This window comes from Halichoerus grypus, chromosome 5 (assembly GCF_964656455.1).
Source record: "Halichoerus grypus chromosome 5, mHalGry1.hap1.1, whole genome shotgun sequence".
NCBI classification, from domain to species: domain Eukaryota; kingdom Metazoa; phylum Chordata; class Mammalia; order Carnivora; family Phocidae; genus Halichoerus; species Halichoerus grypus.
The window spans coordinates 81,017,255-81,089,343 of NC_135716.1; the positions used below are offsets into that span (position 1 = coordinate 81,017,255).

The 72,089-nt window shown below is 37.5% G+C and overlaps 1 protein-coding gene across 2 annotated transcripts; it reads right to left on the reverse strand.

The window, feature by feature from the left end:
* Positions 1 to 4,422: 4,422 nt before the first annotated feature.
* Positions 4,423 to 45,115, reverse strand: UBE2V2 (ubiquitin conjugating enzyme E2 V2). Of its 2 annotated transcripts, none has more exons than XM_036094049.2 (4): positions 44,986 to 45,115; positions 18,423 to 18,571; positions 13,327 to 13,452; positions 4,423 to 6,795 (listed from the first exon to the last, which is right to left on the reverse strand). In XM_036094049.2, the coding sequence occupies exons 1-4, from the start codon at positions 44,999 to 45,001 to the stop codon at positions 6,649 to 6,651; spliced, it is 438 nt and encodes a 145-aa protein (XP_035949942.1). In that variant the 5' UTR covers positions 45,002 to 45,115; the 3' UTR covers positions 4,423 to 6,648. The 2 variants fall into 2 exon arrangements, with proteins under 2 accessions (XP_035949942.1, XP_077928527.1); XM_078072401.1 differs by lacking the exon at positions 44,986 to 45,115 and adding an exon at positions 25,235 to 25,255.
* Positions 45,116 to 72,089: the final 26,974 nt, after the last annotated feature.

Sequence of the window (72,089 nt, forward strand, 5' to 3'; positions counted from 1 at the left end):
TTCACCCCAGGATTTGCACTAACTTCCTCTCTACTGCTCTTCTTCATTTACCAATTGTTACTATCCTGTTCACCTCAGAACCTTATTGCTAATGGGCACTTAGGCTCTATCAGTAAAGAGTACCTCTCCTCCTGCCAACATCATTCACTCAATAACCAAGAGTTGACCATAATTTATATTTATGTATAAACTCCATATCATCTATATTCATGTACTAATAAGTGGCATTTCATAAGGATTTAACACACGGAGTTCTTGAAAACAAGTATCCCAATGTGTTTCGTAAACAGAACTCAGTAAAGTTTTCATGACATAAAAAGTTACCTCATATCTGGTAGTCATGATTCCAACAACTTTTAATCCAAATAAATAATTCTAACATTTCTTTGTAGCCAAATACATTTGTTTTCAAAAGGTGATATTTTTAAAAATCTTAAGTATTTCAAATAAGAAAACATCCAATTTTTTAGTTTCAAAAAATATACTTTGGAGGTATGTTATTTAAAATTCAAATAATAGAATTATTAAAATACATTTATAAATAACTTACAACTTTACTGTGATGATCATGACCACCATAGTTGGCTGCTTGGACATCAACTCTCAAAAGTTAAAGCCAAAAACATCAACACAAAGCCAAGGAGGACAACAGAGATAGGTTGAGAAACAGATCTACAATCAGAGTGGTAAAGAAGTTAGGAAGGAAACAGGATTACAAACATTAACAGAGGTGATGAACAAAGGGCACATGGTAGGAAGGAGTCAGAGCATATCAACTGATTCAAGCTGGTGAAACAATCTCCCAAGAGTATTCTTCAAATTCATGGTTAATGTTGATGCCAAAGGAAGAGGATGGAGGAGATCACATCCAGGATGATGCGGAGAAGAAAACTGAAAGTGCCTGAAGGAACTGCAAGGAAAAATCCACTCAACAGGACAGAAGAGAACTGGTCACAAGAAGAACAGAGGTGACCATGAGCTGATGGAAACGGAGATTCACCAGAGCATGGTGACACAGTACTCAAAACAGAGAGGGAGGGGTCTCTTTTAACTGCAGTTTATATTCTAAAACAATAAATGTGTTTAGCACTCCTTACCACTGAGCTTGGGGATCATACCATTTAGCTTGAAGACATCAGATTAAAATGTGTTACCCTAGAAACTAGTAATACACTATATGTTAACTAACTTGAATTTAAAATTTAAAAAAAGGAAAAATTGTTACCTTAAATTAAAATGTTATCAATATATCAAGTTACCTATCATCACCAATTATAATTGTTATTCCTGTACAGGACCACAATGACAGTAAAGTGAGTATCACTGTAATCCTTCATAATCAAGGGTTTAAGACAATTGTGGTCTCAAAGTAGAATCAAAGACTCAGGAATTTTAGTTCTTTGCAAGAACTGTCTGGCTAACAGAAAAGAACAGTAGTGGACTTTATGTAATAAAGAATTGTATTTACACCAAACGAAGGTCGGATAACATAGCAAAGATGTTTCTGTAGCAGTCTGGCAAGGGAAAAAAGGTAAGAAAATTTGAAATATGGCAGCATATGGCAGCACATCATAGTATGGACATGGCAAAAAAAAAAGGTGGGGCAGGGGGGGAGCCAAAAAGAAACACCACCAATATTTACATTTCAAGCAAATTAAATAAAACATCCTCAATTCTAAATTATTTTACATTTTAATTACTCTGTAGTTGAATGTAATTTTTTATAATTTTATAAAGCCCAAGAGCATAAGTTTATACATTTGCATTAGTACAGTTTTATGCATTAAACAATGTTTTAACAATAATTCAAAACAATACTGAGTCCACAAGTACTATTTTTCTCCTTAAAGAAGTCCATACATTACTCAAGATTAAGAAATCTAGGCATTTAGATATTTTACTTTTCTTGTGTACTCAATTATTTTCATTTGGGTATTGCAATTACTGAAGAAAAACCTATCACCCACTTTGAATTTGTCTATCACCCACTAGTTACCTGGAGTTTTTAAAATTATAGCAATAGAATGATAATTTGGAGTTTTTAAAATTATAGCAATAGAATGATAATTTATGATAATAAGCTGGACATCTGACAATCATTACTTGGCCAATGTGGCTTGAAAAGGAGCAAAACAGTAATACGTTACTTTGTCAGTTATCAACTGTGAAGAAAATCTATTTTTTCTCTATTAAAGACTGCTAAACTACAATTCATCCCACCCTTGTATAATAAAGCATTTACATTTACCTTGCTTGTTGACTGTAAAAGGAGTCGTCTTTGGACCCCCCAAAAATGACATTATCAAAACAAATTTTACTACATTTTAATATGAGGATATCCTGTTAAAATCTCACATTATATTGTAAATTTTCGAGGTTACTTTTTTATCTGTTTTTAAAAAAGCAATTATACTACATGAAGAATATACACTCAATTGTTAACAGTGCTTCTTTATAATCTTTGAAAAAATATTTTAATTTTTTTTAAAGATTTTTTTTTTTTTATTTGACAGAGACAGAGAGCACAAGTAGGCAAAGCGGCAGGCAGAGGGAAAGGGAGAAGCAGGCTCTCTGCTGAGCAGGGAGCCCAATGTGGGGCTCGATCCCAGGACCCTGGAATCATGACCTGAGCTGAAGGCAGACGCTTAACCAACTGAGCCACCCAGGTGCCCCGAACAAAATATTTTTAAAAATTATCCAACTACTGCACTGAACAAACTAAAGTTTTTACTCTCAACTCAGTAATTTGCTTCTTTGCTGGCCACAGGTTTCTCATTACTACTGGATTCTTAGTGCCAACTATTAGTCTTCCTTTGGGGTAAAATATTAACTTCACTTTTGTATAATTTCTTGGCTGCAAAAACTTCCAGATAAACAGCTGTGCATTATTGAACAAGGACAAGATAAAAGAATTCACACAAGCCTACATTTGGCAGCCAACGGATCACTGCACGAACCTTACGTGGTATTTGGTCAGTTACTCATTTTAGAATGATTGATTCCTGGAACCTTTCTAAGTTAAGAAAGTGAGATCTATCTGGCTTTGATCGTTGATTTCCTAATGAACTTGCCAAAAAACTCGTGGCTCGGTCTTACACACTACATGGGAAATGAGATGAAGCCTACCCTTAGAAACTTTTTTTGGTGAGAATATCCAACTAAGGATGTAAACACCATGGTAACCTCTTCATATCCACTGATTTTTTTTAAATCATGTACTCACTCCATGAGTTCCCCAAACTCCCTTATTCCACAAATTGATGGTTTTGACATCATTTTTCTGTATCACCGAATACCTTCAAATTTTTCTCTTCAGAAAATGCATATGGTGTATCTTTTATTTTCAATGTTCCACTATACTTTTAAAATAACATTTTCAGTGTGAACTATGGTAAGATTTCCATCCACTCAATATAACTTCTATAAGGCATATTAACTTTAGCATAAAAGGTATTTTATTTCCATACATTTCCTGCTTTTTAGTAAACACAGTTCTGGGTGGGAATTAACTGCCAATGCTCATATAAATTCTGTAATACACTGTATCCATTCCATTCCTTTTTATAATGTTTCTATTTTATATACAAAATACATATACTTCCCAAAATTGTGAGAATTGGAATCTTTTTGTGAAAATAACCAAAAATCAATCAAGATGATACTGGAAAATTACATTGATACTTATCAGAAAAGTAAAATCAGTGCCTTTTAGATCCTTCCCAGCAATAAACAATACTATGATTCTACACATAGGTCTAAAAAATATACTTCTAAAATGAAATCAGGGGGAAAAAATTCCTTAAATACCTACCAAATCCCACTATTCATTATACTAGACTTTATCATTAGTACTTACATTCTTTAAACTGTACATAAGAACACAATCATGTGCTCATTAAAAGGGTTAACATAGTTTTGACCAAAGTCTGTTAATTCCATGATGCAGCACCTACCTGAACCGCCCAAAGCCATACACACCAAATCTATTAAGGATAAGGTACTAATATTTTCCAGCTGTGTCCTCTAAATTTTTAAAACAATATTAATTTCACATGTATTTATCAGTAAAAATATATACAGTGGGAAATATTTAAATCAATGAACTGGCATTAAGTAATCCAGACTAATAAACCATATGTGAGTAAAACTAATGTACTCTCCAAGCACTTACTCAAATTGAAGTGTGATAAATTCTTTTAAAAGGATAATTTAAAATTATAAATTTCCTCTGTATTACACCCAGAAGACTCAAATGCCACTATCCTTACAAATGTTTTATGTTCCAAATTCTGAAAAGTAACACTTAACCCATAACAAATGCCATCACTTTAAAAATATTAGAAAAAATATGTTAAAACCAGCAATTCTGAAAACTAGTAACTAAAACCATTAAAACATAACACTGACCTAATAGGACAAGAATTTCATTTTTGTAATCTTTATTAAATGTGTTGATCATCCCCTAGGATTGCAACTGGTAGCCTTTTAAACAAATTTTGAAGGCAATTTTACAGTTCATTTAATACCATACACTCCTATAACCTTAGCCACTTTAGAAAACAAAGGAAAAATTGCTTCAAAAATGCAGTCTTAGAAATGTTACTATAATTAAGAGCGGTTCTATATTAGCTCCTTCTATAATCAACCAGTGTGTTTCAGATTGCCATGTATATCTTGATTGTGACATGCAAAATGGATTCTGCTTTGGAAACTGTCTAATTGGCATGCAAAATTCTGCAGAGATCCACAATCCCAAAAACAAAACAGGGGAAATAAATATCCTCAGGCCAACTCAGACAACATATACTTGGGGAAAGAAACCCTTCACAATAGTGGATTTGGAAAAGGAAGAGGACAAGAGATCAAGGTACCCAGATTTTCAGTGCACCAATTTAACATTCAAATGGTTATTAGCTACACTGTATGACAAGACACGCTTCCAAAGTGGAAAAGTAGTTGCTAGACTGATTTAGACCAGTAATGGTCTTAAAATGAAGTCACTGTAATTCAAGTTAATCTTCAACCATTTAAAATTTTTAAGAATGTATTCCAATATAATTCATTTCAAACCTACTTTAATAAATTACACATGCACTAATTTATGGGTATATAATTTCTATGTATCATCTGAAAGCACTTTAAACATCTTTGATAATTAAAAATAGCCATGTAGAAATTAGTAAATTTAGACAAACTGTCACTAACTTTCATGTATTATTAACCAAAAAAAAGTAGCTCAGAGCTTTAACTGTGAATGACTTGATAATAACATGTCAGGCATCTTTGAGAAATTTGTCCTTGTTACCTTACTGCCTTTCTATTTTCTTCAGGGAATTCATAAGAAAAGAACATTTTTAACAAAGTAGTATACCCAGTGCTTTGAAATGAAAAACAGTGACTTAAAGCCTTGAGTCATTTTGGTAAAGGCAGACCATAAATGAGCTTTCAATTAAGAATTACTATTCACCAAAGTGGAGGTTAAGTGAAACTGGATAAAATTAATTGCAATTAGTAAGTATTAGAAGCATTGGGGGAAGAAATGTCACAGAAAACTAAAGAAAAAAGAGGTTACAAAGAAAAAATGGAATGTGTATCCGGATAATTTGCAATTTATAATTCCGTAAGAACTGCTAGAATTCAAACATTTTTAAATAATAGTCTCGTAAACTAAAATTCAAAATATAATACCTGGGATTCCTCTTTCTCCAAAGAAGAAATTAAACTAATTAGGTAATTTGTTCTCTGAAATACTCTGCAAATTCCAATTCAGAAGAAGTATATAAGATAGGATAATAATAAAAGGTGTTTATAGATGAATAGCTACAATAATTCCAATTTTTGCTACCTCAGCAAGGTACTGTATATATACCACATCAATATAATAGAAATGGCACAGTTTCTGAGGACACGTTCCACATTTTATTTACATTTTAAGACTAACTTTAATCTCAAAATCACATATCCATACACCTATTTCCTTTTTGTTGATTTCACTTAAATGCATGGTTTGTCAAACAAAGACTGTAAACAAATATTTACCATGTCTGTTACATGTAACACACAGGAACGGCTTTTAACAGAAATTCATCGACCTCCCCCACAACATTTTTTTATTATAAATACAAGTATCAAAACAATCCTGAACATATTTTTGATACTACTAGTAGTCAGCACCCACACCGCTTCAAAAATTAACACAATTTGTGACAATATTCATTGTACCTGCTACTTTAGACAATTTCAACTGAAGCTCTTTCACTAAAGCAAGATGGATAAAGCATGCCATTTCTGTTTTTCCTTCTTGAGATTTTTTTTTACTTTTCAGAAACACATATGCTTCCACAGCATCTGACTCTTCTCTCCATGCTTTCATCTTGTAAACCTGAATTCTATTTTGAGTACTCCAGGTTTATGCTTAAATGACAGTGCCTTAACAAGAGAAAAAAAATTGTGCTGCATTTTTCCTCCTGTAACCTGAAAACATAATGGTGTACATATATTAAATATATTCTTACAAATGTCCAGGTCATGTTTACCAGCTGGAATTCTTGTACTTAATGTGTGGGTATTCTGCATTGTGATATTTAATCAAGACATTAACATGAGTAGAAGGTTGTTGATTTAAGACAAGTTTGAGAGCCACTAAAATTAATTGTTGTATGTTTGTCCTTCTGGTGGCTGTGGAAGCTTCATATTTTCTTTGGACATCATTAGACGTCTTAGCTCTTGAAGTACAACTTTAATGCTATATGAATTTTGCCATTTTGCTAACACTGGTATGCTCCGTGCATCCACCTGAAATGGGGGGAAAAGAGCAAAATTAACTACAAAGTTTAAAGTACTATGGCACCAATTTATTAAACATACTTTAATGAGAAGAAGTGCTTTTAAAATTCATAGCCTGGCTCTATTTTCACAAAAGAGAACATTATGAAACTACAGGTTCATATCATACTTAGGAAAAATAGTTACTTCTGTAACAGGTATTTCCTAAAAATGTATGTCTTTTGTGTGTATGTGCTTTTCTTTATCTTACAATAAACATGTAGTGAACTTTGGACATCAGAAATAAACAAATGTTAAATAACTACACTGTAAACATATTTAACAATTGCTTCTTGATGAGATAAGGTCTGAAGGTTCCTCTCCATTTCCAATGCCACTACCCAGAATCTGGGCAATTATCTTCACTGGGATTTAGGAAAAAGCTGTGAACTTGATCTCTGCTTTTGGATTTTTCTTTCCAGTGTCTTCTCTGCACTATACTAAAATAACCTTCCACTGAAGAAGATGGACAGAATGGGACTGCAGCTCCTTCAAAGCCTTATTCCCAGATAACTGACATCACTTGACCTGTCTGGCAGTTCCCTGGAAAACCCCACTCACAGGGTTTTTCTTTATCTGACCTCAAAATTCACCCATTGAGTACTGCCTACTACTCCTCCCAACCACATCCACACCTACCCCAGGAATTTGTCAAAAATAATCAGCGTCAATTGCTTTAATATCTCTGCTGCCTGGGGAGACAATACAAACAGGAAGGTGATCAAAATATTTCAGAGGAAAAACTGGGAAATAAGATGCCCATAGGGGCTTTGAAAAATTCCAACATATCCCTGGGAATCTAGAAGACTACACATGTACAGGGCTGTGCACAGGCTCACAGAAGACTTGATAAACTCCCACCTGTGGCTGACCTTGAGTAACACATAAAAAAGATTATAACCAAGTGGGATTTATCCCAGAAATGCAAGTTTGGCTCAGGATTTTAAAAATTAGTCAATTAATAAACCATATTAATAGAGAACAAAAACCATAATTATTTCAACAAACACAAAAAGACATTTGATAAAAATCCAACAACTTTTCATGATAAAAAACACTTAACAAACCAGGAATAGTACTTCCTCAGCCTGAAAAAGGGCATCTATAAAAACCTACAGCTAACATCATACTTAATATCACTGCTACTCAACATGGTACTGGAGGTTCCAGCCAGGCAATCAAACAAGAAAATGAAATAAGAGGCAATCAGACTAAAAAGAATGAATAGATCAATCTCCATTTGCAGATGACATGATCTAGTATATAGAAAATCCTAAGGTATCCATTAAAGAAACTAGCAGAGCTAATAAATAAATAAAGCTGCAGGATACAGAATCAATTTATAAAAACCATGTCTATATACTTGTAATAAACAATCTGAAAATAAAATTAAGAAAACAATGCCATTTACAACTGGATAAGAATAAAATGCATAGGTATAAGTGTAGGACTGATATAAGGAAAACTATAAAATACTGTTCAAAACTTAAGACCTAAATAAATGAAAAGACATCCCCTATACATAGATCGGAAGACCTAATATTGCTAGGATGACAATACTCCCTTAATGGGCACGGGGTTTCCTCTGAGAAGTTCTAAAATTAGATTGTGGTAATGGGTCCACTACCCTGTGAATACTAAAAAAATACTGAATTACATGCACTTTGAATGAATTCTATGGTATGCAAATTATATCACAATAAACTGCTTAAAATAGAGAAAGATAATTTTTAAATAATTCTCTTACAAGTAACTGAAACAGTAAGAAGAGTATTATAATGTTAAGATATACTTAAAGTGCTTATCCTAATGCTTTAACTTATGGAGTAGCAAGCCCCTTAGCCTATTTTAAGTACACTCCATTAGTGAACAACAGTTTACAAGTGGAGAAAATACCAAGTTCTTTCCAAAGCAGAAACAAACACTTCCAGCTGTAAAGTTACATGATAGTTAAATAAACATAAGTGATTGCAAATCCTGTGAAATACCAACAGAGTACACAAAAAAATTGGGGGAAAAAAAGATGGAGAGAGGAGAGAAAAAAAGAGCATGGGAAAATAAATATCATGTCAGAACAACTCTGCATCTTATCATTCTATAATATACAATAAACTCCAAAACTTGAGACCTCACAGCATAAATATCTATGATTTACGTTTTACAGTGCTAACCACCCACAAGGAATAATTCTGCCTTGCTGTATTAAATAAATATAAACCAAAATTACTAAAGCAACACCCATAATTCATCAGGTACTTAAATAACCTCAAAATATATAAAATTATCCTGGCATATCACCAATGGTCAATGTGAGATTATGGCTATTTATTTACTAGTTACGAAAGTAATACTTTAAATTCTTAAATATCAATCAAAAGAAAAACTGATGTCCAGTGTATTCACCCTACCTCTAACCCTCTACACACTCATCTACACTCTAATAATTAAAATCAGTATTTCCTTTTCCTGTTTTCAAATCCCCATTCCAGATTGACAATATGAAGTGTTGGTGAGAATGTACGATCACAGGGTACTGTTATACACAGCTAGCAGGACAGATGTGGATAAAGCCCTGTAGAGAGTAAGCTGGCAATATTCAATCAAGTCAAAGGCAAGCCCCACACCTCAGCAGACATTCCACTTCTAGGTGTATGCCCTGGAGCAATGCTACTCAAAGTATGTTCCATGGAATGATGCCAGGCCTTGAACTAATTTTTTGCTGATGCACCACAAGATAAACACAGAAATTGAGAGTATTTCAAGAGTTCTATGATAATTTGACAGAGAAATTTTTATTTAAAAAATCTGAATTTGTATTTTATCTTCTTTATTTCATTTTCTTGGTAATTTTTATTGTATTTTACAAAAGTACTGATCTGTAACATACTGGAACCAACAAACCAACCAACCAATACCCAAGTCTTGAGAACCACTGCCCTAGGATAAAAGAATACATGTATAAGAATGTCCACAGTAGCAATCTTTTCAGTGAAAATTGAAAACAGGGGTGCCTGGGTGGCTCAGTCATTAAGCATCTGCCTTTAGCTCAGGTCATGATCCCAGGGTCCTGGGATCGAGCCCCGCATCGAGCTCCCTGCTGGGCGGGAAGACTGCTTCTCCCTCTCCCATTCCCCCTGCTTGTGTTCCCTCTCTCCCTGTGTCTCTGTCAAATAAATAAATAAAATCTTTAAAAAAAAAAAAAAGTTGAAAACAGCCTAAATGCCCAGAAAGTGAAAAACAGATGAAGCAATAAAAAGGAACAATCTAATTTAAATGACTCAACATGGATTAAGCTCAAAAATCACTGACAAAAGCAATACAATACACAAGTACACACACACATGCATAGTAAAAGCACAACAATCATGCTCAGAAATGATAAGCACCAAATTCAAGATGAGACTACGTCTCTGAGGAAAGTGGAAGGGGAAACTGGGGAAAGGTACACAGAGCTAACAACTATTTAAAATATAGTCTTTAAAAAAAAAAAAATACTAATAAGGGCTATTACAAACAAGACCAACATTCTAAAATTTGACAAGGGAAATGGAAGATGTTGGTTGTATCATCTTCTAAAACTTGTCTACATGTTAAAAATATTTCTTTTAAAAACACCAAAAATGAGGGCGCCTGGATGGCTCAGTCGGTTAAGTGTCTGCCTTCAGCTCAGGTCATGATCCTGGGTTCCTGGGATCAAGCCCCGAATCTGGCTCCCTGCTCAGCAAGGAGTCTGCTTCTCCCTCTCCCTCTGCTCCTCCCCCCTGCTTGTGTGCTCATTCTCTCTCCTCTCTCAAATGAATAATCTTTTAAAAAAAAAAAAAAAGACACCAAAAATGAAAAAAAAGAGAAAAGTGGTAATGAACTTATAGTAACTGCTACAAAGAAAAAGATTATCAGAGTAAAAAAAGAAACAGAATTCAGACTGGAGAATCAGGAAGGACTCCTCTGAGAAAGTGACGTTTACACTAAGAAATGAAGCACCTGTAAGGATTAGCCAGAGTGGAAGAGATGTCCAGACTGAAGAACAGACAGTGCAACAGTCCTAAGGCAAAATGAAAGGTGTGTGGGGCAATGTGTACCCTGTGAGTCCCAATGAGCCATAGCAAAAAGCATGCACAATGAGGCTGAAGTCGTTAAAGGATATTAAAGCACAGAAGTGACATGACACAATTTCTATTTTAGAAAGATCCTCTGGCTCCTTGCTCTGCAAAGACTGGAGGAGGTAAAAAAGCAAATTCAGAGATAGTGTTGCAAGACAAGAGATGATGGTCAACATTCATTCAGTGGCAATGTAAAGAGAAAAGTAAGACCTGACTCAAGTTACATTTTCAACAAAGACTGACAGGACTGATGGTAGATGGGCAAGGGAAGAAAAGCAGAGAGAGAGACAAAATGTCAAAAAGTAGATAAGACACCCATGAGATCAGATAAACTTGTTAGAGGTGTGCCTGAACTTTAATCCTGAATTTCCTAGTTCCCACAACAATGCAGAACCCACCATTAATTAATTTAGAGAGTCTATAATATGAAAACAAACCAGCAGTTGAGAAGAACAGCTCCTCCTGGTAGAGAAATTTAACAAAAATATCTTCCTCATAAAGGCAATGCTGTATGTCACAAAAGAAATTCCCTAAACAATATTCTTTCTGTAAATTCAAAATGTTTTATAATACTGCTTCTATAACATCTCTTAATATTACCTGACATAGAAATAATTATTTCTAGAATAACCACTGAAAGAACAGAAACAGAATTCAAAAAGTTGAGAACAACCATTTCAAAAGTAGACAAGAAACAGAAACACATGGAAAAACAGAAACCACAAAATAAGGTAATTTATTAAACCTAAACGTATTAATATATTGTATATTAAAAGGACTAAATATTCCCAGTAAATTACAAAGATTGACAGACTGACAGGAAGGACTCTCAGAACCCAGCTTTTAGTTGGCATGCACCAGGTAGAGAGGTTTGGAAGTGACCCAGCAGGTCCGGAGCTGAGATTTCCAATGACCTGTTCACCTTCTTCCTGTTAGGGTCATGCTTTCATCCAGTGCACCCAGCAGCGAGGCACCAGCCATTCTGGGGCCTAGCTGTGTGCTTGCATATTTGACTGAGGTTGGGGGCTAGAGGGATAACTCTATGTCCAAGGCTCGACTTGTAGCCAGAGGGAATTACAAATGTGGAATAGATGAAATATGGAATATGCTCTATCGTGTTGGAATAGAATTAAAGGTACTAGCATAAACTCATGGTTTTTTTTGTTTTTGTTTTTCATTTATTTGCCAGAGAGAGCGAGTGAGCAAGAACGAGCAGGGAGGAGGAGGCAGAGGGAGAGGGAGAAGCAGGCTCCCCGCTGAGCAAGGAGCCCAATGTGAAACTCAATCCCAGAACCCTGAGATCATGCCCTGAGCCGAAGGCAGATGCTTAACTGACTGAGCCACCCAGGTGCCCCATAAACTCATGGTTTTTAATAGATGATATATTAAGGTAGGTATATAGGTAGATAAACAGGAAGAAAAGGAGGAGGAAGGATAGGTAGACACATGTGATACACTGGGTAAAATTTTTAAAAAAGTAAGAGCATAAAAGAAAATCTTTAAGATGTTAATTACCATTGGTGAGGAAAAGGAACACAGGGATGGGATGAGGAGGAACACACAGGAAGTTAAGGATACTGATAACACTCTATTTCCTAAGATGGATGACGTTCATTTTATTATTATGTTGTTGTAACACCTCCTAACATGTATTTTGCATGTCAGTGTGCCCTCAACATGGCATCTTAAGAGTCTGGATTTAAAAGTCTTAACATTAGGGACACCTGGGTGGCTCAGTCGGTTAAGCGTCTGCCTTCGGCTCATGTCATGATGGAGTTGTGCATCGGGCTCCCTGCTCAGCCGGGAGTCTGCTTCTCCCTCTCCCTTGCCCCTCCCTCTGCTTATGCTCACTTGCTCTCTCTCTCTAATAAATAAAATCTTAAAAAAAAAAAAGTCTTAACATGAACCTTAACAAACTACTCATACTGAAATTCAGCCTTTCCACTAACTTCCCTGTGTGAATCTGGTAGAACATGTCATTTTGGTTTATTTGCTTTCAACAGACAAGTGCTTAACCTGTTTGTTCTAATACAGACATACTTGTTCCTCAAAGAAAAGCCTCCTCTTTAAGAATATTCATCCTCTTAATTTCACCAAATGTACCTTAACCTAAAGAAAAATAACATTCAAAAGGAAATAATGGTCATCTTTTCACCAAAAAGGATTCAACTAAAATATGACTACTGAAGCAATTAATAAAACCCTAAGAAAACTGCTGTCATCACATCTATCTAGGCTGGTACATAAAGGTTTTTTAAGGACAGGTTGATTTATAAGAGAAAAACAACATTAAGACTAACTTCTTTTAGACTTCCAGCTCAACAAAGGTCCTTTTTAAATTCTGTTTCTCCTGACTACATATTATTCATTATATAAGAATAAAATGACTATTTTAACTTACCATTCCACTGGAATTATTAATTCCATTCATATTAATTTTGGTTACAAATCTAACTGATGGAGGAGCTTCTGGGTATTTAGGTCCACATTCTACTTTCAGGCTATATATTCTGTTTTCATAATTTGTCTGAAAGGCAAAAAATAATAATAGTAATAATAATTACATTCAAGTGCTAATAAAGAGCAAAAGTACAATATGAACATATTTGATATTACTTTATGATCAAGAATTTGCTTTTCTACATTCAAATTTATTTGACTTATATGGTCAGAAAAAAATGGAGCAAGCATACTTAAAAGTCAAGATTTTATAATATTAAAATAATTCTACAAAGTAATATCGAGACAATCAGAACTTGCTTTTTGTGGTACAAACAATGCCTATAACAAAATTAAAAGTAAAAAACAAACAAAACAAATTCAGATTTTATTAAAAAGTTTATATTGTGGGGGAGGGACTACTTGACTTGTATCAAACATATGTAAAGTTTCCCATTTGTCCAGAACAATTCTATCTATTCTACTGTCCCAGTATTAATTATTAACAACACTTCTTCACTCTCAAAAGGGTCTGGCTGGACAATGAATTACACGGTTATACAGCAATCAAAAACTTATAGCTAAAGGGAAACCAGCATATTATACCACCTTACAGCAATAAAACAATTATTTCATGCCTATTATATTTATATTACTTCATTACCCTTGTGATTCATTAAATTCCATTTTCAGAGCTACAACAGCAAGCTTTATGTCTCCATATCATTTTAAAATAGGTTCTTAATTAAGAAGTTGAACATCACCACATTATAAAACAACTATTTTAAAGCTCCCAAACTAAAATACTTCCAAATTATTTAGGCTTATTTTCATGCTATAATTAACTCTTTACCCTATGGCTCTTGCTCACTTGGCTAACTTATTAATGTAGAATTAATAATAGCAAAGAAAAAAATAAATGGAAGTGACAAATTTAATACCTGTTGGTTACTGCATAAACCTGGAAAAACAAATTAGCTAACCAGCTACAGATTTCACTTACCCAAACTGATCCACAGCTTCCTTTCCCTTAAGAGCTATTCCCAAGTGGAGGTCAGATCTGGGATATTAAACTACTGTAATTTAAAGTGTATGCAACAATCTTGTACATATGATTATTAAATATTTTGACACTCTAAAAAGAAACACCTGTATAAAAGTCATCCCAGTTTAACAGCACAAATCGATTAAACAACACGCCCAGCACTTTGGATATGTATAGACAGGACTAAAATCAGGGAGATCTCAAGGAAATAATCCAGTCTGTGGTTCTCCAATCTGGATACACATTAGCCTCTCTATAAAACTTGCATTAAAAAAAATAATAGCCCCCAAGAAATTCTACAATGTTGGAAATACTCACTGTATGTAGAAACAACCAGAACTCTCACACTTTGCCGGGAAAAGAGAATGGTATAACCATTTTGCAAACAATTTGGCATTTTCTTATAGAGAGAAATAAGTGTCCACCTACCCTATGATGTAGCAATTCCAATCCTAGGCATTTTATCCCCCCAAAAATGGAAACAAACATGTTCACAAAAGACTTTTAAAAGAATGCTCATAGCAGCTTTATTTCTAATAACCACAAAGTAGATAAAATCCAAATACCATGAACACATTGTGGTATATATCCATACAGTAAAATACTACAGAGTAATAAAAAGAAAGACACTCCTACCATATGGAACAAGGCTGAATCTGTAAGATACTGTGCGGAGTCAAAAGCAGCAGACCAGTAAATACAAACACTGCATGATTCCACTTACACCAAGTTCTACAACCTGCAAAACTGCTCCAAGGTGCAGGAAGTAGTGCCTGGGGTGGAGGTGGGAAGAGGCACAGGTGACTGAAATGTTCTATATCTAGAGTATAGGCAACAAGGTATATTTGTGGAAACTCATGGTAAGATTTGTACATTTCATTATACATAAGTTAAAAAACTCTAAGCTAGCCTTTTGATCTAATTCAATGCTTAGAGTAATCATCATCTAAACTTTGGACACCTTGGACTAATTTTATAACCTCTAAATTTTATTTATTTTTTTATTTATTTTACTTATTTATTTGACAGAGAGAGAGACAGCGAGAGAGGGAACACAAGCGGGGGGAATGGGAGAGGGAGAAGTAGGCTTCCCGCCGAGCAGGGAGCCCGATGCGGGGCTCGATCCCAGGATTCCGGGATCATGACCTGAGCCCAAGGCAGACGCTTAACCGACTGAGCCCACCCAGGCGTCCCTATAACCTCTAAATTTTAAAAAACAGCCACATCTTTCTGTTATCTAATAAAATAGTAAAATAAAAAAGTAAAAAAGGCACTAATATTTACTAAATATATACTAGTCAGGCACCTTCCTACTGTCTAATTAAGTCATTTAATTCTCCATATTTCTTTAAGATTTTATTTGAGAGAGAGAGAAAGAGAGCACTTGCACATGCGTGAGCAAGGGGATGGGTAAAGGGAGAGAGAGAATCTCAAGAAGACTTCATGCTGAGCCCGACACAGGGCTCAATCCCACAACCCTGAGATCATGACCTGAGCTGAAATCAGGAGTCAGACGCTTAACCGACTAAGCCACCCAGGCGCCCCTCCATATATATATATATACATATATATAAAGATGGATATAGTATCTTCATTTACACATAAGGAAACTTGGAAAAGTTACTAAACCTCTAATGCTAAAAAGTATTGCTTCAGAAAATTTAAAACACAAACATATATGGAAAAACAAAATTGCTAATCATATAAATCCAACAAATACTGGAATAACATAAAGAAACAGGGATCTTAATAATGCATAAAACAATTTAAAAACCATTAACCAAGTAACAGTATGGTAAGGTAAAAATTTTCCCATTATCCGGGTTAGATGTAGATACCTAAAGCTGAGGACAAACTGCTCTAAACATGGTACCTTCTAAAGAGAAAACAACTAAGGTGAGACAGCAACCCCTGCAGGTTTTATTAAAAGGCAACTGAGGGCGCCTGGGTGGCTCAGGTCATGATCCCAGGGTCCTGGGATCGAGCCCCGCATCGGGCTCCCTGCTCAGCGGGAAGCTTGCTTCTCCCTCTCCCATTCCCCTTGCTTGTGTTCCCTCTCTCGCTGTGTCTCTCTCTGTCAAATAAATAAATAAAATCTTTAAAAAAAAAAAAATTCAAAAGGCAACTGAATGAGTGCACAGGCATTCACTCCACTGGGTCCCACATGCCTCAGTGAGGAAGATTAAGTAGAAAGCGGGTGATGCAAGGGAGAAATCACTGGCTGGCTGGAAAGATGCTGTGCCTCTTTAAGGTGCTCCCCTCTTGCCTCTTCCTGGCACCCAAAGGAACTGAGAAGAAGCTCCAAGACCCCCACCCCCAGAAAGGGGGAAGGCCCAATGAACAGAAGCCCAGCATGGCCACTGGCGGCACTGTGTCTACATGCCCTTTTCAAGCAAGCCAGACCCACTCCTCCCCAAGCTAGAGCAGCCTTCACTATGCACTGGGCATAGCCTGGACACAGGAGCTTCCTGCAGTTCAGTGACACCAGGAAAGGCAGCTAATCTGGGGAGCCCTGCTGGTGACCCCAACAGTGTGAGATCAAGTGGGAGCTGCTCTTCCATATTTGGGAACTATGCTATGGGACAGCCCACAGAACCACTAAGGAACTCACACACAAGCTTCAAAACATTCCTAACATTTGAAGTCCACTGGAGGTAGTGTCTGGAGAAAAACGAAATCTAAATAATTTCAAATTTATATTCTACCAAGTTCAGACTGTCAAATCTTCAAACTATTCATTAAGAGTGTTCATAAATCACTTTTTTTAACCAAACATGGTAATAACATTCATAGGCAGTGAAAATCAAGATTTTCATTACAAATACCAAGTTATAAAATACATCAATATTACATTTCCTTCCTCAACTATCTTATAGAAAAATCAAAGCAGTGGAAGGAAGTGGGAGTTTGTTAGGTTAGTAGTGTGCTCAAATCTTGCAAAGGAATACCAGAAAATATAAAACATACATTAATTCACTCTCTAAAGTTAACATTGCTGATTACTTGGATCCATTTTTCTTTTGTAATAATCAAGAGGAAATCTAAACTATACCCAACAGCAAAACAGTTGAAATGCTCTCATCATAAGGTAGCCAATAGTATACAAAACTGAAGACTAAAAAAAAAAACCTTCAAATTCGTGTTCTTTCCATTAAGTCAAAAACATTACACAATATATATTTCAAAGGCTCACTGCCAAGAGTGCAGTAAATGGGACCTTTGAGTAAGGAATGCAATGTAGAAAAATACTTCCCAGTCTGGAAAAAATTCTGAGTACAAATAAAACTTCATAAACTTGAGAAAGACCTAAGAATAAAACACAACCAGATCTGTTGCCAACAATGCTAGAAACTATGCAAAAATCACAGACTTTTCTATATACTTTATTAATGAAGAAATTGAGGCCTATAGCATTTACAAGGCAAGTCAAATGTCAAAAGGGCAAATAGCAGTGTGCACTCAAAACAAACCAATTTAGAAACCCTTGGTTACACACATAGCAGATTAGTAACATGTTATGTCAAAATATACTGTTTGCTCTTCCCAAATACCCCTCCATTTCCTCACCTTTTCTCCTCTCTATCTGGAATGTTCTCCATCCCCATCACCACCTTCTGAAATCCTACCAGTCAGTCCTTTAAGGCTCATTCCAAAGGCAACTTCCTCCACTGTTCAGCCTTCCTCAATTATTCCAGCTAGAAGAAACATATTCTAAAGTCCCGTAGTGAACTTTCTCTGCCATATTTAAAGTCTGTCATTTGTACTTATTTTTTCCTCTACTAAACTGCTAACACCTTGACGGCAACGACCATATCAATCTTTTCCCCCCAGTCCTCCATAAAATCAAGCATTATACCTTACACACAGGAAGCATCAATAAAAGTATACAAAATGAATTAAAAGGGAGGAATTGTTTCAGTTAGAAGTGATAATTATTTTAATATCAATACTATAAAAATGCTTATTCTAAAATGACAATAAATAATAAAAAATATATAATTTATAGCACTGACCCTTGGTGGCCCAATAATCATGCCTGTCCACCTTGTAAGTGTCATATCTTCATCATCTTCAAGGCCCCAGCTAACCGTACCATCGCCTACTCCTTTTTGTCCTTCTTCAAGTTCTTCCAACAAGCGAAAATTACGAGGAACTTTAACTCCTATACAAAAGAATGTCATGTAAATGTAAAAAGCCCGTAATTACAAGAGCTGCATATATTCAAATTCAGCTTTTTCCAAATTAACTTCTATAAATTATCTCCCCAAAAAGGCAAAATTCCCTTTAAGCATTCTGCTCAGAAAATGCTCAATCTAAAAACTGCTCAAAATGCAAACACTAAAGAAAACACTGTACCAAATATTTACTGCAATATAGAACATGTATATAAATTCCTAATTAATCAATGTTATCCTGATATAAATCAATCATAAAGAAATCATTATAAAATGAGTATTTTCCATAATTGAGATTTCTGTTGCAAGCCTAGAACAATGCATCAAATAAATGGGCAAAGACCAGAAAGTTCATAAAAGCTCAAATTTATTAACAAACACTCTCTAATGCTTTTTAAAGAATAGAATTATGTTCCATCTTAAAAAAAAAGCCCTAGAGGGTATTATTTTTTTCTAGAATGCTGAAGCAGCCCCATCCACAGTCCCCAGTCAGTCTCCTTTCCTTTTCTCCCCCCAAACCAGTAGGGTCTTACCTCTTCCATGTCAGAACAGCGCTTAATCATCACTTGGAGAGTTCCTCCATTTAAGAACAACTCTCCTCATGGATGTAACAGTTTCCTAAGACCCGCCCTTCAACTCTGGGCCCAACCTAGCACAACTGTTGATCCATTAGCCCTTCTCATACCTGTTCTTCTTTAGACCTCATTACCCCTACTTTATATCTAAAATCTTTTCTTTTTTTTTAAGATTTTATTTATTTATTTGACAGAGAGAGACACAGCGAGAGAGGGAACACAAGCAGAGGGAGTGGGGGAGGGAGAAGCAGTCTTCCCCCAGAGCAGGGAGCCGGATGCGGGACTCGATCCCAGAACTCTGGGATCATGACCTGAGCCAAAGGCAGACGCTTAATGACTGAGCCACCCAGGCGCCCCTATATCTAAAAGCTTAACACAGACATCTTCCCCTCTGCCTAGAATCTCCTAGCATTTCACAGTTTTCACTCTTTCATTCTCAATAAACCTGGTCTTTGCCACCATTGTGACCTCCAACCCCTAGAATCCAACCATGATTCTTCTAATTGACCACAACCTTTCCCAAAATTATTGGCCTAGCCTTTCCAAAGGATGGACCCTGTGGTCTCCCATGTTCTCGTCAGCACCTAGTTTCAAACATCCCCCAGTTCGACCACGTAAGTCTTGAAAAAATTATGTAAATGCCCCTAGAAGCCTCTCTCTCTGGCTCTGGAGCTTGCACACATATGCTTGCAATCTCTCTCTCTCTCTCATGCATGCACACACACAATTATGAAACAGAAAGAACTGATATCTCTTGCATTTTTTTTTTTAGAGACATCTCTTCTAAAACTGTCATTTTGTGTAACTTCTCTCTTGGTACTAATTCATAGTAATCCTTCTGGACATACAATAAAAACGCAATAAATATTGTAACTTATAAAGAACACTAGCCATTTTATGTACTGTGCTTTATTAAAAAAAATGCTTGAAAATTTGGGGCCACAGAAATATGGAGCAGTCATAAATTACAAGAAACAAGAGTAGTCATTTATTACAACTACTATGATTACTAATAACCACTTGTTCAGCATACATTATGTGCTACTTTAAGCAAATTATCCCATTTAATCCTAAAAGCACCTATTTTACAGTTAAAGGAACTAGGATATGAAAAAGTTAGGTGACCTACCCAAAGTCACATAGCTGTAAGAGGCAAATCCTCTGTTTCTAGACCAAAGCCACTTTTAACCATCAAGTTGCACAGCACTACAAACTACACAGGCAGTATGTGAGGGCGATGTGGCTGCGACATCTGTCACCCCATTGATCGCCAAGGTTGATTCAGCTGATCTGACTGGCTAGGCTAGTGTCCCCTTCCTCCCTCACCGCTCCATGTGTGTCCCTCCCGAAGCTGTGCGCTCGGTCGAAGAAGACGACCTTCCTCGATAGAGGAGGACCATTCTTCGGTCAAGGGTACACGAGTAGCTGTGCTCCCCTGCTAGAAACTCCAAACAAGCTCTCTAGATCCATTTGTAGGAGAACGTAGGGTAGTCAAGTTTCCAAGACTCCAGACACATCCAAATGAGGTGCTGCATGTAGCAGTCTGCCTTAGGGGAGAAAAAAAAAAAAAAACCACACAGGCAGCATATTCTGGCACAGATCTAAGAATCAGACTGCCCAAGTTCAGTTCTGCTAACCACTGATATGTGACCCCCCAGCTCTGTTTTCTCACCTGTAAAAGTGAGGTAACAGTAGTTCCTACCTCACGGAATCACTGTGAAATTAGACAAGGTAATCCATCTTAAACTCAATAAATGTTGACTATGATGGTAATTTTAGTATTTGTTTTTAGACAGAATTACATAAAAGTTCTATTAACCTCCATCTAAGCTATGTGAGAAGAAAAGCTCTTTGTACAACCCTGAAGGGAGGACCCCAGAAATTGTATCCTAAGCTGTAAGTTTCTATTCACCTAACATTGCTATTTTCCTATAACTGTAGAGTCATGACCTCTACAATATATTGCTACTGAATTGTTTTTTAAAGTAATCGTAAATGAGCTTGATTACCCTTATCCTTAAGAAGTCATTCCCCAAGAATTATTCTAAATTTGCATTGAATTTTGCTGCCTCCTATTTATAAACAATTCAATCAAGTGACCTTTATGGCCACCAAAACTACAAAGTGAACAATGTAAAATTAATGGTTTTTTTTTTTTTTTTACATAAGTGCCATAAAAGTGATAAACCTAGTTACTGCTAAACTTTTTCACCCTTTCTTTATATAGCTTTTTGGAGAAATAGTTCTAAGATTGACAGATCAATTACTGACAATACTAACATTCAAAAAGTTATAGCAGCTAAGACTACTCTGCTTTTAAAGTATAAGACAAACAATAACCAAAACACACTGTGCCGTATTTTCAAATTCAGGACTAGAGCACTCTGGCTTTATTTCACCCAACCACTAATATCTGTGAAGAAAAAAAAAGCCACAAGATGGGGATGTTGTTCCATGAAAACTGAAGTATTACATAAACTGCCTTCTGGATCTCTGCCATCTACGAGCCTTTTTCTATAGTTCTACTTGTCTTTTTCCTATATGTCTGTGTGTGTTGTTTTTTAATAGTTTTAAATATTTTACTCCCTTAATCTGGGATCTTCGTTAAAAGAAAAAAATAGTAACCCACAAATCTACCCCTTTCTAGCTGAAACTTTTAAAATGCTGTCAATTTTTGGTCCAGAAGAACACCAGAGACCATCGAGTCCAAAACTTAACAGTTTAGAGGAAAGAAAATTATCACAAAAAGTCACTTAACTATTTGTTAGTTGACAAACCAATTCAAAAACCCATCTCCAGGCTTCTCCACTAATCTAGTTTTCTCTTGAGTACATTACAATGTAACCTGCACTTCTGAGAGATAACAGCAAAAATATTACCAACCTTTAACACAAACAACCTATAAAACATGCTTCCAGCTTTTTAAATCTGAAAGATATCAAATTCCAAATCACCTGCCTTTAACTCCCATAATACTAAAAATAAAGGCATAAAGACTACCAAATAAATAGAATAAATCTTGCCATGCCATATTTATTAGGAAAAAAGATTTCCCAACTTTAATTTACAAATTTTTACCTTTTTCAAGTTACAGCGAAAAAAGTATAAGACCCTGAATGTAATAAATCTGTCAATCTATCCATACAAACATGAGAAACGATAACAAAGCAAATCTATCAGTTTGCAATTAATCATCTAAATTAAAATAGTTCTAAAGTAACACTAAAAAAAAGATGAGAGGTAGTGCAGTTTTAGAGAGGGCAGTGTGGATTCCAGTTCCAGCTGATGGGAAACAGTCTAAGATGTACAAAAGTCCCCAAAATTCAGGAATAATTATTGTTACCATTTAGTGTACTTCTCTTCAGATTACTACTTTGCATACACAATATATGATTTCCGTATTTTATCAAAACGAGATCATGAATCATAGTTTTGTAACTTCCTTTTTCCCCTACTTATGAACATACTTCTATGGCAAACATTATCAAGTGCCATTTTAAAATGCCCCAATGAATAATATTGGTCTTGCTTGAGGGGCAGGAGTAGGGAGACCGAACCAGAGGAATCATTGCCTACTCAAAAATTAAAGGAAAACACCTGTAGGGATGGAATAAACCTTTTCTGTGTTATGTGCTTTAGCTGGTCCTCAAGAACACCCAAGTTGGCTATGGGTCCCTTCCCCTTATCCCACTACCCAGAATACCTATGAGGTTAAGGAAGAGAGTATCTGGGGCATGTGTGCTGTGGGATGCAGCCAGGCCGTTTACCTGGCCCCTCTTAGGTGTGGGTTGCAACAAACCTGAGCAGACACACTGTTAAAATGGAACTCGTGAAAAGTCCCACCTGTGATTTTAGTTCTCTGGTTCTGCCCCATTTTGGGAGTTCTGAGTTCTCCTCAAACCCCCAACAAGCTGACTTGATTAAAGATAACATATTTATTGAGCTCCTCCTATGAGACAAACATTTGCTAAAAGCTTTACAGATAGAAAGTACTTCATTAAATCTCACCTTGTAAATTGATATAATATCACCATTTCACTACGTAAGAAAATTAAAGCTTAAATTATTAGGTTGAAACTTATAAAATGAAACTGTTACTATTCAGGCATCTTTTTAACCAACAAAAAAAGTAATCTCATAAAATTCAATCTAATTATATGGAGAGTGAGTGAGTCAGGGTTGAAGCTCTTAGCCATTATTCTCCAATGCCCCCTTTGGAACCCACTAGTCCCAGATGGAACTCTTTTCCCTAGCTACTGCTAACTTGTCCTCAGTCCCTGCAAATCTGATGGGGATGAGAGACACATCTTGGCCAACTGTGGAAGTAACTCTGACAAAATACATACTGTTCTGAACTTCTTAAAAAGAACCTTTCCATATGTCACAGACTGGGTGTACTCAAAGCAAAACATTCCTATCCAGGGAAGTAACATAGCATTTTATATTTTTCAAATTACTTTCTCATACAGCCATCTATCTGTATATAAAATAAATTTTTTGAGCTATGATGGACAGCTATATCCACATTTACAAAGACCAAAGACATGAAGTAACTTATTCAAGCCAATGGTAAGCTAGCAGCTGGGTCAAAACTAATACTCAAATTTCCCAACACAGCTACAACACTCTATCACTGTATACTGCATCTCAAGCTCCAGAAAATTTTACTCATTTTTATTTTTTTTTAAGTAAGCTCTAAGCCCAATGTGGGGCTTGAACTCATGACCCCAATATCAAGAGTCACATGTTCGGGGCGCCTGGGTGGCTCAGTTGGTTAAGCCACTGCCTTCGGCTCGGGTCATGATCCTGGAGTCCCGGGATCGAGTCCCGCATCGGGCTCCCTGCTCGGCGGGGAGTCTGCTTCTCCCTCTGACCCTCCCCCTTCTCATGCTCTCTATCTCATAAAAAAAAAAAAAAAAAAAAAGAGTCACATGTTCCACCAACTGAGCCAGCCAGGCACCCCAAAATCCAGAAAATTTCTTTAAAAAGTAGGGAGATTACAGAATGTATACAACTTAAAATATGTATTTTCTAAAAACCATTGTTGAAATATGTCATATAAACAAAGAATTTCTGTAATTTGTCATGTAAAAAATACTGTAAAGAAAGTATTAAAATTGAAGTCCATGAAATTTCTGGTTTTATGGTGCTTAAAATCATGTATTAATAAAAGCATTTATAAAACCTCTCTGAGTAATACTCTACAATTTTTCAGTAATTTAAGACTCAAATACTTGTCTGATTTTCACATTATCTTCCTTAATGGGACAAACAAAATTATGAAAACACAAAGTAGAGGAACACACATAAGGTAGCAAAGTATCAGGAGACCTATATTTTTTTAATAGATTTTGTTTATTTATTTGACAGAAAGAGACACAGCGAGAAAGGGAACACAAGCAGGGGGAGTAATAAAGCCTAAATCCAGAAAAAGAGAAATAATAAAGATTAGAACAGAAATCAATGGAATAGAAACCAAAAGAACAGAACAAATAAACAAAACTAAAAGGTGTTTCTTTAACAGAATTAGCAAGATTGATACCCCAGCCAGACTTACTGGAAAAAAAAAAGAAAAAAACAGAAAGGACCCAAATCAGTAGAATCATAAATGAAAGAAGAGCAATCACAACCAACACTAAAGAAAAACAATTATAAGAAAATATTATGAACAACTATATGCCAACAAATTAGGCAATCTGGAAGAAATGCATACATTCCTAGAAACATATGAACTAACAAAACTGAAACAGGAAGGAACAGAAAACCTGAACAGATCCATAACCAGCAAAGAAATTGAAGCAGTAATCAAAAACCTCCTAACAAGCAAGAGTCCAAGCCAGATTGCTTCCCACGGAAATCCTACCAAACATTTAAAGAAAAATACCTATTCTTCCAAAACTGTTCAAAAAAACTGAAATGAGAGGAAAAACTTCCAAACTCATTCTATGAAGCCATCATTACCTTGATCCCAAAACGAAAGACCCCACTAAAAAGGAGAATTACAGACCAATATCCCTGATGAACATGGATGCAAAAATTCTCACCAAGTCACTAACTAATAGGATCCAACAGTACCTCAAAAGGATTATTCACCACGACCACCAGGAGTGGGATTTATTCCTGGTCTGCAGTCTGCAGGGGTGGTTCAACATCTGCAAATCAATCAATGTGATACACCACATTAATAACAGAAAACATAAGAACTATATAATCCTCTCAATAGATGTAGAAAAAGCATTTGACAAAATACAGCACCCTTTCTTGATAAAAACACTCCACAATGTAGGGTTAGAGAGAACATACCTCAACATCATAAAGGCCATATACGAAAGACCCACAGCGACTATCATCCTTAATGGGGAAAAACTGAGAGCTTTCCCCCTAAGGTCAGGAACATGACAGGGAACATCCACTCTCATCACTGTTCAAAACAGTACTGGAAGTCCTAGTCTCAGGAATCAGACAACAAAAAAATATAAAAAGCATCCAAATCAGCAAAAAAGAAGTCAAACTTTCACTCTTCACAGATACTCTATGTAGAAAACCCAAAATACTCCAAAAAATTGCTAGACTGATACAGAAATTCAGCAAAATCACAGGATATAAAAATCAATACACAGAAGTCAGTTGCATTTCTATGTACTAAGAAAGCAGCAGCAGAAAGAAAAATCAAGGAATCGATCCCATTTACAACTGCACCAAAAATGAAAAAATACCGAGGAATAAACCTAACCAAAAAGGTAGATCTGTACTCTGAGAACTACAGAACACTTATGAAAGAAATTAAGGATGACACAAAGAAATGGGAAAACGTTCCATGCTCATGGATTGAAAGAACAAACACTTAAAATATCTATGCTTCCCACAGCAATCTACACATTCAATGCAATCCCTATCAAAATACCATCAGCATTTTTCACAGAGCTGGAACAAATAATCCTAAAATTTGTATGGAGCCAGAAAAGACACCAAATAGCCAAAGGAATTGTTGAAAAAGAAAACCAAAGCTGGAGGTAAAACAATTCCTGGACTGTATTACAAAGCTGTAATCATCAAGACAGTACGGTACTGGCACAAAAACAGACACATAGATCGATGGAACAGAATAGAGAACCCAGAATGGACCCTCAACTCTATCATCAACTACTCTTCAACAAAGCAAGAATGAATATCCAATGGAAAAAGAACGGTCTCTTCAACAAATGGTGTTGGGAAAACTGGACAGCCACAAGCAAAAGAATGAAGCTGGACCACTTTCTTACACAATACACAAAAATAGACTCAAAATGGATGAAAGACCTAAATGTGAGACAGGCATCCACCCAAATCCTAGAAGAGAACACAGGCAGAAACCTTGGCCACAGCAACTTCTTGTTAGACACATCTCCAAAGGCAAGAGAAACAAAGGCAAAAATGAACTATTGGGACTTCATCAAGATAAAAAGCTTTTGTACAGCAAAGGAAACAGTTGACAAAACTAAAAGGCAACCTATGGAATGGGAGAAGATATTTGTAAATGTCTTACCAGACAAAGGGTTAGTATCCAAAAATCTATAAAGAACTTATCAAACTCAACACCCAAGGAACAAATAATCCAATCAAGAAATGGGCAGAAGACATGAACGGGTATTTCTCCAAAGACATACAAATAAACGGCCAAGAGACACATGAAAACATGCTCCACATCACTTGGCATCAGGGAAATACAAATCAAAACCACAATGAGATACCACCTCACACCCATCAGAATGGATAAAATTAACAATTCAGGAAACAACAGATGTTGGCAAAGAATGTGGAGAAAGGGGAACCCTCTTACACTGTTGGTGGAAATGCAAACTGGTACAGCCACTGGAAAACAGTATGGAGGTTCCTCAAAAAGTTAAAAATGGAGCTACCATAAGACCCAGCAATTTCACTATTAGGTATTTATCCAAAGGATACAATCATAGTGATTCAAAGGGGCATATTCACCCCACTGTGTAGAGCAGCAATGTCCACAATAGCCAAACTATGGAAAGGGCCCAGATATCCATCAACAGATTCCATAAACAGAAAATATGGTGTATATATGTACAATGGAATAGTACTCAGCCATCAAAAAGAATGGAATCTCGCCACTGGTAACAACCAATAAGAGGGTATTATGCTAAGCGAAATAAGTCAGTCAGAGAAGGACAATTATCATATGATTTCACTCATAGGTGGAATTTAAGAAACAAAACAGAGGAACAGAGGGGAAGGGAAGGAAAAATAAAATAAGATAAAAACAAACAAGGAGGCAAACCATAAGAGACTCTTAACTATAGGGAACAAACTGAGGGTTGCTGGAGGGGAGGGAGTGGGTACGTTACTGGGTGAGGGGCATTAAGGAGGGAAATAATGAGCACTGGGTGTTATATGCAACTGATGAATCACTAAATTCTCTCCCTAAAACTAATAATACAGTATATGTTAACTAAATTGAGTTTAAATAACAAATGTAAAAAAAAAAAAAGCTCAGTAGTGGGAAATTTGGCAGAATTTGAATAGGGCCTATATGTTAGAAGTTCTGTATCAACGTTCATGTCCTGATCTTGGAAAATTACATTGTTGTAATGTAAGAGAATGCCTGGTTTTAGTAAACACATAGAGACATATTTAGGAGTGAAGAAGCATATGTCTGTCACTTATTTTCAAATGGTTCAGAAAAAAATGTGTGTGGGAAGGGAAGGGGGAAGAAAGCACATATGCAAGTGCACATAAAACCATTAAAATATTAACATTTGATGAATCTGGGTGAAGGTATATGGGAATTGTTTGTACTGTTTATGTAACGTATCTGTAAATCTGAAATTATTCCAAAAGAAAAAACTAGGAAAAGAATGTACTTTTCAGTTAATGGTGTTAGGACATTTTACCTATATGGAAAAAATTAGATCCCTATCTCACAGTATACATAAAAAATCAATTCTGGGCCAATTGATTTGCTAATTCTAGCAAAATATTAACTTTAAGAAAATATAAGGTATCCTTATGACCTTGAGATATAGAAAAGGATTTCTTAAAAGTAAAAAAAAAACAAAAAAAGCAAAATCAAAGGACTGATAAACTTCACGAAATAAAAAACAAGTTCAATGAAAGATAAAAGATGAGCCACAGACTGAAAGAAGATTCGAGTAACATAACTGGCAAAATGTTACCATCTAAAATACAGAGACAAGGAAAAGAGTATTATGAATAAGAAACTCCACAGAACAGGAAAAAGGACTGAACAATAAACATATAAAAAGATGCTTAACATCAACAGTAATCAGGGAAACATAAATTAAAACCATAATAACTATCCCCCAGAAAGACAAACATTAAGTCTCACAATACTTGATTTGATGAAGATGTAGAGAAGAGAAGCTCATTCACTGTTGACATGAGAATAAACTAGTACAACTACTTTGGTGAGCAAACTGTAATATTTAAAAAGATCCAAGCATAGGGCTGAAGAAATTCATTTGAGTGCTCAGAGGAAGACAGGAATAAGAATGCTCACTAGGCATTATCTCTGATAGTGAAAACTTAGAAACAACCTAAGACTAACAAGGTATAATCAATGACACAAGACTATTGCAATTACAGTAAAAGAATTAGAGCTGTAAGTATCCATCAATTCTGAAGTTTTTAAAGCACACTATTTAATGAGTACATGGTTTGTTTTGAAAGTTGAAAAAATTCTGGAGATTGTTGCAAACAACATGAATATACTTAACCTTACTGAACTGTACAGTTAAGATGGTAAATGTTATGTTATATATATTTTACCACAATTAAAAAGAAAAAAAATGAACCCCTCAAAAGCCATATATAAATAAGTCTTTATACTGTTCCAGAGTACACACATATGCAGCAAAAGTAGAAAGACGTTTGTGCAATATACTCCAAAATCAGGATAGCAGTCATCTCTGGGCAAAGAGAAAGAGGCCTAGTACTTGGAAGGGTACTGATAATATTTTATTTCTTCAAAAAACACCTGAAGCAAGAATAATTCACTAGAATTTGAGAGACCTTTTTTCCTGCCATTTAAAGTCTCTTTAAAAAAGGAGGGACATCACCAAAAAAAAAAAAGACAGAGAGAGAGAGAATGGTAGGCAATGTTTGGGGATAGTAGTTGAGAATGAATGAGCAAAGAGCCAGATATGGCCTGGAAGGCAGGGCTCAACACAGAAAGGACAGGTGCACTTGCAAACTCAGACTTTACCTGCAGCAAGGGGTGGGGTTGGGGGTGGGCCATAAGCATTAACTCCATAGATAAGGAAGGAAGAAAAGGAAAATAGCATCAGTTGTGATGAAAGACAAAGGAAATGCCTCAACTAAGAAAACTGTGGTTCATTTTATTGTAATTCTGTAATTTCATTTACTTCCAATTAACCAAAATCAAAAATCAACTACAAGCTAGAAACTATGTGACACAAATGGGATCTAGCACTGACACACTCCCAGCCCTCTTGCAGCTTACAGTTTAATAGGGGAGCAAGACACAGAAATCAGAATATGAGAAGTGCTAAAGACAAGAAGAAGCAACACAAAATTTTCATTAATATTTTGCTCTACCCAGAAACTAGCCAGGTGACTCTGAGCAAATAGTGTTTTCTTTTACACTTTGCGTATTTCAGCGTGAAATGTGGAACTAAACTACATCAGTGATGTACAACCTTTTGTCCATCCCAACAAATCTCAATGATCAATACATAAAAGCTTACTATAGGAGGGAATCCACCAGACTAGGGAGAAAGAAGAGGCAACAGGAAGAAGAAATCCTCTCGCCTTTTCTCTGCCCTCATCTCCATTCTCTGGTTCAGAATCCTTCCTGAACCACATTTTTTCCAAATTTAGGATTCTTGAACTCCATGAAAGCAAGCTATCAGAGATCAATTTTGAAAAAAAAAAATCAAGTTACCTATATGATTCCTGAAACGCCTTTAAATCAAAGATAAAATGCAGTTTTAGTGTTTGCAATTTATACTGCTTTACCTTCTAAAAATTCATGATTCTTTTATTAACTTGCAATCAAAATAGTTGAGAATCACTGTACTTTGTAGCACATTAAAGGTGGCCAGAAATTCTTTGCTATTTCTACCACTGAAAAGTGTAGTCTAATTTTCCTCCCCGTTTAACCTTCCTTCATTTTATCTAGAGGACTGTTTCAGAATGATCGGACATGACCCTATCCTAAGAAGTTGAAAAGAAAAATCAAAGAAGTACTAAATAAAGGTATAAAATTTTCAAGTTGATTTCAATACTTCTTAAATTATTAAAACCTGCTAATATCAATAACCAGTTCCTTGAACAAGCAGTAAATGTTCACACCCATTTATGACAATATAAATGGGTAATATATATTTCACAGACATGACAAATGATAAAACAAGAACATAAGCCAAACAAGAAAATTTTTAAAAAACAGGCTAGCTAAAGTATGATGAAATTATACATCCATCAAAAAATAAAATTTAAAACATGCTAAACACAGTGCTGGTAGAACTGTGAGAAAAGTATATTTATACATAATTACACATAACTGGAAATCAATTCTACCTTGCTTAAGAGGTAATTTGACAAAATATAACAAGAATTTTTACTCATATGCTTTGACTTAAAATTCCACTTTATGAATTTGTGCTCAAGAACAAAAGACAAGGAGGGGCGCCTGGGTGATTCAGATGGTTAAGCGTCTGCCTTTGGCTCAGGTCATGATCCCAGGGTCCTGGGATAGAGCCCTGCATCGGGCTCCCTGCTCAGCGGGGGGCCTACTTCTCCCCTTCCCTCTGCTTCTCCCCCTGCTCATATTCTCTCTGTGTCTCGAATGAATAAAAAAAAAAAAAAAAAAAAAAAAACTTTAAGAACAAAAGACAAGGAGTAGTCTATAGACTGCCTCCAAAGCCAACTATGAACAATTCTTCTCCCTCAGGACACAGCCCCCTCCCCCATCAAGGGATAGAGGCTATTTCCCCTCTGCTTGAATCTGGGATGGCCTTGCCACTTATTTTGATAGAATATGGTACAGTGATGCTGGTGCAGTTGTGAGAATAGCATTCTCAGAGGCCTGATGGCTTCTCTTCTTTTCAGCTCTCTTGGAAGCCACACTACCAGGATGTGAAGAAGTCAAACAGGCCAGAGAATGGCCAATCCTTATTGAACCAAGGCACCTGGGCAACAGGCCCAGCCCAACATCACGTGAAACCAGCAGAACCACCTTGTTAATGAAAATCATGAGAAAGAATGAATCACTGTTTGAAGCCACTAAGTTTTGCAGTGATTTTGCTATTTAGCCATAGATAGGTAAAGGTGAGAAGAGCAGGTGAAAAAGTACTCTGGAGAAAAATGTTTAGCAATGCAAAAACTTAAAAGGCCAATTGCCATACATTCAGATAACTGTCATATTTAAAACATTATATAAAATCATTTTAAAATACATGAATTATGGGCGCCTGGGTGGCTCAGTCGGTTAAACATCTGACTCTTGATTTTGGCTCAGGTCATGATCTCAGGATCGTAGATCCAGCTCCACATCGGATTCTCCCTTTCCCCCTCCCCCCCCACCCCGGTCTCTCTAAAAAAATAAAATTAAATACATGAATTGTATCCCACAGCTAACATCATCCTTAATGGGGAAAAACTGAGCGCTTTTCCCCTAAGGTCAAGAACAAGACAAGGACATCCACTCTCACCACTGTTATTTAACACAGTACTGAAAGTCCTAGCCACAGCAATCAGACTACAAAAAGAAATAAAAGGCAATCAAATTGGTAAAGAAGAAGTAAAATTTTCATTATTTGCAGATGACATGATACTCTATATAGAAAACCTGAAAGCAAGTCCACCAAAACACTGCTAGACCTGATAAACAAATTCAGTAAAGTTGCAGGATACAAAATCAATGTACAGAAATCTGTTGCCTCTCTATACATCAATAATGAAGCAGATGAAAGAGAAATTAAGAAAACAATCTCATTTCCCACTGCACCAAGAATAGTAAGATACCTAGGAATAAACCTAACCAAAGAAGTGAAAGACCCATATATTCTGAAAACTGTAAAATACTGATGAAAGAAATTCAAGACAACACAAAGAAATGGAAAAATATTCCATGCTCATGGACTGGAAGAACAATATTGTTAAAATATTGTTAAAATGTCTACACTACCCAAAGCAATCTACACATTTAATGCAATCCTTAGCAAAATACCAACAGCAATTTTCACAGAATTAGAACAAACAATTCTAAAATTTGTATGGAACCATAAAAGATCCCGAATAACCAAAGCAATCTTGAAAGAGAAAAACAAAACTGGAGGTATCACAATTCCAGGCTTCAAGGTGTATTACAAAGCTGTAGTAATCAAAACAGTACAAAAAGAGACACATAGATCAATGGAACAGAATGAAAAACCCAGAAATAAACCTACAACTATATGGTCAATTAATCTTTGACAAAGTGGGAAAGAGTATGCAATGAGAAAAAGTCTCCTCAACAAATAGTATTGGGAAAACTGGACAGCAACATGCATAAGAAACTGGACCACTTTCTCATATCCTACACAAAAATAAATTCAAAATGGATTAAAGACCTAAATGTGTAACCTGCAACCATAAAAATCCTAAAAGAGAACAAGGCAGTACCTTTTTTCACATCGGCCACAGCAACTTTTTTCTAAATATGTCTCCTGAAGCAAAGGAAATAAAAGCAAAAACAAATTATTGAGACATATGAAGGAAATAATCAACAAAACTAAAAGACAACCTATGGAATGGGAGAAGGTATTTCCAAATGACATATCTGATAAAGGGTTAGCATCAAAAATATATAATGAACACCCAAAAAACAATTCAATTTAAAAATGGGCAGAAGACATGAATAGACCTTTCTCCAAAGACATACAGATGGCCAACAAAGATGTTCAACATTACTTAACATCAGAGAAATGCAAATCAGATGTACAATGAGATATCACCTCACACCTCTTAGAATGGCTAAAATCAACAAAAGAAACAACAGGTGTTGATGAGCTTGTGGAGGAAAAAACCCTCTTGCACCACTGGTGAGAATGCAAACTGGTGCAGCCACTGTGGAAAACAGTATGAAGGTTCCTCAAAAACCGAAAAATAAAACTCCCCTATGATCCACAATCACACTACTGGTTATTTACCCAAAGAATACAAAAACACTAATTCAAAAGGATACATGCACCTCTATATTTACAGTATCATTATTTATAATAGCTACAATATGGAAGCAGCTCAAGTGTCCATCAACTGATGAATGGATAAAGAAGATGTGTGTGTGTGTGTGTGTGTGTGTGTGTGTGTGTGTGTGTGGAACATAATGAATATTATTTAGCCATAAAAAAGGAAGGAAATCTTGCCATTTGCAACGACACGGATGGAGCTAGAGTGTAGTGCTAAGCAAAATAAGTAAATCAGAGAAAGACAAATACCATATGATTTCACTCCTATATGGAACTTAAGAAACAAACAAGCAAAGGGGAAATAAAAACGAGAGACAAAAATCAAGAACTTATAGTCTTATAGAGAACTAATGGTTCCCAAAGGGGAGTCTGTGGGAGAATGGGTTAAATAGGTAATAAGGATTCAAAAGTGCACTTGTGATGAGCACCAGGTGATGTATGAAGTGTTGAATCACTATATTGTACACCTAAACTAATATAACACTGTTTACTAACTGAAATTAAAATGAAAACTTAAAAAAATAAAGTACATGAATTATATTTACTGTGTATAAATGAAAAAACAGGCCTAATTAACAACACATACACATCAGTCATATTTATCAGAAGTTTTCAAATGTTCATCAATATGGACCCAAAGATAACCTATAAATGATGCTTTAAACTTATTAGGCCTTTTTATCTTACAATGTCATTAATAGCAGAATATTTTAGAAAAGTATGAAGTCATTGTGTGTCACCACTTTACTGCCCTCTATTTTGGACTACGTACACTTACTCTCTTCCACACACCATCAGTGGAATTCCTAGCTAAGTAGGCCTATCATCCTATTAGCTCTGACCACTCGTTCAGCAAAGGAACAAATCTGACTGAATCATTAATCCTTATTCACAGTTCTTCACTCAGAAAAAAACCCATTCCACAATTCTAACTAGGCCTATAACCCCACTAGCTTTTTCAAAACCAGCAATTACAGTCCCACATTAAATGCTATCATCAAGAATGTCAAAAATGTTAATACAGAATTATTGACATCAAGGCTTATGACTTACATTACAAAAAATTTTAGAATGGAATTATATCCATCAATAGTATGAAACAGTAATATAAACACTGATTTAATATTAAAAATTATACTTACATTAAGTCACAGAAAAATACATTAAAAATATATTCTTTAGCTGAAATGGTTTATCATGTATAGCAATTTTAACTTTTGTCTCTAAAATATTTCAAGAAATTGCATGAGATTAAAAACTATTTCACTATATTGTGTTTAAGATTTTATTTTAGAGAGAGAGCGCGCACACATGTGCACACACAAGTGGGGGGGCAGAGAGCGAGAGAGACTCCTCAAGCCGACTCCCGGCTGAGCACAGAGCCCAATGCAGGGCTCAATCCCAGGACCCTGAGATCATGACCTGAGCCGAAATCAACAGTCAGGCACTTAATAAACTAAGACACCCAGGCGCCCCTACAATACATTTAAGTTTATAATAACTACTTAATATTTAATCAAGGAATGACAACACACGTTAACATGCTTGTAGAACCCTGTACTTTAAAATCTGGTATATGGGGCACCTGGGTGGCTCAGTCGGTTGGATGTCTGCCTTCAGTTCAGGTCATGATCTCGGGGTCCTGGGATGGAGCCCCATGTAGGGCTCCCTGCTCAGCTGGGGGTCTGTTTCTCCCTCTCCCTCTGCCCCTCCACCCCGCTTGTGCTCTCTCGCACACACACGCACGCGTGTTCTCTCTCAAATAAAATCTTTAAAAAAATAAAGAACTGATTAAACATGGTAAATAAAAACATCTAAAAAAACAAAATTCAAATCAAATATTGTACATCTGAAGCATCTGTACTATACCTTTAAATGTAAGTGGAAAAACCTCTGGAATACAGGATCTGTAAAGTATCTCAATTCTACAGTTTAGGAGATGCATTATGCACAGAATATTAATTATGCTACTGGTACTCTAGGTTACAACCAAAACCACTCAGCCCCTAGATACTCCCAAAAAATTCTGGAACTATACGAATAATTCATTCATATAGTTATGTGCTGTATACTAACTCAGCTAGATAAGGAGAAAATAACCAACTTAATATGTTTATTTAATGAATAAACTTGAACATAAAATCTTTTAATACTGTTTTACTTCAGAAAAATAAACTAAAAACAGAATTCATGTGTAAAACATAATTTACAAAGAGAGAAAGCTAGATTTTACTTCAACCATTTATTTTCTCACTAAATCACTTAAATAGAAACTGTACCATAATGATGGCAACACAAGAGGCACTCAAAAAACACTTCGTGAATTTATGGCAGGTGCTTACTTTCAATCTTCCTCTCAACACTTATCGACCGACAGTCCGGTAGCAGGTGCTGCTGATTCTAACACCAACACAGAATCCTTTCCCCAAGCTTACATTCAGGTGTCAGATACATTCAACATTCAAACACAATAAAGTAAGTTGTTGAAGACTTTGCTCAGATACTCTATAGATATCTCAGTGAGATAGGCAAACCAAGGGAAAACACAAAAGTAACAGAAGTTACTATTCTCCAGGAGAGCAGCTAACAATGTCTATTCTATCTTTTTTTTTTTTTTAAGATTTTATTTATTTATTTGACAGAGAGACACAGCGAGAGAGGGAACACAAGCAGGGGGAGTGGGAGAGGGGGGAGCAGGCTTCACGCCGAGCAGGGAGCCCGACGTGGGGCTCGATCCCAGGACCCTGGGATCATGACCCGAGCTGAAGGCAGACGCTTAACGACTGAGCCACCCAGGCGCCCCAACAATGTCTATTCTAGAACTAGGAAAGGACATTTCCCTTAGAATAAACTAAGAAGTGGAGGAAAGTTAGGTAAGCTGTGATATACTGTGGTTCCTCTCTAATATGAATGTCTAAGTAAAATTAAAAATGGCATACACTCTAGAAGATATGAGGTCTTCTGACAGAGACCATTTAAATGAGTATAACTGCTCTCCTATGAGTCCAATTAGCTTGCAGTCAGAAAACCGTATTAAGCAAAATAATTAAATATCCCTCCAAATCACTGCTTGTAAGGTAAACACTTAAGAAAATTAAAACTTTACAACTTAAGTGTTTCAGGAAATAACCACTTATGTCAATATAGTTTAGTAAGCCACAACTGATAAATTAAGTAACAGGTGACACTAGCATAGATAACAAATAGTAAGCCAACCTATGCATTGTTTAGATTTTTCAATAACATTCCAGTCACTAAACTGAAAAATCCACATCATAATTACAGTACTTACAAATCATAAACTGTTTAGAGTATGCCTTATATCTGGCTATTTAACTTAACTGTAAGGTTAAACCTCATACCTGGCAAGAGAGAGCTTGGACTCCTACAGCCCTCTGTCATACAATAATTATGTAAAACAATCATAATCAGATCATCAATTAGAAGTTACATTATGTCATCACTTCTCCCCCTTTGGCTAAAATCAAGTGCAGAATTTACATATGTCAACATGATATTTTTAAAACAAAGAGACAATGAAATACATACCAAAAGCCATACTTTGCATCTTAATAAAGTGGAAAAAATAGATAACTGGACTTAACCAAAATTTAAGACTTTTGGGTTTCAAGGATACCATCAAAAAAGTGCAACGATTGGGGCGCCTGGGTGGCTCAGTCGTTAAGCGTCTGCCTTCGGCTCAGGTCATGATCCCAGAGTCCTGGGATTGAGCCCCACATCGGGCTCCCTGCTCCGCGGGAAGCCTGCTTCTCCCTTTCCCACTCCCCCTGCTTGTGTTCCTTCTCCCGCTGTGTCTGTCAAATAAATAAAATCTTTAAAAAAAAAAAGTGCAACGATTACCTACAAAATGGGAGAAAATACTTGCAAACTATATATATGATAAGGAAGTTGTATCTAGACTATATAAAGAACTCTTACAACTCAACAAAAGATAGCCTAATTTAAAAATAAGCAAAGAATCTGAATAGACATTTCTCCAAAGACCATATACAAATGACCAATAAGCACATAAAAAGATGCTCAACATCATTAGTCGTCAGGGAAATGCAAATTAAAACCACAATGAAGGGTGCCTGGGTGGCTCAGTTGGTTAAGCATCTACTTTCAGCTCAGGTCATGATCCCAGGGTGCTGGGATGGAGTCCCACAGGGAGCCTGCTTCTCCCTCTACCTCTACCTCTCTGTCTCTCTGTCTCCCATGAATAAATAAATAAAATCTTTAGAAAAAAAAAACACACACACACAATGAAGTATCATGTTACACCCACCAGGCTGGAATCAAAAAGTCAGGCAGTTTGTGAAATGTGGAGAAATCAGGACTCTTAGAAGCTACTGGTGAGAATATAAAATGGTCTCCCTTTGGAAAACAGTCTGACAGTTTCTCAATTAAATATAGAATTACCATATGACCCAGCCACTGTACTCCTAGATACATACCAGAGGAAACGAAAATATACATCCATACAGAAACTGGCACACAAATGTTTATAGCAGCATTATTCATAATAGCCAAAGAGTGGAAACAATCCAAATCAACAATGAATGGATAAATCAAATGTGGTGTATAGAATATTATTATTCAGCCATTAAAAGAAATGCATAAGAACTGATAAATTCTACAACATCAATGAACCCTGAAAACATTATACTAAGTGAAAGAAGTCAGACCCAAAGACCACATACTCTATGACTCTATTCATATGAAAGTCCAGAATGGGCAAATCTACAGAGACAGAACATAAATTAGTGGTTGCAGGGGCTGGAAGGGGACGATACAGGGATAAGATGGTGAGGGTTAAAGGATACAGGGTTTTTGAGGTAATAAATATGTTCTCAGGTGACTGTAGTTAATGGTTGCTCACATCTGCAAACATACCAGAAAACAATGAATTGTACACATAGGTGAACTGTATGGTGCATGAATTCTATCTCAACAAAGATTTTCAAAAAAAAAAAAAAAATTAAGTAGAAAAGAGTAACTCCCTGAAACTAAATTCAGTATTTATTTACAGTTCCATCTCCCAGAAGCTTCAGCTTTCTCAGTGAACCATCACTCAAAGGTATAGTCAAGGACCTCATGGAGAAGACTGGCCTTTTTCCAAAGGACCCTGGATTTTATCTTTTTTTTTTTTTAAGATTATTTATTTATTTGAGACAGGGAAAAAGAGAGAGAGAGAGAACAAGAGAACACGAGTGGGGGGAGGGGCAGAGGTAGAAGCAGATGCCGGGATAAGCAGGGAGCCCGACGCGGGGTTCAATCCCAGGACCCCGGAATCATGACCTGAGCCGAAGGCAGCCGCTTAACCAACTGAGCCACCCAGGCACCCCAGGACCCTGGATTTTAGAAACCATTTCAAACCCCTGGGGAGAATAAGGAGCCCAGGTTACATAGCTGTTGCCCAGTCTTCCCAGTCCCACAAAGCTTGGAACCAGGTTCTTCCTACCTGATGAACATACACAGTCCTGTCCAGAGGCACCCTACTTGGAGAAGTAGGTAAGAAGAATGGGGGAAAGGGGAGTCAGTATTAAGTGTCCTTAAGGGCAACTTTATGAGCAATATGGAAATGTTTAAGATAACTCATCAGGTTATGCTTCCTACTTCTGATAGAGCTGAATTTCTATAAACCTCATAGCACTACCAATAACCTCTTCATCCCATCCCCAAAATAAGCTCAGAGGAAAAATGTTAGATATTGTAAGAATCACCAAGGGAAACAATTACTATGTGTATTTGCCCGCAATACCAAATTTGTGCTCACGAAAAAAAATTTTGTTTAAATGTGTAACAAGATTTAGCTATTAATATCAATTGTTAGATTTTTTTATTTTTTCAACATAATCATTTACATCTTAAGAGAACATATAGTTTTAATTACTTATAATGCCATTACACTCTTTCAAGTGTTTTGTCTTGATTCTTAATGACATTTATTTATGAAATCACACTGTTAGGTTCCTACAAAATAAAAGCAAACAAAAAGTTTATAGAATACAGTGTAATACAAAAGTAGTATCAAAGAACTTGAAATCAAGAAACCAGCTCTGAACTCAACATCTAACTAAATAATCTTGTGAAAGTCATTTCATATCTATATTTCCATTGTTCATCTATAAAATGAACTTGGCCCAGGGCCTAGATAATCAATAATGCGCTTTCCTTTAGAACTACTATTTCAACTTATGTAAAGACCTACACAGGCTTTAAGGATTTCTCTCCTGTGGTCTGGAACTTTGCTGAGTTCTAACTTAAACTGAACATAACATCTGCTCTTATACAAATCAGTGGAGACTTTGTAAATAAGAATAAGTCACTCACAAACACCAGTCCTGAAGACCCACCTTATAATATTACCTCAAAGATTTACTTATAAAAGCATCAGCTCTTTTAAAAAGTCAACTATATTGGAAACAAACTTCTGAACACTGAATTTTATTCCATTTATTCTAGTCTGCAAGCCTCATGTATCCACTTCGAAATTTTGTGTCACACAGCTCCCCAAATAATTGTCAAGTGGATGTTTCCACTAAGGATAATCTTTGCTTTCCATAGTTTCCATTTGCCTGACTTTCAGTTAGCATCGTTTAAATAACACCAGTCCCCCAACAACATGGCTGAAGCTTCAATTAGCAGCCTAGTAACTGTGAGTAACTGCATTAAGTACAAACTTTGCTGCTAGCTCCCCAGTCCACGAATCACTAAATAGATGAGCATCGTAACCAGTGGCCAATCACTTCACATCTGTTGGTGATGGGTCATTGCACATTTGTTAGTCACATACAGACAGCAAAGCTTATAGTAGTGTTGCCTCCTTGTCTGCCAGTAGTAAACCCATGTGATATTCTCATTATTTTCTTTTTAAGATTTTATTTATTTGAGAGAGAGAGAAAGAGAGCATGAGAGAGACAGCACGGCGGGGGGGAGGGAGATGCAGTGGGAGAGGGAGATGCAGACTCTGGGTCGAGCAGGGAGCCCGATGCAGGGCTCAATCCTAGGACCCTGTGATCATGACCTGAGCCAAAGGCAGATGCTTAACTAACTGAGCCACCCAGGCACCCCAACCCATGTGACATTCTATAAAAATAGCCAATAAAAGAAATTAGCCAACAAAGATCAAAGCAATCAAAGCACAGCGAAGAAATGAAAACTGAAAGTGCAGCAAAGAAACAAAAACTAGTAACACTGAAGTGAAATGTGAATCAAATATAAGTAGTTATAGAAGAAATACCTGACCATAAAGTGTTGGAGACTCTAGATGAGCAGCCACATGAACTTTGTGAATGTGAGCTTATGGATGTAAATGAGGGAAGTAATTTAAGAAAAGGATGACAATGTTCCAGAGGAAGTAAAACACTTCACAATAAAGAAAGTCACAGATTATTTCCTAACACTGAAAGCACAAAGGATAAAATATTGGAAATGATTCCAACTTGTATGACAATTCACCAAAGCACAGAAAAGATGCTTGCTCCACATCCTAAGTTATATGAGAAAAAGGAAACATTGTTCCAACTACTCTTGACAAGTTTTTTTTTAAAATAAAACACTCTAATTCTTAATGTCTCATGTTTAATTTCGAGTACTAAGCAAATACTATTTTACAATTTTTTTTTCATTTTCCTATACACTTGTAACCACAGGAAGAGTTTTTAATGTCTGAGCAAACATTTTCAAAGGTCACAGAGTAATAATTTTTCTTACTTAATAAAACTGCTTTGGGGGCACCTGGGTGGCTCAGTTGGTTAAGCATCTGACTTTGGCTCAGGTCATGATCTCGGGGTCCTGGGATCAAGTCCCATCAGGTTCTGTGCTCAGTAGGGAGTCTGCTTGTCCCTCTCTCCCTGCCCACCCCCCCACTCATGCTCTCTTGGTCTCTCTCTCAAAAAAATAAAATCTTTTAAAAAAATACCTTGAACAGTTTCAGTTTGAATGGTCATTTTTACCACTCTGTAGTACTGTACAAAGGGATGACTGCCTGTATAGTAAGGCTGTATTATTTAATCATATTGTCAAGAGAAAACGTGTATCAAAGGTATGTAGGTTCCTAAGGGACACAGAAAAATCTATCAGGCCAGGTAAAAAGTCTCAAGAGGGAAATGTACTAGACTACTGCAATTTGGCTCTCCTACTGTTTAGTTCCCAGATTGTATGTTATGATCTACACATGTAGATCTTTTCTGTTACTACTCCCAAATTCTGCTCATTAATCTTGAAGATGGGGAAAACAAACTCATGTTGTCCAACCTTTTCATAGAAGGGATGGGGAAAGCAAGGCTTAAGAGATCCAGTGGCATGCCTATCATGCCACAGTAATCTATCAGGGGCTGGCAGGGGAATTAAAACACTGCTAATCTAGTTCTTGTTCCCATATACACAATGCTACCCACTTCTGAAGAGAGTAATTAGTAAGTTTTATTTTGGTTTCATTTTTCAACCATATGGCTTACACAGACCCACTATCAAAGAAAAAATACTCCATTTTTTCCTGAGCTTCTCATTACTTAAAGATATTTTACAATCATCTACATTCAAAGACTAGAACACCACGGTAACACTAGTGTAACTTAAGTGATACGAAATTTTAAAATGTTTCACATTACAATGTATCCCAGATGGGATCCTGAGACAGAAAATCTACATTAGGTACTCTAATGTACAATCTTTATGTACTATCTTCACAACTTCTCTGTAAAACTGTTCTAAAATTTAAAATTTATTTTTTTTAAAGTACTGCACATACTTTTTTTTATCTACGTCTTTTCTTAGCGCTGGGATCTAATTAAATTTTTGAATCAAAGTTACTAAATGTACTAATAAATTTCTATTCCTTAAAGCAGTGTTTAAGCTATGTCCTATGAAATCCTCTTGACCCCCCAAGGTGACTCTGCCTCTTGGAAAAGGGGAACCTAGCCAGTGGGTCTCCACCACAGCCCAATTTCCATTTATAAGAAGCATCTAACAGTCCAAAACAAAGATTCTGCTAGAAAGAAAAGTGTGAAAGTCACTCTCAAGCATAAAAAGGAGTAAGATTCATGTTTGAGGAATATTCCAAATTCACAGTTCCTCATAACAGAAAGAACATTAAACTGAGGACAAAAAAAAAACCCAAATTCTAATCTTGACTCCATCACTATGTACAATCTTGTATTTCTTTAGGCCTCAGTTTTCTCATCCGCAAAATAAGAGGACCAACAGTTCCCATTCTAATTAGAATTTTTTCTCCCCAATTTTTCTTCTAGTAAAAGGAAGGGTAATGCACCTTTAGATAATGCACATTAAAATATAATTCCTGGGGAGCCTCGGTGGCTCAGTTGTTAAGTGTCAGCCTTAGGCTCAGGTCATGATCCCAGGGTCCTGGGATCGAGCCCCACATCGGGCTCCCTGCTCAGCAGGAAGCCTGCTTCTCCCTCTCCCACTCCCCCTGCTTGTGTTCCCTCCCTCGCTCTCTCTGTCAAATAAATAAAATCTTTAAAAAATAAAAAATAAATAAAATAAAATTCCTTAGAAAAGATCAAAAAATATTTGTCAGGTGTCTCTTCTTTTTGTCCTATTAAATAACTATTTTTATCCAAGCTTACTTTGTCTATGTACATTTTTAAATGATTCTCTTTTTTACAAAGTTTTCTTTTTTTTTTTGTAATCTCTCCACCCAAAATGGGGCTCAAACCCAAGACCCCGAGATCAAAACCATGTTCCTCAGACTGAGACAGCCAGGCACCCCAAAACATGTACATTATTACATCCATCTAGCTCATCTCATTTTAATAAATTTCAAGTTACATCATTTATTTCACAATATACACATACTGTTTCCCTTCCATGCCACCAAGAAGCAAAGAATAAAAAAATATAGCTAACAGAAAGTATAATTTAAAAAGTCCAAAGCTGCTTCTGCACTCATATCCCTCTCAGTTCAACAATACTGTCAATAATGTAAAGCACATAAAATGAGTAGAATACTGAAATTTACCAGGGGAAGTTTTTAGTAATAGTTTCAAAATGAATTTCAGTGGTTTAAGAAAGCTCAAATGCCTAAATAACATCCTTATTAATTATGCTAAGGCTTCAAATTTCATAAATCTAAAAACAGAGTGAAAATGTAACAATTGTGATGCTGAAGTATAAACTAGAAAACACAAGCATCCGATGTATGCATAAGGAAATATGACAATAATCAGCAACATCTTTATAATTTATATTTGACTTCCTTAAAAATGACTGAAAGTAGTTAACAAAAAGTATCTGCCATTAATATCATCTAATATTTGGTCTTTTCAAAATATTTCCACACTTTCTCATACGTATAATGTTAGGGAAAAAATCATGTTTAAATAAACAATGCAATCCACAAAATTACTAATAACTATCAAATGACTGTAACTCATAACTATCAAAACTAAATTTTCAAGAACCCATAGGTACTAAGCACAGTTCTTAAAAAGATACGGCCCATTCATAAGCACACAGGATTTCAAATAGCAAGTAAAGTCTTAACAGTAAAACCTCATTTTTGAAATAATCCTTGTTTTACTAGTTCGCTCTGACCTCAAGTATATTTCAGCGCTAAAACTGTTAAAGATCTCATCACCTATGACATCTGTAAATAAAGATGAGACTTAAAAGACACAATTTTTCATTAAAATGTATGTTGAATGTATTCTGAGGTGTTCCAGTAACATACACTGCAACCTTCCATTTTTCAGCACAATATAGATTTAAAAATTCGTTTTCATGCAATGATGGCATGAATTATTAAATCACACTGTTCTATAACCTGGTTTCAATAATGACTAGGAAAAATGAAAGATCAAACATATGTTTAAGTAGTAAAACTTAACATTTTCATTTTAACATTTTTTAAAATGGTCAAGCTTCGAAAATCTCAGCGTTAATATTTAATTTCAAAGTCTGTGCTCACAGGAAACCACTTTACTCAGTACGAGAGAAGAGTTGAACAGCCTGAGAAACCACTTCTTCAATTAGCTTTTCCTTGCTCTATGCTTTTATTTTACTTGCACTACCGTTTTGCATTTAAATGAATAAAAAGACAACACGTATTCAGTCAGGTAGGAATGGTCATCCTTCCTCCGTTATTACAAAGATTAACAGTTCTCTTCTCCTCAGTCCTCTCTTCCTCCACCCATATAAAAGCAAGCCCAAGGGAACGCAAGCCTCACTCTATCCATGACGCCCCTTACCCTGAAACCCTTCCTGGCCTGAGGTTGACACCGCCCACCTTGGGCCTCCTCCCCCCTCCCTCCCACACCGTCTTCCGCTCAGCAATCGGACCCGAACCCGCCAGACCCCGCGAGTGCGCCCGCGCTAGAGCCACCCCGCCCCCAGCCTGAGGACGCGCGGCCGACGCGCAAGCACGACCCACCGCCCCCGACGGCCGCCCCGAGCCCTGGGCGCCGGCGCCCGGCCCGCCCGGCCCCTCCCCGCTCCCGGGCTTCGCTCCACGGGGAGCCCGGTGTCCGAGAAGGCGCACTCCGGATTCTCCCACACAGTCAGTGCCCGGCCGCCTGCAGCAGGTGGAGGGGCAAAGCCGGGTTGGAGTGGGAAAGCAGGCAGCCCAACCAGGGAACCGACCTGTGGAGACCGCCATCTTCTCCTGCAGCCCGACGCAGCCGCCTGCACGCACAGCGACGTCAGTGCCACTTCCGGAAGCGCGCCGCTTCGCCCCCCGCCCTGCGGCGTCCCGGCGCGCGTCACCATGGGCTCCGCCCCCGGCGGCTTTCGCTCAGGTCACCTAGTCCAAGGGTATGCAGGGCCTCGGGGCTGTTTGGGCGGCTTCCTAAGCTACTACAGTTGATGGAAAGTAAAAGTCGAAAAGTCATTGGGACATCACGTTGAGTCTGTCATCCTAATGTAGAGCAAAAAGGCAAAGAGAAAATATTTGTTAAAAGGCATGTGCAATGGAGCGGAGGGGAAAATTTTCTTTTAATTTTTTTTTTTTAATTTTTTAAAAAAGGCATGTGCAGTGCGGCTGCAATCCCTAATACGGCAACCACGTGTATTATGAGCTCGTGCCTGGAGATGTGCTGTAAGGGAGAGCGCAGGTTTGCAAAACCCTAACTGTTTAACAATTCATGTAAAGAACATCTCGTTAAGAATGTTTTATGTTGATTAAATATGGAAATAATATTTTGATATATTGAATTAAAAGAAGCATATTATTAAAAGTCAAAACAAAATAGGGCATTGACAATTCTGTGTTGAAAAATGATTCAAAGGCGTTCAACAGAAAATTTAAAGAGCCCCTTAGAATTAAATGAATTTATTGCATTCATATTTTACTTTTGAGATATGCATGATAGTGAAACACTAAAATCTATGTCTAAGTCGGAAAGTTCTTTCAAAAACGTCTAAAATAAAATTTCTCAGTAATTAGGAAGCATGGCGTTCAAAAAGCAAAGATTTTACATCCTTAGTTTTCACTATAGTGACACAGAAATGTTGCCATCTGGTATTATGTAACTATCATGGCTCTTAATACCATCCTCACAAATATAATTAGTAATATTTGATACTACCATCCCCATTTTATAAGAAATGAAACTAAACCCCAAAGAACTGAAATGACTTTCCTAACAGCGTGAATCTACCAGTACTTACAAAAGAGCTGGAATTCGGACAAAATTCTGATTCCCAAGTTAATGCTCTTTTCATTCTCAGTTGCCCTTACAATGCTGGTCCTGACTGTAGATGCTGATGCTGCTATAGTAGTACTCAGGAGTCTGAAGTTTTTACTTTTAGTGGTTCTTAGTTCTTTCCATCCCACATACTTATTTACCCCATCTTTTTTTTTTTTTAAGATTTTATTTATTTATTTGACAGAGAGTGAGAAAGCACAAGCAGGGGGATCGGTGGAGGGAGAAGGAGAAGCAGGCTTCCCGCTGAGCAGGGAGCCCGATGGGGGACTCGATCCCAGCACCCTGGGATCATGACCTGAGCCAAAGGCAGACGCTTAACTGACTGAGCCACCCAGGCACCCCTACCCCGTCTCTTAACCTGTGTCTGAAGCTTTGGGAAAGAAAGGCCCTATTTGTAATTTCTGAACTTGGAGCACCAGCTGCTTTTTCTTTGTAGTCAGTCCCATCTCTGTCACATAACGTGAAGTGACGCTATACAGCATTCTTCTAATGTTTGTTTCACTCTGTGGTAGGCAGACCTCTGAGATGGCTCCCAATGATCCCCTCCTGGTGTCCATGCCCTTGTTTTTTATAATTCCCTTGCCTTTTATGGGGGCTGAGTTTACTAACTAGCTTTCAGTGAATAAAGTAAGACAGGAGTGCTGGGATATCACTTTTGAGATGATGTTTTAGAAAGACTAGATTCCATCTACAGCACTCTCTCTTGCTCTCTTGCTTCCCCTGAGGGTCACCAGCTGCCATATGGAGAGCTACCCTAGAGAGAAGCCCAGGTGGCAAGGAACTGATATCAGCTTCTGGCCAACAGCCTTGGAGGAAGTAAGGCCCTCAGTTCAACAGCCATGAAGAACTAAATCCTGTCAACAAACATAAGGGTGAGCTTGAAAGCATACCCTGCCCTAGTCAAGTCTTCAGATGACACTGCAGTCCTGGCCATCACCTAATTGCCTAGGACACCTAGGACCCAGCTAAGGCATGCCCAGATTCCTGACCCACAGAAAATAAGATAATACATGTTTGCTGTTTTAAGCCGCTAAGTTTTGGGACAATTTGTTATGCAGCAATAAGAAACGAATACATTCTCCCTGCTTACTGTTACTTTGTGTTAACTATTCTTACAAACATTGTTTGAGTAACCATTATCATACATTTTTCACAAATGTCCACTTACATTTGGATGTTGATGAACTTCTGCTGACATATATTTACCATCTTATTAGGGCAGACTGCTGGATAATGGCATTTAATAGCTTAAATCCTCTCCTCCCCACAACAGAATTAAAATTATCAACTAGCAAAACATTGACCAAATTCAATTCTACTTTACCAGTTGTAAATATTTTCTCAGGAAATGCTTGAATCTTAAAAACAAAATACACAGGGACACCTGAGTGGCTCAGTCAGTTAAACATCTGCCTTCAGCTCATGTCATGATCCCAGGGTCCTGGGATCAAGTGCAGCATCTCCCTCTGCCTGCCACTCCCCCTGCTTGCGCCCTCGTGCACTCTCTCTCTCTCTCTCTGACAAATAAATAAATTAAATCTTTAAAAAAATAAAATAAAAAATAGACACCCTTTAAAAAAAATACATAAATGTTGTCTTCACATTTTATAAACAAGACTGGCAAAGCCAATAGTAGTCCTACCATTTTCCTACCTATTGTTCTTTGAAGAGCAAATTACAATCTATGGGAGGAAGTCAGATTTTGTGTAACTTAAAAACAAAAATGCTCAATTTTTGCTTATTCACAATAGTATGTAAAAGCAACAAGCCTCAGTGACAACAAGGAAAAACTAGGGGGAAAAGTTACTTCAAATTTTTTGGGAGTTGAAGAAACAGAAGAAAACAAAAAAGAAAATTGGGTGAAAGAAGAATAAAATCACAGAAATAAAAAAAATTGACTAATCTAATACAACTTTGATCAATACGGAACTTAAATTGAAGAAAGAAGCAAATCAAAAGCTGTCTAGAGTGTTAGAAACAGTCAAAGAACAACTATGGAAGCAAAGTCTGGTATTTGTGGGGTATCAGCATGAGGCAAGGGACAGTGTGAAGGGCTCAAGAATCCGGGAGATTCAGGAAAGGCCAAGGTGAGCAATGGGTGTAGGTTCCCCCATCACCTTCCAGCACAGCTCCCTCAGCTCTTCAGTGTGCAATGAAGAAATGATGGATTTGGAATCAGAGAGATCTAAGTCCAACCACTTGTTCACCTTGTGACGTTAAAAAAGACATTGAATCTCTTTAATCTCCAGTTTCCCACCAGTGAAATAGAAGGGATCTTAGGATTTATACTTAACACATATATTTTAAATGTAGTATCTGGCAATCAAATGTGCACAATAAATTGTTGCCATTCTTATGATGATTATACCATAAAAGAAAACTATTCTTTTTCCTAGTAGGCAAATAATTTTTATAGGCATTTTGTGTTTTCCTCTGGCTCTGGCTGCGAAGAAACTCAAAACCAAATCTCTAGCACCTGTCCAGGAAATGTTCATGGTATATCATGTATGTTCCGACTTCACCTTTTCAATTCACTTTGTTTTCTCATTTCTTCCATGTCACAATTTACACTTATTTGGTTCCTTATCTTGGTATTTACTATACTGTACTGTAAACTACCACAAAGTCTCTTTTTTAGAAAGAAGTACGGTATTAATAAATGATAAATTAGCTATTTATTAGCTTTTGAGTTCTATATAACCACTGGATAACTGGTATATGTCATTTCCTAATCCCTTCTTGAGAAAAAATGCCCTATCGTGCTTTAGTGGAAGAGACCCTAAGCTGTTCCTTGAACAAAAGTGGTCCAGCTGCAACAGTTAAACCACTTCCTGCCAGCTACAGCTAATATACCATTCCAGGGCACCCATTCTATTGAATGACTAGCAGCCTATGTGAAGGTCTGTCACAACAAACATGTTTGACCTTGGTCAAACATGAATATCTCTCCCCCCACTCTCTCTCTATCTATCTCTCCTCATCTATCCAGGAAAATACAGAAAACAACTATGGATGGAAGCAGAAAGAAAAGAATGACATACAAGAAGATGCATAGACACAAAAAAGTCACAGAATCCCTTTAATGGCAACTTGAAGGCATTATGCAGACTAGGTCCTTAGATCCATGTTGGCTCCTTCTCGTTGCCAAAATAACTATTCCTCTTCTTCCAACAGTAGAATTACAACTCCCATGAAGTTCCTGCCTCCCTCATTGTCATTAATGTTTGTGCTGGACAATCTAAGGCACTGCATGATCCTAGGATGTTCATGCCCTAGGATGTTCCCTTCCCCTTGAGTGTGAACAGGACTTGTGGCTTGTCTTTTTTTCTTTTCCAGCTTTATTATTATTGACAAATTAAAAACGTGTATATTTAACATAACGTGATGTTTTGATATATTTATACACTGTGAAATGATTCATAATCAAGCTATATACATCACTCACATAATTACCAATTTCTCAAGTGATGAGAACACTTAAGACTCACTCTCTTAGGGGTGCCTGGGTGGTTCAGTTGGTTAAACATCTGACTTCGGCTCAGGTCATGATCCCAGGGTCCTGGAATCAAGCCCTGTGTCAGGCTCCCTGCTCATTGAGGAGTCTGCTTCTTCCCTCTCCTTCTGCCCCTCCCCCTATTTGTGTTTTCTCTCAAATAAATAAATAAAATCTTAAAAAGAAAGATTTACTCTCTTAGCAAATTTGAAGTATATAATACATTATTATTAACTATAGTCCCCGTGCTGTAAATTAGGTCTCCAGAACTTATTTATCCTATTACTGGAAGTTTGTAACCTTTAATGAGTATCTCCGCACATCTCCTATATCCCAGCCCCTGGCAATCACCATTTACTCTCTGTTACCATCATATTTTTTTTTAAGATTCCACATATAATTGAGACCATACAAAATGTTTTACTGTGTCTGGCTTATTTCACTTAACATAATATCCTCCAGGTTCATCAATAGCATTTACAAATAGCAGGATTTCCTTCTTTTTTAAAGAGGATAAATATTCCATTGTAGGTATACACATCTCATTTTCTTTATTTGTTTGTCAACAAACACTTTGATTGTTTACATGTTTTGGCTACTGGGAATAATGCTGCAATGAACATGGAAGTGCAGATATCTCTTCAAGATGGTGATTTTATTTCCTTCAGATATGTACCCAGAAGCAGGATTCCTGGATCATATGGTAGTTCTATTTTTAATTTTTTGAGCAACTTCCATATTGTTTTCCATGGTGGCTGTACTAGAACTTTGTCTTTAATCATTAGAGAATATGGTAAAGTGATAGGATATCACTTGTGCAATTATGATACCTACTATTGTAATGATCATCTTACAAGGAAGTTTTTTCCTTTGCTGGATTTGAAAAGGCAAGCTGCAATGTTGCAAGCTTTGCTTTGGAGAGCGCCATGTGTCAAGAAACTGAGGGCAGCCTCTGGCTTACAAACACCAAGAAACTGAGGCCCTCATTCTGATGGTGTGCAAGAAACTGAATACCTCTAACAACCACATGAGCCTGGAAGCAGCTTCCTCCCCTGTCAAGCCTTTAAAGGAGACCACAGACCCTGAACTGACACATAGATTGAAGCCCTGCAGAGGACCAGTTGAGCCAGGCCCCAGACTCCTGACTCCTGATGCTGTGAAAAATAAATGTGTGTTGTTTAGGCTACCAAGTTGGTGATAATTGGTTATACAGCAATAAAAACTAATACTGTGTCCTTATATAAAGTCACCATGACTTGACAAAGCCTGAGGGAGTCTTTTTATTTTTTTGACAAAGGAACCTGACATAATAACCTAACTAGAATTTCTTATCACTATGGGAAAAAAAAAAACCCAATATCATCAAATTATTAAATATACTTTCCCCAAGCTTGTTTTCACAATTCCCACTGATCTCAGCATTATATTGCATACCTAGATTGCAACAGCCTCTCAGCTGAACTATCCTAAATATCAATGTTTCTTAAACATTGCGTTAATTCTGTTCTTTCTGATTGAGAAAACCTACATTTGCTCCGTTTTGCCTACAACCAGGTTCACAATAAGTTTCATATTTGTTGTCAATCCTGATCAATTCATAATGGCTACCTGAAGAGCTATTTGGAGAAATCTAAGGCTATATTCATGCTCAGCAGAAAAAGAAGTGCTGTCATCAAAAGTTGAAGTCTGCCATAGGGAGTTACAGCAAATAACTCTCTACTTAACAACCCGGACAAGGATATTGAACCCAAATACCTGACCTTCACAACCTTCCAGAATCCAACCTCTGCTGACCTTTCCTGTATTGTTTCTCATCACTCTCCAATGGTCAACCCGCACTTTACTCAAGCCATCTCTCAGGTATGCCATTGCTATTGCTATGTGCTAATTGCCACGTTCATGCTTATATCTCTACCTTAGATTTCCCCTCTCATCTCTATCTTCCAATATCCTGTCCTTATTCCAGGCCAAATTCAAATTCTACTTTCCTGAATCCTTTTCTGGTTAATTTTTCTTGTCCCTTCATTAAACTGCTCTACCTCTTCTAGTCTGTATTAAGGAGGTAGTACAGAAAATGCAGACATGTTCTATCAGCAACATAAAAATCAGATCCATTTAAAGTCAGTTAACTTGTCGACTCAGGAAGTTGTAAGGCCTCAAAAACCAATGCAATCATGGATTTTCTCACAAATGGGAAGCTTAGCACCTGTGATTGAAACACTCTTGTGCACATATACACACACAAAACCTCATTATCCATTCTGGGAATATTTCTGTCTTCTCAGAATTTTAATGCTATCTTCTCTGTGTTGCCCTTTTATGTAGCTGGGCTTTTTTTTTCCTCCTGTTTGGGACAAATTTCAATCATTTAAAGTCTTTGCTCCAAAGCTTACCTTTCTCCACTGTTGTTATCTTTTCCCTGCTTAAAAGCCGTCCGATATTGAAATGCTGTCCAATAATGGAATCTGATGGTTAATTCCCAGTGCTCATCCTACTTGACCTGCAAGCAGATGGTAGCATAATTGACCATTCTGTTATCTGAGAACCACTTTTTCATTTGGCTTCAAACTTATCACATTTTCCTGGTATTTTAAGGGTAACTGGGATTCATTTTAATCAGATATGATAGGACACATAGATAGAGAAATGACTGTCATGAAGAAAAAAATTTGTTATACTCACAGTTCCCTAGAAAAAGTAGGCATGGACATCCCTGTCATGTTCCTGACCTTAGGGGAAAAGTTCTGTTTTTCCCCATTTTCAGTCAAGAAATGAGCAGAAGACATCAATAGACATTTCTGCAAAGAAGACATACAAATGGCCAACAGACACATGAAAAAATCCTCAACATCACTCAACATCAGGGAAATACAAATCAAAACCAAAATGAGATACCACCTCACACTGGTCAGAATGGCTAAAATGAACAACTCAGGAAACAATAGATGTTGACGAGGATGTGGAGAAAGGGAAACCATCTTACGCTACACTATTGGTGAGAATGCAAACTGGTGCAGCCACTTTGGAAAACAGTATGGAGGTTCCTCAAAAAGTTAAAAATAGAGCTGCCCTAAAACCCAGCAACTGCACTACTAGATATTTATCCAAAGAATACAAACATAGCGATTCAAAGAGGCACATACACCCCACTGTATATAACAGCAATGTCCACAATAGCCAAACTATGCAAAGGGCCCAGATATCCATCGACAGAGGAATGGATAAAGAAGATGTGGTATGTAATGGAATAGTACTCAGCCATCAAAAAGAATGAAATTTCACCATTTGTAACGACCTGGATGGAAATAGAGGGTATTATGCTAAGTGAAATAAGTAAGTCAGGGAGGCGCTTGGGTGGCTCAGTTGGTTAAGCATCTGCCTTCAGCTCAGGTCATGATCCCAGGGTACTGGGATCGAGCCCCATATCAGGCTCCCTCTCCCTCCACCCTTCCCCCTCACTCATGCTCTCTCTCTCACAAATAAATAAAATCTTAAAAAAAAAAAAAAACAGACAAGGAGGCAAACCATAAGAAACTCTTAACTATAGGAAACAAACTGAGGTTGCTGGAGGGGAGGTGGGGGGATGGGGTAACTGGGTGATGGGCATTAAGGAGAGCACTTGAAGTGATGAGCACTGGGTGTTGTATGCAACTGATGAAACATTGAATTCTACCCCTGAAATTAATAATACAGTATATGTTAATTAAATTGAATTTAAATAAAAAAATTAAAAAACAGAAGTAGGCATGGTATATCATGTTGGGCCACATGGGGAAGCACCAGTCAGTCAGGAGACAGAGGGGGTAAGGGAGAAATGTAGGCAAGAATCTTTATTGTGGATTCCACAAGAAAGAATGGACAAGGCAGGATAAGCAGGTTTAGGACTGACTAATTTAAATAATTTCAGTGGGTTCTGGAACATAGGGGACGTCCTTAGTTGGATGCCTTACTCTGGAGTGATTAAGGCAGGAAATAGTGACCCAGAATGTCTAATAAAGGAGGTGATGCGGGTGTAAACTCTAGATTGTTTGGTTTGCTTTTGAAAGGCACAATCCCAGGAGAGTTATTTACCATCTTTAGGAATTAACTAACCCTGAAGTTGGCCATCCCTCAAGGGCCAACAAGACCAAAGGATATCAAAGCATTGAAATACAGAAAATAAAAAGACATAGTTAATACTTCTTCTCTTCCTCCTACATCACTGGCCATTCCTTCTGAGTCTCCTCTTCTGATTTCTCCTTTTCTCTATGAATCAGAACAGTGAGGGCTAGTTCTCAGTCCTTGGAAGTTTTTTCTCTCTCCACAGTCACTTAGTGACATCTAGACTCATGGTGTCTTGTTGCTTTGCCTCCAAAATGGTCCTTCATTTCTCCTTCTCTCACATCATGTATTCAGTCCATCTGGAAGTTCTGCTGGCCCTACCTTTCAAAAATATCTGACATATTACACTCTTCATGGTCTCCATTTTTCCTGCCCTGCTGTAAGCCTCCGATGTCTCTCACCTGACTTATTCCAAGAGCCTCTCTGCTGCTACCCTTCCCCCAAATAGCTCATTCCTTTTTCTTTTTTTATTTTTTTCATTGTTATGTTAATCACCATACATTACATCATTAGTTTTTGATGTAGTGTTCCATGATTCATTGTTTGTGCATAACACCCAGTGCTCCATGGAGAACATGCCCCCTTTATTTTTTTTTTTTTTTTACAAATCAAAGTGTTCTAACTTTATTTTTTTTTTAATTTTATTATGTTATGTTAGTCACCATACAATACATCATTGGTTTTTGATGGGGTGATCCACGATCCATTGTTTTCATATAACACCCAGTGCTCCATGCAGTACATGCCCTCCTTAATACCCAGAACCGGGCTAACTAATCCCCCCTCCCCCCTCCCCTCTAAAACCCTGTTTGTTTCTCAGAGTCCATAGTCTCTCATGGTTCATCTCTCCCTCCAATTCCCCCCCCAATTTTTCCCTTCCTTCTCCTAATGTCCTCCATGCTATTCCTTATGTTCCACAAATAAGTGAAACCATAGGATAATTGACTTTCTCTGCTTGACTTATTTCACTTTGCATAATCTCCTCCAGTCCCATCCATGCTGATGTAAAAGTTGGGTATTCAACCTTTCTGATGGCTGAGTAATATTCCATTGTACATATGGACCACATCTTCTTTATCCATTCATCTGTTGAAGGGCATCTCGGCTCTTTCCACAGTTTGGCTATTGCGGACGTTGCTGCTATGAACATTGGGGTGCATATGGCCCTTCTTTTCACTACATCTGTGTCTTTGGGGTAAATACCCAGTAGTGCAATTGCTGGGTCATAGGGTAGCTCTATTTTTAAATTTTTGAGGAACCTCCACACTGTTTTCCAAAGTGGCTGTACCAACTTGCATTCCCACCAACAGTGCAAGAGGGTTCCCCTTTCTCCACAACCTCTCCAACATTTGTTGTTTCTTGCCCTGTCCATTTTTGCCATTCTAACTGGTGTAAGGTGGTATCTCAGTGTGGTTTTGATTTGGATTTCCCTGATGGCTAATGATGATGAACATTTTTTCATGTGTCTGTTAGCCATTTGTATGTCTTCTTCAGAGAAGTGTCTTTTCATATCTTCTGCCCACTTTTTGACTTGATTATTTGTTTTTTGGGTGTTGAGTTTGAGAAGTTCTTTATAGATCTTGGATACCAGCCTTTTATCTGTAGTGTCATTTGCAAATATCTTCTCCCATTCTGTGGGTTGGCTCTTTGTTTTGTTGACTGTTTCCTTTGCTGTGCAGAAGCTTTTTATCTTGATGAAGTCCCAAAAGTTCATTTTTGCTTTTGTTTCACTAGCTTTTGGAGATGTGTCTTGAAAGAAGTTGCTGTGGGCAACGTCAAAGAGGTTACTGCCTATGTTCTCCTCTAGGATTTTGATGGATTCCTGTCTCACATTGAGGTCTTTCATCCCCTTTGAGTTTATCTTTGTGAATGGTGTTAGAGAATGGTGGAGTTTCATTCTTCTGCATGTGGCTGTCCAATTTTCCCAGCACCATTTATTGAAGAGACTGTCTTTTTTCCATTGCATGTTTTTTCCTGCTTTGTCAAAGATTATTTGACCATAGAGTTGAGGGTCCATACCTGGGTTCTCTATTCTGTTCCATTGGTCTATATGTCTGTTTTTGTGCCAGTACCGTGCTGTCTTGGTGATCACGGCTTTGTAATATAGCTTGAAGTCGGGCAACGGGATGCCCCCAGCTTTGTTTTTCTTTTTCAACATTTCCTTGGCAATTCGGGGTCTTTTCTGATTCCATACAAATTTTAGGATTGTTTGTTCCAACACTTTGAAAAATGTCATTGGAATTTTGATTGGGATGGAATTGAAGGCATAGATTGCTCTGGGTAGCATAGACATTTTAACGATGTTTATTCTTCCGATCCATGAGCATGGAATATTTTTCCATCTTTTTGTGTCTTCTTCAATTTCTTTCATGAGTGTTTTGTAGTTCCTAGAGTATGGATCCTTTACCTCTTTGGTTAGGTTTATTCCGAGGTATCTTATGGTTTTTGGTGCTATTGTAAATGGAATCGTTTCTCTAATTTCTCTTTCTACAATTACGTTGTTAGTGTATAAGAAAGCAACTGATTTCTGTGCATTGATTTTGTATCCTGCCACATTACTGAATTGCAGGATGAGTTCTAGTAATTTGGGGGTGGAGTCTCTTGGGTTTTCCACATAAAGTATCATGTTGTCTGCGAAAAGAGAAGAGTTAGACTTCTTCTTTGCCAATTTGAATACCTTTTATTTCTTTTTGTTGTCTGATTGCTGTTGCTAGGACTTCTAGTACTATGTTGAACAATAGTGGCGAGAGTGGGCATCCTTCACGTGTTCCTGATCTTAAGGGAAAGGCTTTCAGCTTTTCCCCATTGAGGATGATATTCACTGTGGGTTTTTCATAGATGGATTTTATGAACTTGAGGAATGTTCCCTCTATCCCTATACTCTGGAGAGTTTTAATCAGGAAAGGATGTTGTATTTTGTCAAATGCTTTCTCTGCATCAATTGAGAGGACCATATGGTTCTTCTCCCTCCTCTTATTAATGTAAGAACGTGCCCCCTTTAATACCCCTCACCAGGCTAACCCATCCTCCCACCCCCTCCCCTCTAGAACCCTCAGTTTGTTTTTCAGAGTCCATTGTCTCTCATGGTTCATCTCCCCACTGATTTCCCCCCCTTCATTCTAACCTCCTCCTATCTTCTTTTTTTTTTTCTTAACATATATTGCATTACTTGTTTCAGAGGTACAGGTCTGTGATCCAACAGTCTTGCACAATTCACAGCGCTCACCAGAGCACATACCCTCCCCAATGTCTATCACCCAGCCACCCATCCCTCCCACCACCCCCCCCACTCCAGCAACCCTCAGTTTGTTTCCTGAGATTAAGAATTCCTCATATCAATGAGGTCATATGATATCCGTCTTTCTCTGACTGACTTATTTCGCTCAGCATAACACCCTCCAGTTCTATCCACGTTGTTGCAAATGGCAAGATCTCATTCCTTTTGATGGCTGCATAATATTCCATTGTATATATATACCACCTCTTCTTTATCCATTCATCTGTCGCTGGACATCTTGGCTCTTTCCACAGTTTGGCTATTGTGGACATTGCTGCTATAAACATTGGAGTGCACGTACCCCTTCGGATCCCTACATTTGTATCTTTGGGGTAAATACCCAGTAGTGCTATTGCTGGATTGTATGGTAGCTCTATTTTCAACTTTTTGAGGAACCTCCATACTGTTTTCCAGAGTGGTTGCACCAGCTTGCATTCCCACCAACAGTGTAGGAGGGTTCCCCTTTCTCCGCATCCCCGCCAACATCTGTCCTTTCCTGACTTGTTAGTTTTAGCCATTTGGACCAGTGTGAGGTGGTATCTCATTGAGGTTTTGATTTAGATTTCCCTGATGCCGAGTGATGTTGAGGACATTTTCATGTGTCTGTTGACCGTTTGGATGTCTTCCTCTAAAAATGTCTGTTTGTGTCTTCAGCCCATTTCTTGATTGGATTATTTGTTCTTTGGGTGTTGAGTTTGATAAGTTCTTTATAGATTTTGGAAACTAGCCCTTTATCTGATACATCATTTGCAAATATCTTCTCCCATTCTGTCGGTTGTCTTTTGGTTTTGTTGACTGTTTCCTTTGCTGTGCAAAAGCTTTTTATCTTGATGAAGTCCCAATAGTTCATTTTTGCCCTTGCTTCCCTTGCCTTTGGTGATGTTTCTAAGAAGAATTCGCTAGGGCTGAGGTCAAAGAGGTTGCTGCCTGTGTTCTTCTTTAGGATTTTGATGGACTCCTGTCTCACATTTAGGTCTTTCAACCATTTTGAGTCTATTTTTGTGTGTGGTGTAAGGAAATGGTCAAGTTTCATTCTTCTGCATGTGGCTGTCCAATTTTCCCAACACCATTTGTTGAAGAAACTGTCTTTTTTCCATTGGACATTCTTTCCTGCTTTGTCAAAGATGAGTTGACCATAGAGTTGAAAGTCCATTTCTGGGCTCTCTATTCTGTTCCTTTGATCTATGTGTCTGTTTTTGTGCCAGTACCATACTGTCTTGATGATGACAGCTTTGTAATAGAGCTGGAAGTCCGGAATTGTGATGCCGCCAGCTTTACTTTTCTTTTTGAACATTCCCCTGGCTATTCGGGGTCTTTTCTGGTTCCATACAAATTTTAGGATTATTTGTTCCATTTCTTTGAAAAAAGTGGATGGTATTTTGATAGGGATTGCATTGAATGTGTGGATTGCTCTAGGTAGCATTGACATCTTCACAATATTTGTTCTTCCAATCCATGAGCATGGAACGTTTTTCCATTTCTTTGTGTTTTCCTCAATTTCTTTCGTGAGTACTTTATACTTTTCTGAGTACAGATTCTTTGCCTCTTTGGTTAGATTTATTCCTAGGTATCTTATGGTTTTGAGTGCAATTGTAAATGGGATCAACTCGTTAATTTCTCTTTCTTCTGTCTTGTTGTTGGTGTATAGGAATGCCACTGATTTCTGTGCATTGATTTTGTATCCTGCCACTTTACTGAATTCCTGTATGAGTTCTAGCAGTTTTGGGGTGTAGTCTTTTGGGTTTTCCATATAAAGTACCATATCATCTGCAAAGAGTGGGAGTTTGACTTCTTTACCGATTTGGATACCTTTTATTTCTTTTTGTTGTCTGATTGCTGTGGCTAGGACTTCTAATACTATGTCGAATAGCAGTGGTGATAGTGGACATCCCTGCTGTGTTCCTGACCTTAGGGGGAAAGCTCTCAGTTTTTCCCCATTGAGAATGATATTCACTGTGGGTTTTTCATAGATGGCTTTTATGATATTGAGGTATGTACCCTCTATCCCTATACTCTGAAGGGTTTTGATCAAGAAAGGATGCTGTACTTTGTCAAATGCTTTTTCTGCCTCTATTGAGAGGATCATATGATTCTTGTTCTCTCTTTTGTTAATATATTGTATCACATCGGTTGATTTGTGGATGTTGAACCAAACTTGCAGCCCAGGGATAAATCCCACTTGGTCGTAGTGAATAATTCTTTTAATGTACTGTTGGATCCTATTGGCTAGTATTTTGGTGAGAATTTTTGCATCCATGTTCATCAAGGATATTGGTCTGTAATTCTCCTTTTTGATGGGGTCTTTGTCTGGTTTTGGGATCAAGGTAATGGTGGCCTCATAAAACGGGTTTGGAAGCTTTCCTTCCATTTGTATGTTTTGGAACAGTTTCAGAAGAATAGGTATTAATTCTTCTTTAAATGTTTGGTAGAATTCCCCTGGGAAGCCATCTGGCCCTGGGCTTTTGTTTGTTCGGAGATTTTTGATGACTGCTTCAATTTCCTTAGTGGTTATAGGTCTGTTCAGGTTTTCTATTTCTTCCTGGTTCCGTTTTGGTAGTTGATACATCTCTAGGAATGCATCCATTTCTTCCAGATTATCTAATTTGCTGCCATAGAGTTGCTCATAATATGTTCTTATAATTTTTTGTATTTCTTTGGTGTTGGTTGTGATCTCTCCTCTTTCTCTCATGATTTTGTTGATTTGGGTCATTTCTGTTTTCTTTTTGATAAGTCTGGCCAGGGGTTTATCAATCTTCTTAATTCTTTCAAAGAACCAGCTCCTAGTTTCATTGATCTGTTCTACTGTTCTTTTGGTTTCTATTTCATTGATTTCTGCTCTGATCTTAACTATTTTTCTTCTCCTGCTGGGTTTAGGCTTTATTTGCTGTTTTTTCTCCAGCTCCTTTAGGTGTAGGGTTAGGTTGTGTATTTGAGACCTTTCTTGTTTCTTGAGAAAGACTTGTATTGCTATATACTTTCCTCTTAGGACTGCCTTTGCTGCATCCCAAAGATTTGGAACAGTTGTGTTTTCATTTTCATTGATTTCCATGAATTTTTTTAATTCTCCTTTAATTTCCTGGTTGACCCATTCATTCTTTAGTAGGATGCTTTTTAGCCTCCATGTATTTGAGTTCTTTCCAACTTTCCTCTTGTGATTGAGTTCTAGTTTCAAAGCATTGTGGTCTGAAAATAGGCAGCGAATGATCCCAATCTTTTGGTACCGGTTGAGACCTGATTTGTGACCAAAATGTGATCTATTCTGGAGAATGTTCCATGGGCACTAGAGAAGAATGTGTATTCTGTTGCTTTGGGATGGAATGTTCTGAATATATCTGTGAAGTCCATTTGGTCCAGTGTGTCATTTAAAGTCTTCATTTCCTTGTTGATCTTTTGCTTGGATGATCTGTCCATTTCAGTGAGAGGGATGTTAAAGTCCCCCACTATTATTGTATTGTTGTCAACGTGTTTTTTTGCTTTTGTTATTAATTGCCTTATATAATTGGCTGCTTCCATGTTAGGGGCATAGATATTTACAATTGTTAGATCTTCTTGTTGGATAGACCCTTTAAGTAGGATATAGTGTCCTTCCTCATCTCTTATTACAGTCTTTGGTTTAAAATCTAATTTGTCTGATATAAGGATTGCCACCCCAGCTTTCTTTTGGTGTCCATGAGCATGGGAAATCGTTTTCCACCCCCTCACTTTCAATCTGGGGGTGTCTTTGGGTCTAAAATGAGTCTCTTGCAGACAGCATATCGATGGGTCTTGTTTTTTAATCCAATCTGATACCCTTTGTCTTTTGATTGGGGCATTTAGCTCATTTACATTCAGGGTAACTATTGAAAGATAGGCATTTAGTGCCATTGTATTGCCTATAAGGTGACTGTTACTGTATATTGTCTCTGTTCCTTTCTGGTCTATGTTGCTTTTAGGCTCTCTCTTTGCTTAAAGGACCCCTTTCAATATTTCTTGTAGGGCTGGTTTCGTTTTGCAAATTCCTTTAGTTTTTGTTTGTCCTGGAAGCTTTTTATCTCTCCTTCTATTTTCAATGACAGCCTAGCTGCATATAGTATTCTTGGCTGCATATTTTTCTCTTTTAGTGCTCTGAATATATCATGCCAGTCCTTTCTGGCCTGCCAGGTCTCTGTGGATAGGTCTGTTGCCAGTCTAATGTTTCTACCATTGTAGGTTACATATGTCTTCTCCCGAGCTGCTTTCAGGATTTTCTCTTTGTCTCTGAGACTTGCAAGTTTTACTATTAGATGTTGGGGTATTGACCTATTTTTATTGATTTTGAGAGGGGTTCTCTGTGCCTCCTGGGTTTTGATGCCTGTTTCCTTCCCGAAATTAGGGAAGTTCTCTGCTATAATTTGCTCCAGTATACCTTCTGCCCCTCTCTCTCTTTCTTCTTCTTCTGGGATCCCAATTATTCTAATGTTGTTTCGTCTTATGGTATCGCTTATCTCTCGAATTCTGCCCTCGTGATCCAGTAGTTGTTTATCTCTCTTTTTCTCAGCTTCTTTATTTTCCATCATTTGGCCTTCTATATCACTGATTCTCTCTTCTGCCCTATTTATCCTAGCAGTTAGTGCCCCCATTTTTTATTGCACCTCATTAATAGCCTTTTTGATTTCGACTTGGTTAGATTTTAGTTCTTTTATTTCTCCAGAAAGGGTTTCTCTAATCACTTCCATGCTTCTTTCTAGCCCAGCTAGTATCTTTAAAATCATGATTCTGAACTCTAGGTCCAACATCGTAGTAATGTCCGTATTGAGTAGGTCCCTGGCAGTCGGTACTACCTCTTTTTCTTTTTGTTGAGGTAATTTTTTCCATCTTGTCATTTTGTCCAGAGGAGAATAGATGAATGAGAGAACAAAATGCTAACAAGGGTAACAACGTCCCCAGAAAATATACTCTAAACAAATCAAAAAAGACCTGAAACCAGGGGGATAGAAAGGGAAAGAAAGAAAAAAGAAAAAGAAAAAAAAAGAAAAAGAAAAAGATAAAAACAAACAAACAGAACAAAACAAAAAAAACAGAATATGATCAAATATGATCAGGCTGGTGCATAGATCAGTGCCACACACTAGATTGTGGGTGTATTTTGGCCTGTTAGAAGAAAGTGCTTCCCAAAATTTTAAAGAAAGAAAAACTTATATATGTACAAAAATAAGGGTTAATATGATGAAGGGATGGAATATGACTGTAAAGATGAAAATTATAAAAAATTTTATAAAAGGAATTGATAAGAAGTTGTTTGAAAAAAGAAAGAAGAGGATTTAAAAAAAAGGGAGATAATGTGATCACGCAGGAGACTAGAACAAAGCCATACACTAGAGATTTAGGGTATATTTTGATCTGTTAGAAGAAACTGTATCTCAAAATTTTAAAGAGAGAACAACTTATATATATATGCCAAAAATAAGGGTAACTACTATGAAGGGATAGAATATGACTCTGAAAATGAAAAATAAATATGTTTTTTAAAAAAGGGATTGATAAGATGTTGGTTGAAAAAGGGAAAAAGAAAAATTAAAAAAAAAAAGACAGTTAAAAAAAATTAATTTTGAAAGACTAGAGAACCATGGTAAAAAAGCCATGGATTCTATGAGCAGTATTCCCCTAGCACTGGAGTTCTGCCGTTCTCATTGCTTGGTAAACTTGGTCTTGGCTGGCTGTTCTTGCTGATCTTCTGGGGGATGGGCCTGTTGCCGTGGTTCCCAAACGTCTTTGCCGGAGGCGGAATTGCCCCGCCCTTACCCGGTCCGGGCTAAGTAATCTGCTCGGGTTTGCTCTCGGGAGCTTTTGTTCCCTGCAAGCTTTCCATACAGCTTTGGAGGCCGAGAGTGAAAACGGCGGCCTCCCAATCTACCCCCGGGAGGAGCTGAGAACTCAGGGCCCCGCTCCTCAGTGAGCCCCCAGAGAAAAGCAGTCCATCACTCCCGTCTCCCTGGTCTCTGGCCGCACTCCATGCTCACCCGGCCTGCGACCGAGTGTTTCTATCTCTGGCACCCAACCCCGTGTGGAGTCTCCAAACCCAGCAGATCCCTGCAGTGCGCTCCTGCGCTGCTCCTCCCGGGGGAGGAAGGGGAGTCTCCCCAGATCTGCCGCTTGTTGGGTCCCTGCTGGAGGAGCAGGGGCCCGACTGTGCCGTGGATCACAGTTTATGGCAACCCCGAGCTGAGAGCCCGCGCCTCATCTCCGTCTCTGCAGCCGGCTTCCCCGCTCCAATACCTGAGAGCTCTGCTGCACTCAGGGACCACCGGTCTTTCTGTGACCCCGAGGGTCCTGAGACCACACTGTCCCAGCGAGTGTTCCACCCCCCGCTTAGCCACTGGAGTGATGTCCCTCAGTGGTGCCGACTTCTAAAAGTTCCGATTTTGTGTTCCGCGCCTCTATCACTTGCCGGTATTGGCTGCCAGAGTCCCCTCCCCCACCGTCTATCCTCCAGAATATTGCCTCGGATTCACTTCTCTGCATGTCCTACCTTCCAGAAACTGGTTGCTTTTCTGTTCAGAGAGTTGTTGCTATTCTTTTCTTCGAACTCCTGTTGAGTTTGTAGGTGTTCAGAATGGTTTGATCCCTATTCAGCTGAATTCCTGAGACCAGACGAAATCCAGGTCTCCTACTTCTCTGTCATCTTCTCAATGATATTCCCAAATAGCTCATTCTTACCATAGTAGCCAGAGTGATCATTTTAAAGCACAAATCAGATTAAATTATTCCTCTGCTCAAAAACCTCCACTGACTCCCAAAATATGTGGAGACAACACACTTCCAAATAACACAAGTCAAAGAAGTAATCTCAAGAGAAATTTGTATTTTTAAATAAATGAAAATGAAAACACAATTTATCAAAATCTCTGGGATACAGTAAAAGCAGTGCTTAGGGAGAAATGTATAGCATTGAATACATGTCTTAGAAAACAAGAGAAGAACTAAAGTCAGTCATCTAAGCTCCCATCTTAGGAAGCCAGAAAAAGAAGAGCAAATTAAATCCAAAGAAAGCAGAGGAAAAGAAATAATAAAAATTAGAGTAGAAACCAATGAAATTGAAAATAAGAAATCAATAGGCAAAATTAACAAAAACAAAAACTGGTTCTTTGAAAAGATCAATAAAATTAATAAGCCTCTAGCCAGACTAATAAAAAAAAAAAAGAGAATGCAACTTACTAAATTGGAAATGAAAGAGGGGGCATTACTATAAATCCTATCGACATTAAATATACAATAAAAAATATATACTATGGGGCATCTGGGCAGCTCAGTCAGTTAAGCATCTGACTCTTGATTTCAGCTCAGGTCATGATCTCAGAGTCATGAGATCTAGACCCAAATTGGGTTCTGTGCTGGGTGTGGAAACTGCTTAAGATTCTCTCTCTCTTATTTATATAAGAACGAGCTTTTGGGGGGGGCGCCTCAGTCATTAAGCATCTGCCTTTGGCACAGGTCACGATCTCAGGGTCCTGGGATGGAGCCCCGCATCAGACTCCCTGCTCGGCGGGGAGCTTGCTTCTCCCTCTCCCACTCCCCATGCTTGTGTTCCCTCTCTCGCTGTGTCTGTCTCTGTCAAATAAATAAATAAAATCTTTTTTTAAAAAATGAGCTTTTTTTTTTTAACAACAATATCCTTTCAGAAATTTCTAACTACTTTGTAACTGCATGACTTAACCTGGTGATAAAAGCAGTTATTAAAAGTCTACCTTTTCAAAAAAAAAAATTCTTTCTCTCTCTCCCTCTCCCCCAACTCGAACATGTGCTCACTCGCTCTCTCAAAAAAACAAAACAAAACACTATGAGCAATTCTATGCCCCAAATTCAACAACCTAGATAAAATGGACCAATTCTTTAAAAGACACAACCTACCAAAACTCACAGAAGAAGAAATAGACAGTATAAATAAGTCTATATGTATATTCCAAAAGAGAAAGCACCAGGCCCAGATGGGTTCAATGGTAAATTCTATCAAACATTTAAGAAAGAAATTATACCATTTCTGTACAATCTCTTTCAGAAGATAGAGCAGAAGGAATACTTCTTATTTCATTCTGTTAGTTCAGCATCACCTTAATAACAAAACCAGACAAAGACATTACAAAAGAAGAAAACTATAAACCAATATGTCTTTTTAACATGGATGCAAAAATCCTCAACAAAATATTAGCAAATAGAATTCAACCATGTGGAGTGCCTGGGTGGCTCAGTCATTAAGCGTCTGCCTTTGGCTCGGGTCATGATCCCGAGGTCCTGGGATCGAGACCCGCATCGGGCTCCCTGCTCAGCGGGAAGCCTGCTTTTCCCTCTCCCACTCCCCTTGCTTGTGTTCCCTCTCTTGTTGTGTCTCTCTCTCTGTCAAATAAATGGATAAAATCTTTAAAAAAAAAAAGAAAAAGAATCCAACCATGTATAAAAAGAATTACACAATAACCAAGTGGGATTTATCCCAAGGACACAAAGCTATTTCAACATTCAAAAATCAATTAATGTAATCAATCACACAAACAGATTAAAAAGAAAAGATGCAGAAAAGCATTTGATAAAATTCAACAACCATTCATGATAAAAACCCTAAGTAAAATAGGAATAGAGGGGAACTTCCTTGACTTGATAAAGAATATCTACAGAAAACAACAGTTGACATGATACTTAATGGTGACCAATTATAAGATTTTCCACTTAGATCAGGAACAAGAGAAGGATCCCTTCTTCATCATTCCTCTTCAACATTATACTGGAGAAGAAAGAAAGAAACTGCCAATGACATGATTGTCTAGGTAGAAAACCTGAAAAAAAATCAACAAAAAATATCTGAAACTAGCAAGGTTACAGGTTAAAAGGTTAACATACAGAAGTCAATCACTTTCCTAAATATCTGCAATGATCAAGTGGAATCTGAAATTAAAAACATAATACCACATACATAAGCACCCTAAAAATTAATTTCTTAGCTATAAATCTAACTAACTGTATATAAGATCTATATGAGTAGGGACACCTGGGTGGCTCAGTTGGTTAAGTATCTGCTTTCAGCTCAAGTCATGATCCCAGAGTCCTGGGATCAAGTCCCGCATCGGGCGCCCTGCTCCGCAGGGAGCCTGCTTCTCCCTCTGCCTGCCGCTTCCCCTGCTTGTGCTAGTGTGCTCTCTGACAAATAAGTAAATAAAATCTTTTTTAAAAAATTAATTAATTAAGCTGAAGGAATCTATAGTTGGAGACCTTGATTTGGAAAGTAACCCGACTGACTGAAGATGACTCAGTCATTCTTATTGAACTTTTTATCTCCCTGCATTATGTAAGGTTTTTATTTTCTCCTTTAAAATTATTTATTCTTAACTAGCAGAACATGCTTGAAATCTAGACCTGACAACAAGATTTCACATATCGGACCCTCTCAGAAAAGCCTTGTCACCACAATGCATCCTGAGGACCCAGGACATTTATTGACTTCTAATCATCACAAATATGGGCACTCCTTCCATTTCTACCTAGCTGAGCAAATTGCAGGATTGTGATAAGGGAAATCAGAGGATTGGTTCACTGTTTCGCAAAAGAAAACCTCCCTAGAATTTTAGTAGAAAATAAAGTGTATTATATTGCAGATGACTGTAGTAATACTCCTTATACAGTATCTAAGTGGTATCATTTCAGGTACACATGAACACTTAAAGAATGCTTAGTAGTGTGTCCAGAAACACAAATAATTTTATTATTTGTAAGTGATTTTCCAATGACATAATTTTTTAAATGGACCTTTAGTGACTTCTGACCATAAGATTAACTTGCTTTAATTAGACGAGTGTTGGAGCACCCCGCTGGCTCCATCAGTAGAGCATGCAACTCTTGATCTCAGTGTCATGAGTTCAAGCCCCACACTGGGCATAGAATTTACTTAAAAAAAATAATTAGACAAGTGTTAATCCAAAACACTAGGCCTATACTAGAGAGACCATTGTACTATTAATAAAACATGAAATTTATTAGCATTTATTTAATATTTGCTCTGCAAGCATTTATTGAGTTCTTACTGTTTTTATTAATAAATAATACTGTGGGAAAGAAAATGAAAGAATAAGAAAATTAGGGAAAAAACTTTGAGGAGTTCCAATCCTGAGATGAGAACAGACTACATGTGAATATAAAGATATTAGAAAACAATTTTCACAAACAATGAATCATGGAACACTACATCAAAAACTAATGATATGCTGTATGGTGACTAACATAACATTAAAAAAAAAGAAAACAATTTTCACATACTAATAATACAATTAAAAAATATTGGGTGTTCACAACTAAAGCACACAATTTTAGGGGTTTAGACCTGAAGTACATAATACTTTCCCCCTTACTGGCAAATTCCTTCAGGATGTACTGTATATGACATCATCAAAAGCTTTTGGCATGGTAGGGCTCTTCAGACAAAACAGTGAGTCTGTTAGTGTGGTAGAATAAAAGCTATATCTGGTCTTTGTTTCCTGTTCCTGGCACAGAGTTTCAAACATTCTTGGAATTTCCAGGGGCGTCTAGGTAGCTCAGCTGGTTAAGGGGCCAGCTCTTGATTTCAGCTCAGGTCATAATCTCAGGGTTCTGGGATTGAGCCCCGTCAGGCTCTGTGCTGTGATTCTCTCTTTCTCCCTCTCCCTCTGCCCCTCCCCCTGCTTTGAGCTTACTCTCTCTCTCAAATAAATAAATAAATCTTTTTTAAAAAAATTCTTGGAATTTCCATCAGGATAGGAGTGTCTTTGATATGTTAATCAGGTTACTCATTAAGATAATTTAAGGATGAGGAAGGGTCACCAGAAAAACGAACTACATGACTCAAAGGCTGGAACTTTGGGCCAGCCCATCTGAGGAGGGAAAGGGGACTGGGAGATTGAGTTCAATCATATGTCCAGTTGCTTAGTCAGTTATGCCAACATAATGAAACCTTCATAAAAACAGAAGCTCCATGGAGATTCCTAGTTGGTGAACACATTGGTGTGCTGAGAGGATAACATGCCTGGACCCTGTGAGGAGAGGACATGGAAGCTCTGCTCTCCCACTTCCCCAGACCTTGCAATATGTGTCTCTTCATTTGACTGTTTCTATCTATATCATTTGTCAGAGTTCTCCATGAAAACAGAGCCAATAGGATGTATATATTGGGGAGAAAGATATGTATTATAAAGAATTGGCTCACATGGTTATGGAGGCTGAAAAGTCCCAAGATCTGAGTCAGCAAGCTGGAGACCCAGGAGAGCCAATAATGTAAGTTCCAGTGTGAAGGCTGGCAGACCCAAGAATGCTGATGTTTCAGTTCAAGTCTGCAGGCAGGAAAAGACTGGTGTCCTGGTTCAAAGCAATCAGGCAGGAAGAGTTCGCTCTTACTCGTGAGATGGTCCTCCTTTTCTTCTATTCAAGCCTTCAGCTGATTGGATGCGGCTGAAGGAGAACAGAAGACATGACCCAAAAATATGCCAGTTTGACATTTACCTCTCCATTAACATCCTACAAGAATTTAGAAAGGAGGGCTGGCTCAGGATGAGAGTATTACCAGATAACTTTTATCTGAATGACCTGTCTGTATGGCAAATCAAGCATGTAATTACTATACATCTGCTCTTCTTATCATCCTGTGAATCACCTCCTCTCCTTTGAAGCTCCAGGCTTCTATCCCATCCTTTAGCCCAGATTGGCATATAAGCCTCAATGCCCAGCTTGCCCTTGGGTTTCATATTACTGTAGGTTTCCCATATGTATGAAATTAAATCTGGTTTTCTCCTGTTAATCTGTCCTATGTCAGTTTAATTATTAGAGAAGCCAAAGAATCTAGAAGAATAGAAGGAAAAATTTTCCTTCCCTACAGGGCCCACCCATAGTAAGGAGAGCAATCTGCTTTCCTCAGTCTAACAATTAAAACATTAACCATTAATCTTATTCAGAAACGCCCTCACAGACACATCCTGAATAATGTGTAATTAAATATCTGAACACCCATGGCCCAGTCAGGTTGATAACATAATATTAACCATCACAGGATTCTTTATAATAAAACTGTAATGTTAAGAATAGCACTTTTAGTGAGTTCTGTGAGTAGTTCTTGTGGATTATAAAACCTGAGGGGATTGGGGGAACCTCCACATCTATAGCTGCTTGGTTAGATGGTGCAGGTGGCCTCCCAGACTCACAGCTGGCATCTGAAGTGGGGGCAGTCTTGCAACAGACTTTGTCTTTAACCCATAGGATCTGTGCTAAGTCTGGTAGTTAGTGTCAGAATTGAATTGCAGTCCATCCAGTTGGTGTAGAAACAGAGCATTTTGGAATTTGTAGCAAGGTGAACAGAAGTGCAGGTGGTTTGGGGACACCCAAAACTTGCAAATGACATCTGAAATTGAGGCATTTTTGTTGGAGATTTTGTCCTTAAGTTTGTGAGGTCTGTGTTAACTCTGGGTAGTTAGTGTTGGAATTGAATTGTGGGATACCCAGTTGGTGTCAGAGTTGGTGTTTGAACACTGGTAGACTGTGTAAAAAAGGTAACAATACTTGGGACACCTGGGTGGCTCAGTCAGTAAAGTGACTCTTAATTTAAGCTCAGGTCATGATCTCGGAGTCCTGGGATCAAGCCCCACATTGGGTTCCATGCTCAGTGGGGGGTCTGCTTGAGGATTCTCTCTACCTCTCCCTGTGCCCCTCCTCTCTTTCTCTCTCACTCTCTCTAAAATAAATAGATGAAAAGGTGGGTTTTTTTCAAGGTAGCAATACTTTTTATATAGCCATAGCCACTTGTCAAAAGACAAGGAATGTTAGTGCTGGTCGTGCCTTGGTCTTTTCAGCTTTATGATCGATCTTTAGTGATCTTCTGTAGAGTCATCTCCAACAACATAATGACCATATACTAAGACTACTGCAACATGACATTACCTTACAATATGGTGTTGCAAAGGTAGTACTGTAAAAAAAAAAAAAATCTTTTGGTGTGTCAGAAGTACAAGAAATGATATTCCAAAATCTCACATAGGTATTTGTCACCATCAATATATCTAGACCTTTGCAGACTCTTTGTATGTTTGGTCACATTTATAAGTCAATTTAAGTATTAATAAAGTGACTCTGTAATGACAAGACTAGCTACATCACCAAAGAAAAGCATAGTGTATGTCCAGTTAAATTTTTTCTTTTATTTTTGAATAGGTAATATATTCCCAATGTTCATAACTGAACTACAAGAAACTATAGCAAAGTGTTACTTCCATCTATGTACCATCTGCCCCATCAACTCCCCAAGTAACCACATTTATTAGGCTTTTATATATTCTTCCAGAGGTTTTTTATGCATTCTAGCAAATTAGAATATAGATTTTTACTCTTCCCCAATGTTTTTTACACACAAGAAGAATAACTAAATACACTATTTAGACCTGGCTTTTTCTTCTTAGCAATACTTCTTAGAGATCTTTCCATGTAAGTACATTGAGAGGCTATCTCATTCTTTTTTTATAGTATTCCATTGTATGGATATATATAATTTATTTAATCAGTTCCTATTAATGTGTGTTTGGGTTGTTTCTAATTTTTTGCAATTATAAGCAATATACAATAACCCTGTATATAAATCATTTCATATCTCTGCAAGTATTTAGATTGAGAATTGTTTTGTGCAAACATTCACGGTGATACATTATGGCAAGTTAGACTGTAACAATTTTTGACAACTAATATTTGCTTGAGATCTCAGGACAAGCAGATAGTAAAATATTTTAAGGAAGAGGAAAGCGAGATTCTGAGAAGTTAAGGTGTCTTCTCAGGTTGTTCAGCAGTGCTAGAGCCCGATCACCACCTCTTGATTCTAATGTCTGAGCCTGTCAGTATGCAAGGCTGTTTCCATTTGTGTCCCATCACTCAGAAATCCTTTCCAGTCAAGACTGGAAGCCTCCTCAAGTCTAGTGATGCAAGGATTATGTCTTTAGACTCTAATTAGACAAGAAATCTTGGCAATATCTTCATGTTCCAAAGTTTGCACATTCTTTTCTTTTCAAATGCTCTCTTCCACAAAATTTTATTTCCTCTCTATTTTCAAACCTTCTGTTAAACTTGTTGCCTTGTAGAAACACTATGGGGAATGAGTGTGGAAAAGAAACATGTTTGGCTATATATTATTTGGTATTGTTTGAAATTTTAAACCAGATGTTTCCTTGTTCTTTTAAAAAAAAAATTTTTTTAAAGATTTTATTTATTTATTTGAGAGAGAGAGAATGAGAGAGAGCACATGAGAGGGGGGAGGGTCAGAGGGAGAAGCAGACTCCCTGCCGAGCAGGGAGCCCGATGCGGGACTCGATCCAGGGACTCCAGGATCATGACCTGAGCCGAAGGCAGTTGCTTAACCAACTGAGCCACCCAGGCGCCCCAAAAAATATTTTTTTTTAATTTGCTTATTTGTCAGAGAGAGATAGAGCACAAGCAGGGGGAGCGGCGGGCAGAGGGAGAAGCAGGCTCCCCGCTGAGCAAGGAGCCCGATGCGGGAACTCGATCCCAGGACCCTGGGATCATGACCTGAGCCAAAGGCAGACGTTTAACTGACTAAGCCACCCAGGCATCCCAAAAAATAATTTTAATAGGCAAATAAAACTGCTTCAAAAATCTTTTCTTTAAACTAATCACACATGGCCTTTTCCAAACTTCTTTCCACTATTTACCATGTATATACATGATGTTTGTTTGTTATTCAGTGGTATATGAAAAATCCTTTTTGGATCTTCCCTTTTGGCCCTCAATCTTTTGATTTCAAAAGTAGCTGTGTAGGGTGCCTGGGCGGCTCAGTTGGTTAAGCAATTGCCTTCAGCTCACGTCACGATCCCGGGGTCCTGGGATCAAGTCCCATATCGGGCCCCCCCTGCTCTGCGGGGATCCTGCTTCTCCCTCTCCCTCTGCTGCTCCTCCTGCTTGTGCTCTCTCTCTCTGTCAAATAAATAAATAAAATCTTTTAAAAAATGTAGCTGTGTAAAAGGGAAAAGTTTTAATATTAACTTAAAAAGCAAAGTACAAAAGTTCAGTACATAGTATGAACATAAATATTTCAAAACATTCAAGCATACATTAAGGAAATACATTTAAAAGTGGTTTTGTTTTGGGGTTTTTTTTGAGTAGGCTCCACACCCAAAGTGGGGCTTGAACTCATGACCCTGAGATCAAG

Coding starts and splice junctions, on each gene's coding strand:
- UBE2V2 (XM_036094049.2), bottom strand. Junction 13,453..18,422: donor TGATTATTGGGCCACCAAGG/GTCAGTGCTATA, acceptor TTTGCCTTTCAG/ACAAATTATGAAAACAGAAT. Junction 6,796..13,326: donor TTAATAATTCCAGTGGAATG/GTAAGTTAAAAT, acceptor CCCCCATTTCAG/GTGGATGCACGGAGCATACC.